Raw genomic sequence first — 72,089 nt, forward strand, 5'->3', positions numbered from 1 at the left:
GTAAATCTCTTCCCCACCCAGCAAAGATTGATGGAATTCCGGCACATCTATCATTTTTATCCTCTCCCAAAGACAGAACTCCTGTGCTTGGATATTAATGCCACATCCTGTAGTAGGATAAACAGGCCATTAGCATAAAACATACATACCTCTTTTTATTGAAAAACCCATTTTATGACAGAAGGAAGCTAACATTTGCATTTAAATAGAGACTATTCCACTAAGATACTACTAGATTTTTAAAGTATATGATTTTGATAAGGTTGATAAATACTGCCACTACCACAGATTTTTGGGGAAATAATTCAAGGAGTGAAAAACTGTTTTTCCATGCTAATAAACTTAAGCATGTATAATCTCTTTGTTCAGGACTTTTTATCTCTTATATTCTCCACCAATAACAGTGACTTTTCAATGTTGAAAATGTTTGAAAGTTTAAAGCATTGGATGGTATGGTTAGATTCTTATTTATGTAAAAATCAGTTATACTCTAGAAGTGACTGCCCTGTACTAAAATCACTTACTGTCAGTTACCTCTTGGGTATACAAAAATGTGAATATCTCTCTTAGTGGGCTCTTGTGACTCTGCAGTATCTGAGCTTTTCAGATACACACTCGGTCTTGGGAAAGAAACCATAGAATAATTATTATCTAATTATTTTTAGTCAATAAAAAATGCAGCCCATGTCAACGATGCTAAAATTTCATGAAGCTTAAAACTACATGTGAGCTTACAAAAAATATATATATTCAAAGGTTCTGATTTGAGTCGAACATTGACAAAGCACCCCAGAAACTATGATGAATGTTGTCCACAGAAACACAGATAGTGGGTGGTAATGGATGATGTAAAATAACAAAGATGTATTTGTCTTGTGTTGACACAGACAGTTAAATTGTTGAAACAGAATCATGTAATGATAATTCTTACCTACCACCATGTTTAATGATTTAAAGAAGTTAAACAAAAAACAAACAATAATGTAGGATTTTCTTTTGAAGGAGCTGTCCACAATCAACCAGGGTTCCCAATAAATTTATTTCTTTTATATTAGGACCTTGTGTGGTATTGGATTAGCAGATGCATTCTGAATGATGTATGCAAAAAAATATATAACTCACAAAAGAAGCCTTTTGAATTTGAGGGCTTCCCAGTTTTATACTCTGTTAGATGCTCGAATGTAAAAATGTTTATTTGATTATCACCCCATCTCTAGGCACACATGAAATCTATAATTCTAGGATGATTCATAAGGAATCTATAGAAACTAACTATATTTTGCTCAAATTATTTACTTTTTAAAAAAATAGAAACTCTGTTCTTTACCATTAGCACATTGACAAGACACCTGGTTCACATCGTAAGCATGCTTATCAGAAACTCTACTGGAGACCAGTCATTCTGACTCCATCTTCTCAAAGATTTTCATCTCCAAGAAGAGAATCATGGACTTATGGTTAAATCTTCTCCTCACACTTCCGTTCTTAAACTGATCATACCCACCCACCCCCCATTGTATTAAAACAAAAAAACAAAAAACCTTTCTGCTATACTATCTCTGCAAATATTCATACTAAATTTATACTTATTCAAGTCTTGAAAGAATAATCCAAGACTATTTTTCTGATTATACATATCTCCTTTTTTTTTAAAGTAACTACAATTCCTAGCTAGAAACTTACATGAATATGAATTTGCACCCCTTTCAGTATACCTGAACACACTTTCTTGCATGTTTTGACAAAATGTATTCAATGTATGGTAAAAATTAGTGGTTTATTTACATTATCAGCATTAATACATTTGTCAAGTCAAAGTATCTTTACATAAGATAGAATATGACATTAATTGACCTTGTACACTATTTTCTGTACAATCTTCTAATAAGCTCTGCCTGAATAAATCCAAGGAACTCATCCCTCCTATACCCCTATCACCTTCTGCAGAGTAAGTGATGTCCAAAACAATTCATAGGATGACAGAAGGAGGAAAAAGTGCCTGAAAAACTCACAGGTTCATGACAAATTTGTGGATAAGTATGAGAGAAAGACATTAAAACAAACTTTTCATTTTCACTTTAAAGCTTACCATATTGCTGAACATATATATTTATTTAATCATTAAAATAAGCTTGTACTAAATTATCAACATTATTTTAGACGTGAGAAACTGAATCTTCAGACATGTAATTCATTTATCTAAGCTCATACATCAAATAATGAAGCAGGATTGAGTTGGGGTGTCTTAATGCCTAAATTAACTTTCTTTTTATTAACAGCATTTTCCAACGGGTACTCTGCGGAACAGTATTATGGTTAGAAGGGAGATACCCATGTTGTTTAAAAAGTGTTGAAAAAAACAAATATCCCTATATTTCTTAAACATAAGACTTCTCATATTTTATAAAATGTATTATCATGTAAGTTTAATCTTGCAAAGGGAGATATATATTCTAATATTTATCAACTTAATTTAACTTTGGGTATACTCTATATCACATTAAACCCTGAAACCAGGATTTTCTAAAATTCTCTCTGAGAAATGTTGGCTTGTGTTTCTGTATGCTAAGATTCTAAGTATCTAAGTATCAGAGAAGAAACAATATCACCGTATCTTTAACTGAGCAGAAAATTCATCTCCTTAATCTGACCTTTTCTCCCTCTTTCCTTTTGACAAACTGGCCTCATCTAGCACACTCAACTCTCACCCAGCTCTCTATTTCACATCCACTCCCTTAGTCAGTAAGTCCTCAGGACAATGAGGTTTTGGTCAACTACAAATAATCTGTCTTAGCAAAGCTTTGGTTTTATTGATCACAGGGATAGTTTCAGTCAAACTGGAGATAACATCCAAGCTTTAGTGTGTTTCAGCTTCAAACCCAGAAAATCAGCAGGACCCATCAACCACACCTTTGAGAAAACTAGACAGAGTGATGTTATGGCTGATATCAGGATCAGATTCAATTGTCAGTTATCCCCTACTATAGAGCCTACTAAGCAATAAAGACCAGGACCTTAACTCCCTTAGTCTTCTATATAATCCATCCCTGGAGCCATTTCTGGAGCCAGTACTTCCAGCCTGACCTTACCTGTGACCCTGGGCATTGCTCCATTTCCTTAATTAACCAACTTGTACTTTTCTGATTGCAAATTCCTGTTGAAGTTGATTGGGCTTTGATGCAAGGTGGAAAATAAATTCCTTTAGTTCAGTAACAAATCTGCATTGAAATGCTGACTAAGGGGGGGTTGGGGGGGAGGGAGAGGAGATTTCTACTTAGTAAAATCATCTGGAACCCATGATGAATAAATAAATGCAGGTGGTGTTTTAATTAATATTAGCTCTAAGAGAAAACTGGAAATCAATAGGTTAATGATGCATCTTCACTTCTGCCTTTTGCTGATGCAACTGAAAATGTAAAATATGTTAAAATAGTACAAGTGACACTAAAATAACCTGAAACTTCAGCCTCAATATTGAGAACCCAAAATACCATAGTGATTTAGGGTGAGTATAGATAGATTTCCAACACTGAGCAAGGAGATTGTCTTCTCCAAGTTTTACTATACCACTTATATGATTTTTTAAATTAAATTGTTCTCTTATCTCAAACTGAGTTCATTTTCTTGAGCTTCCAAAAGTCCTCATTTTTATTTAAGAAGAAAACAATCACTGCTGTGTATTGCGCTGAATTACATCTAAAAATCCAAATCATTTCTGCAGCAAATTTTATTTAGCTGTCTTAATATCCTGTTTTAATAAGGACTTCACTATTGAGATAAAAATTAAATGTTTGCCAGAGTGATGCCTTAATAACTCAAAACCTTTAATTACACCAGTGCCCAACTTAATTAAACTCTACACTACAAACAGTCGGCCTCATATCATGGACCCTTATGTTGATTGGATTATAGCTGAACTATTAAAAATTTATCCCATGTTTCAGGAATATGATACACGTTCTCCACTTATGAGCAAATGGTCTTTGTTTTCAATTGGGAGAACAAAAACACTCAATGAAAACCCAACATTAACAATGAAGGCCCAATTATTATTTTATTAATTTTATTTCTGAACAGTTCATGGATGCTTACCACTAATATAAGTTTTAAGTAATTGCTTTTAAAATGAAGCAAGTCAAAAACAAAAACAAAAATGGAAGATAAGTGAGGTGTGTCTGTTCAAGTACTGCTGAGTTTCTCAGTGATATTACTCCTCAGTGAAGGTTTCTAGATGCTCCTCCTTTTTCTTCCTTATTCCATGGCTACTAAGGGCTTGGGGATTAGAATAGCGGATTGCAAATTTGAGCATTAATGAGAATTGCCTGAATGGCTTGTTACAAACAGACTGTTGGCCCTCTCTCTGAGTTTCTGAGTCAGTAGACCTGAGTGAGGCTCAAGGCTGCATTTCTAAAAAGTCTTCATGTGTCACTACTGCTCCTGCATCAGGGACCACACTTTGAGAACCCTTGGTATAGAAAAAACAGAGCTCAGTGTTCCTTATGGATTTATATGGAGAAAGAGAGAAAGAGATGGAGTGATGTAAAAAGAATGTCCAAAGATAAATCTGATCTTTTCCTAAACCCCTAGGTGGTAACTTCTAAACCCTTAAAATGTTTGAGTGATCAGAATGCCTTTTTCACTCTTGGTGACCCAATATGACCTCAACTAATAGTTCACACTACTGAGAAGACTCAGAGATTGAGCTGCCACACCTGATAGTCTTAAGGTTCAGGCTAGTCATGGCAGAAAGACTAAGGTGACTGAGGGTAGAGCTTTTGTCAGAATTTTCAATTGACATAGAGTCTGAGTTCAACCATGTGGCCAATAAATTAGTCATGGCTTCATAATGATTTTCCATAAATCTCTAGACCCTGAAGCTAGGGTGAAATGCCTGTGTAGGCAATATCTCATGTATATTGTTATATGAATGCTTGGAGGATAACACATCCTAAGAACAATGGAGACTCATTATGGAACTCTCAGGCACTCTGGGTCTCTTCCTTTGGCTGGTTCTAATTATTATATTTTCCCTCTATTGAGCATTTTGCATGAATAGAGCAGGTTTTTGTATATCCTATGAGTCTTTTTGGAACATTATCAAATCTGAGGTTGGTTTGGGAAAAGCATTAATCTTGCAGTTGGTGTCAGAAATATGTGTCATCTTGTGGGGACTTTTCCTTCTAACTTTATAGTCTGATCCTAATTCCTTGCAATTGGGGGCCAAAGTCCTGGACAGACCTGATATTCTGAAGGACTGTGCCTTAATCCTCAAAGTTCAGCTAGTGCTGGGGGTGAGGGTGAGGGCATGAGGGAGAGAGACTGAGAAGTGACTGTAGGATGTCAAGTGAAACCATGAACAACCCAATTTTACATAAATCTCAAATAAGAACACTGTCACCAAAATAGTCACTTTTCTCCACATACTATTATCTCTCTATCCACAAAAATACACCCACCTAAGGGACAAAAGAAAGCATCCATGTAGACTTTAGCTATTGCTATTTTTAATATGTTAAATTAATCTCTTTCCTAGTTTTCTACACATCTCAAAAGCTACCACTCTATACCTTGTAAATATGTAAATTCAGATATCTATGCTTTCAACTTCCTATGGTTTGAGGAATGTTTAAGGTTCCATAGGACCCAAGAATACTCTGTCAAAAATCTGAGAGCATCCATTCCACATATTAAAAGGGAAAGAGAGCATTCTGCTCTTCTCATGTATTTTAATCCTAAGAACCTTTACCAGCTGCAAACAAAGTATGAGAATTCCTGTAAAATGTTTCTCCTTTGAGATCAGACAGACCTTTTTATAAATAAAAAAGGCTATTGAATTCTCTTCAGTTCTTTACAGGCTGTGGTGGGGGCAGGCAAGGATGGGAAAAGGCTCTCTCTCTCTCTCTCTCTCTCTCTCTCTCATAGAGAGAGAGAGAGAGAGAGAGAGAGAGAGAGAGAGAGAGAGAGAAAATTAATGTTAATTTAAATATATTCTTTCCCCTCGGTAGTATTTATCCTAATATTGCTTAATTGTTAAGTACCTGCAGAGCAATACTGTGTCTCAAAATAAAAAATCTGAAGTCCAACAAATAATTGTCATTGATGGCAATTATTTAGCAATTTAAAGTATAATGACTTGTAACATGTTCTTTTCCCCCCTGAATACTTTACATACCCATCGTTTACTTACTTTGAATTGTATTTTTTCTCAACAACAGTTTTGCAACTGGATTAGGATTTCTATATATAAATTCAACAAAGAATTGAGCACTCTACATGCAGGGCTCCATGCCAGGCTTCGGAGATAAAAATATGAAGAACAAAAGGCAAAAGATTTCTGCACTGGGAAAAGCAAAACTGTGGCTGCAGCATTTTCCATTCAGCTTTGTAACAACATATTTAATTAAAATCCCTCCGTATGCTTGGCACTCAAAGATACTAATGGACTGTTTGAACTTTTTATAGTTTAAAGCTTGTAAAAATATGAATATATTTGTGAGCATCCCATTCAGGTAGACTATTTCCAATGGGAACAAAGAAGACAGAGCTATACAATTTAAAATTAAGTCTTGTAAGGCAGTTCCTCTTCAATTTAAATATATAGTACTATTTAATTTCATGAAATGTAAAAAAAACACACACACACACACACAAAAATAGATGCACTCTTTTTCTAAGGGTAAAATGGATATTAGTAGACAATTCATACTCATAAGTTAATATCTTTTATTTCCTTACATATTCTGAAACTTCATTTGCTATGAATACTCTTACTACTTTCTCCTACATCATTCATTCTACTATTTTTGTATTTTATAGACAGTGGGGAGCAAAAGTAAGTATTTAGTTGTGAGTAGGTGTAATATAGTTTATTCTTGTATTATTTATTTGTATTACAACTATAAACTTATTTATGCCAACCTCTGTATTACATTATCTGAAATGCTTGTTGCTTTAGAAAACATTTCCCTGCAAAAATTTCTATACGAAAGTGAATTTCCCCCAGTTAGGTTATATTTCACAAGGATTAAGAGCAGTAGGTGTCTTTCTTTTGATATCTGCTATGAAAGCACTTGCTTGAATAATGACTCAAACTGGCCAATCTTCTACAGCTATCTCTGATAGTCACTAAGCATGAGAATGATAAGTGAGAGATGCAACCCAAGTATTCCCAATGGGAAAAGACTCCATCATCATCTGTCTAATGGTGATGTAGCTCCTTAAAGAAAGGATTCAATACTGAGCTCATTTTGAAAATATGCCAATGTCATCTTTGCTCACTAAACCCTGCTGGCAGTTGAAATGCTTTAGTAGAAATATTGCAAAAGTGACTCTAACTAGAGAAATTCATATATTTCCCCTGAAGTTTAGGATGGTTCATTTTCAACACCTTTTTCTTATCACATTTCTTCTCAGAAGAATAATGGTTGGTTCTCATAGGTATATATTTAATAATTCTATGTATGAGCCAATTCATGATCAACTATTGTTTACCTTTTACTTTATTAGGGTATAGATTTGAACTAATAAGACATGCATCACACATCATATGTGGTGATGTAGCACACTAAAATATGATTACATTAGACAAACTTTCAGATTAGCATATGCTAAAACAAACTAAAAATATAATCAGTAACAACAATAAAATTTCAAAGAGTGAATATGGAAAAAACACTAGCTGATGCTAACTTCATTAAGAGTAATTTGACCATATATATTAAGGTCTAAATTCAATAATTTTCTATTCCTGTATTGACCAATACTGGGCCATTTGCTTGTCTTAATCTTAAAATGCTACCAACAAGCTTCTAGAGGATGTGACAGTAAGCCAATTAAAATCGCTTCCTTATCTAGACTAATAATAGCTAGCTTGAGAATGACTTCAAGAACCTTACCTCACTCTGTACATCAATCCAAACCCAGATTATCATAATCCCTGTCTAATCTCAACCAATTCCACACATTGCAAATCTCATCTTAATATCATACAACTCTCTCATCTTAATATTATACAACTCAGGTATTCCAACTCTATAAATATACTCTCTCCACGTTCCCCTCCTGACACACTGCTGACATTATGTCCAGTTGGCGGTCACTCTTTTTGTAGCAATCTAACAAACTTAGCTTTGTTTAATCAACCTCTTTTACTATTACTGTTCGGAAGGGCAACAGTCAATAGTATCAAAGCAATTGAAACATTACATGGAAATGAAGGTTTTATTTGCACAAATTTACCCTTAGAAAAGAATCCAAATTCAACTCATATACATACTTATTATAAAAAAGTATTTCACAATACAAGATGTCCAAATGAATTAGCATATTCATAGGGTAGAATAGCATAATGTCATGAAAAATAAAGTCTTAAAAATAAGATATTGGAATAAAATAGAGAGAGAATCCAAGATGGCTGCTCGGGTAGACACCTAGCCGCAGCCGCACGCAACAATTTCAATAAAATACAACTAAAATATAAAATGGACATTACCCAGAACTACAGGAAAGTCAACTGACTGGAAATTCTACAACGAGAAGCAAGGAGAAAACCAGAAGGAAGCGCGGAGGAGCTGTAAAAGCCCAAGGTACGGAGACACGCGGCGCGCGCGGAGAGTACGGAGCCGGAGAGGAGGGAGGCCGAGTGCCTGGCTGGCGTTCCCTAACGGGAAGGAGATAAACACTCGGACTGTGCTGGGCCCCCAACTGCTCTGAACCCCCGTTCTAGGCCAGACCCCGGGGACCCAGGCTCATCCAGAGGGAGCTGGGCTGTAAGGCGGCGAAAGGAGGTCCCAGAGGCGCACACACAGCGCGCAGAGAAGGGCCGGCCGGCTGTGCCGTAGGGCTGCCCTGGCGGGAAGGAGACAGGCTCCAGACTGCTCTGAACGCCACCTCCAACTCCACTTCCAACTGAACTGAACCCCAGTTTCGGACCCATTGCGGGAGAGCTTACACTGTTTGGTAGCAGGCGAAAATCGAGGGCACCTTTCTCTCAGAGGCGCTTGCAACAAGTACTGAAGGACCCTGAGTCTCAGGAGTCGCATAGGGCGGGGCTGACGGAAGCCAAGGCTGTAGGCTCCACCCTGAAACTCCGCCCCAACAGAAAAGCTGCCTGCGAAAATGCCTAAACCAAATAGATCACAAACGAAAGAAATGGAGGACAAAAAGCGACTGGATATAGAGTTCAAAACCACACTTATAGGGTTTTTCAAGAGACTCCTAGAAAAGGCCGATAAAATAAATGAGACCTATGAGGATATGAAAAGGGATCAACAAGAAATGCTAAGGGATCAACAAGAAATAAAGAATACATTGTCTGAAATAAAAAATATTCTACAGAGTCCTAAAAACAGAATAGAAGATCGCAAGAATCAAGTCAAAGATTTGGAACATAAAGAGCCAGAAGACACTCCTCTGCAGAAGCTAGAAGGCAAGAGAATCCAGAAAATTGAAGATAATGTAAGAAACCTCTGGGACAACTTCAAACGATCCAACATCAGAATCATGGGGGTCCCAGAAGATGAGAGAGAGCAAGATATCGAAAACATACTGAAAGAAATAGTGACAGAAAACTTCCCCCACCTGGGGAAAGAATTGGACTTACAAGTCCAGGAAGCACACAGAACTCCAAATAAGAGGAATCCAAAGAGGACCACACCAAGACAAATCATAATTAAGATTCCAAGAGCAAAGGACAAAGAGAGAATATTAAAAGCAGCAAGAGCTAAGCAGGTGGTTACCTATAAAGGAGCACCTATACGATTGTCAGCTGATTTCTCAACAGAAACCATGCAGGCTAGACGGGAATGGCAAGAAATATTCAAGGTGATGAATAGCAAGAACCTACAGCCAAAAATACTCTACCCAGCAAAGCTATCACTCAGAATCGAAGGTCAGATAAAGAGCTTCACTAATAAAAAAAAGCTAAAGGAGTTCATCACCACCAAACCAGAATTATATGAATTGCTGAAGGGGGTTCTTTCAGAAGAGAAAGTAAATAAAGATAAAAATTATGAACAACAAATATGTAACTATCAACAAGTGAATCTAAAAACCAAGGAAATTAAAAAAAAAAATCTGATGAACAATATTAACTGTTGAATATAATAGAATCAGAGGTATGGAAGGGGAGTGAACTGATGATTCTTGGGGAAAAGGGGAGAGGGGAACGTGGGAAGAGACTGAACATAAACTGTGCACCTATGGATGAGGACAATGGGGAGTGGGGAAAGGGCAGAGGGTGGGGTGGGAAGTGGGGGGAAAGGAACACTTGTAATAATATGAACAATAAAAATTTATTTAAAAAAAAAATCAATAAAATATATTTTAAAATAAAAAAAAAATAAGATATTGTACTGTGTTCAAAGGGAATAAAAGATGATACTCAAAATGAGTATTGTCTTCTGCTCCACTAAATCTACATTTATCAAATTTTGTCTATTTCTGCAAAGCTCCTTCACATCTATTTTGTTGCTCCAGTTAAAATTTAGGGGATCATTTTGGTTCCTAATTTGTTTTTTATATCTTTTCCAAAATTATGTTCCATATTCCATGCTTTAATGACAAAATATATTTGGCCACTTTTTTTTTTTTCTACTGTATGTGTATTTTCTATTCTTGAAGCCGCTACTTCTCTTTCCAAGGATAAAGCAACACCAATTGGACTTGCATTCTTAACTTTTAAATTAATTCTCAACACAACCACTGATTTGCTCATTTGCAAATGCAAATTAGATATAGCCTGAGCCTCTTCAGCATTCACTCATTGAAACTGGAGTAAAACCTAAAGTGATTATGGGAAATATACTTACATAATATAGGTAGATATATAACTCTTTCCAACTTCATCCCTTTTTCTCTAATGCCAATCAACTTCACTAATTTTATTACAGTTGTTCAATTATATAAAGCTCTTACTTCAATTTGGGGCTTTACATGTGTGCGCAACTTAATGCAATTAATTCTCCTGTATATATATATTATATTGTTGGAGAAATACAATTTAAAAAAAACTAAAATCTAAGCTGGTAGAGAAAGAGAACATTCACTTTTAAATAAACATTAAACAAGAATGAGATATACATCACAGGCAATCTCACCAGGGGTGGGGAAACTTTTTCTGCCAAGGGCCATTTGGATATTAATAACATCATTTGTGGGCCATACAAAATTATCAACTTAAAAATTAGCCCACTGTATTTGGTTAAACGTTTAATTAAGTTACCTCTAATGCCTTGACAGGGTCAAACCAAATGATTTTGTGGTCTGAATCCTTGGGCTAGATATTCCCCACCCCTGCTCTAAGAGATTGCAAAGACAGAAAGTAATCTCACCCTTTTATACAGACAAATAGATACAACCAATTACAGACATGTTCTGGAGGTAAATAATAACTAGTCCTCAAGTAAGAGGGGATGACAGCATCTTTGGTCACATGTGCTGCATCCTAACTTATCTGATAATTGAGATGATGATCTATGTTAATTAACCCAATTTCCAAAGAAAGAAAGCAAACATACAAAAAACTCATATTTTTATGACTGGAGGTACTTTTACAACTTAACACATTGCGGACCAGTAGTTTTATTGCTAGCTTTACCCAGTGGCTAGATAAATTTCTATTGAAGGAAGACAAAAAATGCTTTATATAAGTGTTAAAGGCGCGACTCTAAATTAAACACCCATAGCATTTTGAAGTTTTTTATTACAGATACTTACAAGATAATATCTTTTTAAAATATATTTTGTAAAACACTGTGTAATCTGAAACACAAGAATTCTCGTGATCCATCCACAATGTTTAAGATATCCACAAAAATATTATAATCCCACAGGAATTTGGAAATAGGAAAGTGTTTGCATTTTTTTAAGAGCTGGGTTTCAGTTCTTGAGGAAGCTATTCTAAGGACCCAAAGGTTTTTTTGTTGTTGTTGTTGTGTGTGTGTGTATGTTTTTTTTTAAAGGCTTATTTATTTTCTGAAAGATAAATTTCAAAGAGACAGAGAATGAACTTGCTATGAAAAATAATACAAATGAAGCCACTCCAAAATGGAGTCAGAGTTGCTATCCCCAAGGAACTGCCTGAAATGTCTTACTTCTCAAACAGCTGGAATGCTTAAATTGGGCAAAATAACCTTTGGACTGGGCCAAACCAACATAGAATTTACAAAAATTGTTTGCAAAACTAACAGAAAAGCAAACATTCTGACTACCGGACTAAAAATTAAAGACATTTTTAAGAATTGGTACCACCGTTTATAGTTCAGGAATAACTTGTTTGCACAACTACAGAAATTTCATCCTTGACGTATTAACATCAATACAGATTCCTTTTTAGTACTTCTGGAATTATTTCCCTTCCAATTTTCATCAAAATCCCTGGCCTTCACCCCTAATTAGAACACTATATTTGGGTTTCTGACTGAATCAGTGTTTCCCAAATAGCTATTATTTTGGTCCTCAAATGAATGCTTTTTGCCTCTCACTTTGGCCTTTTATTTTTAGGTTAACATTATATATTTTCTAAAGTAAATGTTCTGACAAAAGGAGAAGGAACTTCTTCCCTTATTTTCAAAAGGAGAAATTATGTCTGTATTGTTTTTATTTGTTTTTGTTTGTTTGTTTGTTTGTTTTGTTTTTTAATTTGTATTTGTCCTTATAATATTTTCTTGGACTGTTATTTATAAGTACAGATACTGTCCCAAATTGCCTTATTTTCTCTCTACCTATTTTTTCATTGCCATTTCAAAATTTCTAAGTATCTTTCTTCCTTTATTGTTTACTACTTATATTCCCAAAGGAGCATAGATTCCATTGCCAGTCTATCTTGATTAGTTCATAAAAGTTAAATTGCCTTTACATCAGAAATAGAGCATAAGGGTAAATTAGAGAAATAGTGCAAAAGATCTGAACACTAGAAAACTATGCTAAGAACAATTGAAGAAGTTCTAAATCAGTATATAAATGTGACTTTTTCATGTGTGAAACACTCAGTATTGTTAAGATAGTAATTCTTCCCAAATTGATCTGCAAATTCAAAGAAATTCCAGTGAAATCCCAGCTTATTAGTAGTAATTGATAAGCTTATTCTAAAATTCATACAGATATTCAATGGAATTAAGAATACTCTCAACAACTATCAAAAATAACACTCTTGAATAGCTAACCTTGCAGAGTACCTGTATACCATTCTAAAAGATAGTCTAAATTGCTATTTCTGAATTTAAAATACCAGCCTTACCTCTAAAGATGCATTTTTAACTTTGTGGCTCTAGAAGAATGTTTGCTTGCCTTTCTTTTTACCTATCTAGGCTTCATTTTGATTTATATTTTGAAAAATCAGTATTCTATTTCCTAATTTCTGATAATGTCTTCCAAGTGTTATTTCTGCATAGGCCACTTAAAAAGGGGGAAAGTTTACTTTTGTTGAAGGACTTGATCCAATCTCCATATAGGAGACATTTTTTAGTCTTTATTGCATGTAGATAAGTAATAATATGTAGATAATCTTTTCTCTTTCTTATTGATTTTGCCTATGAATCTCCAAGCAACTGTGTCAAAATGGTCTGCATTTAATATTAGGTAATTTTGTCTTTCATGATGGATTCATTAGAAAATCTTTACAATTTATATATTTAAAAAATATAATAGCACTCATCTAATTTAAATATCGTACTTAAAAGTCAATCATGACACTGAAATACTCAGTAGGTGTTGGTTTGCATGTATAAGTAACAAGATAATTTATCCAACATCCAACTAGAAAATCAATCTCAAATACACACATGCATGCGTGCACACGTACACACACACATACACATACACAGTCACACACTCACAATTCCTGCCAAAGGTCTACAGAGGAATCCTCCACAAATTGTTCAGGTTAGAAAAGGGGAGACAATATCACTTTCACTGAGCATGACTGATGCTGGGCAGCTATTCAAGACAGAAATGGTCTTTTTAAATATAGACTCCTATGAGTTTGATATCTTTCTTTTCAAGTTCTTGAGGGTATTACTCTTCTCTCACAAAGAAAGGCCAACCTTTTGTGATGCTCTGAAAAGGAAGAGAGTATTTAAAGCCTAGAAGGTACAATGCCTGAGAAACTCCATTCACAGCACAATTAAGCTGCAGGCCATGTCTTCTAACACTGTACAGCCAAAGTTACTGCGAAGCTTGCTAGCCCAGAGATCAGGACAGAGCACGCCTTGAAAACTGACCCTTATTCTGCATGGTTACTTTTAAGTTGTACTTCCCCTAGGAAAACTTCCCTACTGCTTTCCTACTTCACCTCATCTGTATTCCGATACCTCTTTTTTGAACAACATAATATACCATTTATTATGTGGTCTCTTTTTATACTTCGCATAGACTATGTAGGTATTATTAGGAGGTTGATGGTGCATATAGAAAATAATACCTTAAATTCTTGAAGTGCTAGGTATTAATTCTGCTTTATATCTCAACATGCTTACCTGTTAGCTGAGAATACCTGAAATATTAAATTGATGCTTTTAAATTAGATAATCTAAAAACTTCTATTTTCCCATGAAGTTTTTTTTTTTTTTTTACAGAGGAAGTAAGGCCCTGTGTTATGTTGACTATTAGGGTTTGCTTGAGTTGGTACTATTCACATATTATTTAGTAGGGATCAGTCCAATTATGTTTTGCTTTTTTTCTTAGACCCTCCTATGCCAGAGTAAGTAGATTCCACAATGGGGAAAAAATTTAGTCCTAAATATTTTATGTGTTTTTTGTTACTGGGTATATATTTAAGTATTTACTCAAAATTAAATGTGTCAAATGGAGGAAATAATTGCCTCTTAATGTTGGAAAACAAGAGTTATATATTAAAATATTTTAACAAGTTGATATTTCAAGAGAATGCACATTTCTGTTTGCATGACCTAGTCAAGTAGTGTCAATGAACTACTAAAGGTTCAGAGAATAAGACTTCAAAAATGTAACACCCTACGTGTGAGCAGAATGTCTAAGGAGCAGCTCTGCCTTCATTTTTCACATTGGAGTTTAGTGCAGTGGGTGAGTGAAAACACTGGGGTCCTATTAATCAGATAGCCAATAAGGTAAATCTTTGATTCCCAATTATGATCCCTGTAACATGTGCTTTCCAAGTTAGATTTTCAGTTTTATGACTATATCTGAATTAAGATGACTGCTAATTGACTATTCTCACCTTTGGTCATATTTACTGTAACTATGTTTGCTTTTCCCAAAAAATACTCACAAATGGGATAGCATTACCAATGAGAAATGGTGTGTGTGTGTGTGTGTGTGTGTGTGTTTAATTTCTTATAGGGAGTCTCTTTTATATTTCAGGTATTTCAGGTGGAACAGGACCCATGAAATGTCTCCAGTAAGTTGTTCCCTGAGGAAACTTCCATAACCAGGCTTCATTTTCAAAGTGTTTTCTCATTGGTTACCATGTAGAACAGCTGTGCCACTGTCCTATGACATGGAGTTCTATTCAGAATATAGATATAATTATTATAGGAATGTAAACTTAATTGGCTTCACATGTGTGACTTCGTTCTATTTATTTTTCGTATATATAACTAGAGGCCTGGTGCACGAGATCTGTACACTCAGGTGTGTGCTTGGAGGGTGGTGGGGGTGGCCTGCACACTCTTGCATTCTTGGACCCCTCGCTCCTTACTGCCCATCTGCATCGGAGGTGGGAGAGGCTCCAGCCACTGTTGTTGTGCTCGTCAGCTGTGAGCCCAGCTTCTGGCTGAGCAGCACTCCCCCTGTGGGAATGCACGGACCACCAGGGGGCAGCTCCTGCATTGAGTGCCTGCCCCCTGGTGATCAGTGCATGTCATAGCGACCAGTTGTTCCACAGTTAGGTCAATTTGCATATTAGAGTTTTATTATATATGATAACTTCCAGCAAAACTTTAATCCTCAGACTTTGGAAGTCAACAGAGTATTAACTTTAAAAATGTGGACGATATGCACACATTATGTGAAAATAAGACATTGGTATCTAATATGTTAAACTAAACAAATGAAGTAACTTCAGAGCAAAGGGTTATCCTTTAAATGTAATTAGTTTACCTTTATTAACATTTTATCACATTGTTCTTATTTATTTCACTGCATACCATTATGAATTTTATCATGAACAGAGCATCTATTTCTGAGACAGGATGTTAAGGATCACTGATCTAGAGTAATGGTCTCTGAAGTCTCATGTAAGCTAACCACATGGTGTGCAAGAACATGCATCACTGTGCTAGGAAAAATGTTAGTGAGCTTGAGTTTATATTTAGTTTTTTAATGTAAAACTTGAATGTTTTTATTCAAATATTTGTATATTATGTACAATATACACTATGCAAATATAGTGGTACATGAGTATAATTTATCAGTGAATAGAACTATAATGGGAGTTAAGACTTGTTTTTTAAACTGATAGGATATACAATCAAGTAATTATGGAATATTAATATAGCTTATTGGTGTGCATGATTCTTATGTTCTAGTCTAGTGCTTTTTATACTGTTAGGAAATCCAAGGGCATTAGATATCTCCTTGAAAAGAAACACAAAGAAAAGGGAATGAAACTCTTTCAGGTCTTCTTCAATTGTACTTAGTTTTATACCAGGATATCTTTAACTATGTTTTATAGAATGTGATTTAGTATTATACTTTATTTGTTGGAAAAATCCACTAATAATTTTTAAATAGTCATTATAAATCACTACAATGGGGTAACCTTACATTGTTGTTTTAAAACAATAAATTTTGTTAATCCTCACATAAGGATACGTTTTCCATTGATTTTTAGAAAGAGTGGAAGGGTGGGAAAGAGGTGGGATGGGAGAGAAGAGAGAGAGAAACATGGGAGACATTGATTAATTGATTCCCATATGTGCCCTGACAGGGCCAGGGATCCAACCTGCAACCAAGGTACTTGCCTTAACCAGGACAAACCTGTGACACTTCGGTATGCGGCTGATGCTCTAAACACTGACCAGGGCTGAGTTGTCATTTTGAACCAATAGAAACAATGTTAGCTACAGTAATAGGGGGAAAAGAAGATGGAACTGCAAATGGTGTTTTACTCCTGGTTTCCATGTGTGTCAGTTGTGTCTCTAGTAGCAAACAGAAATTAACAATCTAGTGGGGAAAATATATCCTATAGGTCACAAGGGTCTTCAAACTACGGCCCGCGGGCCACATGCGGCCCACAGAGGAGTCTGATCCGGCCCGCCAGGTTTTTTGGGCAGTGAGCGCAGCCGAGGTGTTACGATAGGAATTAGTAGTTCATATAGTCCAGCCCTCCAGCTCTCTGAGGGACCGTGATCTGGCCCCCACTTTAAAAAGTTTGAGGACCCCTGCATAGGATGTCAGGTGGTACTGTGAAATTGAGTAGTTAACAAAACTATCTGAAATGTTTGGACATGTGGACCTTAAAGAGTGTATAACATTAGGGCAAGTGGAATATAAATAGGATGGAACAACCAGTCTTATTGTCAGGATAAAAGTGAGTCCTACTTAACAAATGGTGTCTAACCCTTTCTGTACAGAATGTTTCCCATTAGGTTTCCTGGAAAATAACATTAGGAGAAGAAGGGAGAGGGAGAGGGAGAGGGAGAGGGAGAGGGAGAGGGAGAGGGAGAGGGAGAGAGAAACATCAATGATGAGAGATTATTTGTTGGCTGCCTATTGCATACCCCCTACTGTGGATCAAGCCTGCAACCCTGACTGGAATCAAAGCAGTTATCTATTGCCTGGCTGGCATGGCTCAGTAGTTGAGTATTGACCTATGAACCAGGAGGTCACAGTTTGATTTCCAATCTTGGGCACATGCTGTTCGTTCTCTCTCTCTCTCTCTCTCTCTCCCCCTCTCTCCCTTCCTCCCTCCCCCTCCCTCCCTCCCCATCTTCACCTTTGAAATCAATAAATATATATTTTAAAAAAACAATTATCTCTTGGTCCCTGGGTAGATGGCTCATTTGATGAACCATAATGGTTGGGCTGGAATTTCTTACATTGACCATGCTGTCGTCTGTAGTTGTCTATAATTTTATATTTTTATTTCCATTATTATGTATTGTTTTGTCATACTGTACTTGCTAGAACTTCCAATATAATGTTAAATAAGAGTGGTGAAGAGAACATTCTGGCCTTCTTCCAAATGTTAGGGAGAAAGTATGCAGGTTTTCAACATTAAGTAAGATATGGGTATTTGTAGATTTTTATATCAAATCATGATGGTTATCTTCTATTGATAGTTTCCCGAGTTTTTAAAAATATCATGAATGGTTGCTGGGTTTTGTGTAATGTCTGTTCATCAAATGATATATGATTTTTTTAATATGTTGATGTGGTGGTTTACAGCAATTGATTTACTATCTTACGCACTGAAAATTGCTGGAAAGTACTGTCCCAGGTGCTAATTTTTATCTCACAGAAGTCAATTGTATTAATTTTCAAAGGAAGATTTAAGAGAAGTTGACTCACCTCAAAGGTCAAGTTCCATTTGTTGAAGAGAAATAGCAAAAATTTAACAGAATGTATTAATGACAGTGATGACCTATTAAGATTTCTACATGATGTCATACATCCTGTTTTCAGAAATAAGATAAACTTGGAGGAATTTGAGTGTTAACTAGAGGAAACAAAATTCTAGAATTTGATGCAAAGAATTTTTTATTTAGCAATGTTTTTCCTTCCAAAGTATTTCAAGAGAATGAGCGATCCACTGTCAGAAGAGTTTGGAGGCAGACATATCCAATCTCACTAGACCAAACACATGAGAACCATCAAGAATGTGGTTAGCAGTCAAAGTCTAACTTAATCTATAAGCACTAATTTTAGGTGAAGTTTTTTGGCATTAGCATTCTAGTCTCAAAAAAAGTGCTTATTGGGCATTATTTTCTTTCCACTTTGCTCCAGTATAAACCTCCTAGCTGTAAGGTACCTGAGCACTATCCTAGTTTTATTTTCTGACTGTTACTATGAGTCTTGCATCTTATCTAATACACTGTTATGAGTATACAAGTATAATAATCATCTTCCTTTTTTATTCACTTTCAGATGGCTTCCAGGTTATTGCGTAATTCTTTTGTTCTCTTAATTTACTAATCAGATATTTGTTGATTCTTTTTTTCTGTTACCAGTCTTTTAATACTGTGTATGTTAGAGGTCAGTTCTTGTCCCCCTCTTTTATATCCACATGCTGTGGATTGCCATTGTATTTAATTGGATGGCTTTATAGTCAAATATTTGCCAAGAATTACAATGGTATCTATAGATCAACTCTCTCTCCATAAATTTAGATGCTTATGTCCAAATGCCTACTTAACATCTCCACTAAGATATCTAATACCAACACAAAGAAAGCATAGAATACAATCTTCTTCACTCCAACTGATGGCAACTCCTCCTTTTTTAATGACTCAGGACAAAATGTTTGAGTCATCTTTGACCCTCCTATTTCTCTTCAACTATAGCTAATCTCTCAAGAACTCCTGTTGGATTTACTTTTAAAAATACATTATGATACAACCATTTTCTATATCACTACAACTCTGATCAAAGACATGCTTATCTTTAATATAAATTTATACCAGGTCTGGCAAGATTAGGTGTGCAGTTGATCATATGAAAAATTATGATATAATTAATAAATACTAAGACAGAATAAACCTTTCTGAAGACTCACAACTGTAAGCCTACTTTCACCAACCCTGTACAATAGCCATCTGTACAATTAATCTCTGCTTTTCTCCTTGCCCAACATATTTATTATCAGAAGTCAGAGTGATCCATTTCAACATATGTCAGATTATGTTGCTTTGCTATTAAAATCATTCAATACTCACGTTTTATTCAGAATACAAATGAAAAGCCTTAAAACGGCCCAGAAGGCCCTAAATTATTTCATCCCTATTGCCCCTGTGATCTAATTTCCTCCTAATCTTGTTGCTGCAGCTTCTGCCACAAGGAACCTGCTGTTCCTCAAACACACAAGTCGTACCCTATTTCAGGCATTTAGCAGTGATGTTCCATTTGTCTAATTTGCTCTTCCCCCCAGTATTTGCACGTTTACCACATGATTTGCGAAACTTGCCCCAAAAGCTATATATAAAATTACAATCCATTGTTTACTCTCACAGACCTGGTTTCCTTCAGCCTACTTTATTTTTGTAACATTTATAACATGCTAACACACCATTACATTAAATACTTTTGTGATTATTTTGTTATTTTATATTCTTCCCCCATTCCACTTTGCCTTACCCATTTCATTATAAGGCATATAGTTAGGGAGAATTATAATTTGTTTTATTTACTGCCACATTCCAGAGATGAAAAACTCTGCCCAGCATATAGTATAAACACTAAGCATAAATAATTTTTATATTAGTTTAAATAATAGTTTATATTAGTTTAAAGAATAGAGTCAAGCTAATGCTTCCCAATTTGAATGAAGTATAAGGAAAATACTAATGCTATAAAGGAGGAAAAAATCCTGAAAATTTTAAAAAATCAAAGAAAACCCAAGTGCTACAAATGATTTGTGAATGTACCCAATATTTCATAAAACCACACAATAAAATAATAGTCCAATGAAGCCATACTCAGAGCAAGTTCACTAAGACAAGAAAGCAATAGATTCAGGCACATCAATGGAGAACAAAAAAAGGGATAGCAAATCATCCCTGAATACACAGAAGTAATTTTAATAGGAAATATCTTATAAAGGCAGGGTTTTAAAGGAGTGCAAAAATGAATGATTTCTCTGAGATTTTAATTTTACATATTCATGAGGTATAGGGCCTAGGGACTATTCAAACTCAGCAATTGCAATTGAACTCTTGCTATTGATATGCTTGATAAAATTAAAAGAAGATAAATAATATCTGAATAAAAGGCAAAGAATAAATTGAGAAATTTCTGGGGGGAAAATACAGAGGCTTTCAATATACCGTATTTTCCGGCATATAAGACGAACCCCCACTTCCGAGGCAACACCAGTTCTTTTAATAGACTCTGGCCAATCTGAGCAGGCTTTTTCCTAGAACACAGTGTTCATGTTCTGTACCCGAAGCTACACTGTGTTGTAGTAAAAAGCCTGCTCAGAACTGGTGTTGCCTCGGGAGTGGGGGGTAGTCTTATACAGCGAATATAGGCCTACACCTATGTTTTAACTGTAAAAATTAGGGTGTCGTCTTATACGCCAGAAAATACGGTATTACTTTGACAATTTAACAAAGTTACAGAGAGAGTGTAACTCACATATGAACAGATATGCACACATACAGGCACAACTTAATTACAATAAAGAGTGTTATGTGTGATCAATGTTACACCTAGCTTCTCCAGAATTTCACAAGCAATCAAGATAGTGCACAGACATCTAGAATAAGATCTCTTCTTCTGCAACAGGGAGACAGAGTGATTTGGCACATAGAATCTAAGATCATTTTTGCTGGTTATTTACACCATCTTTGACATAAAGAGAGAAAGCTCTAGAGACATCTTCCCCTCCCCAAATCTTGACCCAAAAACTACAATTTGGCTCAAACATATCATAATTAATCTTTGAATATATGTTATCCTACTGTTTTAGTCTCAATAATGCTCTCTTATTCTCAGGTAACATATCTCAAGAATTCACACTAATCTTCACATGCCTTTGTACCTCTAGTATTGTCTCATTTTCCATCCTTGCTCAAATTCTGAAAACATTCCCATATGTCCTCTGAAATTAGTAGTCCATTATCACCTCACACCTTCATCACACTCTAAATATTTCCTTCAAATTTTGTTCAAATGTAAATTTAAACTTCTCCCTGAGGATCTTGGTTAATTCTACTTACCGTAGATCTCTTTATTCTAAACTTGTGTGCTCCTTGTTTGACATTGCTATGTTCAACTGTTAATCCATCCTTCATCAGGAAGGAGGAGGAGGAAGAAGAGAAGGAGGAGGAAAAAAGGAGAAGGAGGAGGAGAAGGGAAGGGGAAGAGTAAAAGAGAAGAAGCAGAATTGCATCTAATTTCATTGGATTATATCATATTGTATTCTTCATTGTACTGTTCTCAAATTAAAACTTGAGTTATTGTGATTAAATGTTATCTATTCTTTGAGAAATTATGGGGGAAAATTGAGGTGTATTTATTAACACACTTTGTATACTCTTACAATCTGTTTTCATCACATAATGTTCTTACACCATTAATTTTAATAGTTGCATATTATTCTATTACACATAAATTACATTTATCAATTTAACTTTTCTGTTATTTGTTTATATCATTACTATTTTTAAAATGATGCTGTTATTTTTTAAAAAACATGAAAATATTATATTTTCTGATTTCAGAGAACTTGATAAGTTTTTATTAAATGTTTCTCTAAAACTTGCCCTTTTAGTTCCGAGCCTATTTATTAAGAAAAATAATTATACCTTAGACCACAAAGTAAACCTCAATGAATTTTTTGAAAGGAGATGATTCGCATGCTACAATCCATATTTACAGTAAATCCAACCTAAAATGTGATTTCAAAAAGAATGTAAAGGAGAAAAATAGCCACATCAACGTTTTAAAATATTTTAATTAAATACTCTTGAACCTAAATGTTAAAAGCCATGATTATAGAAGACTTAGAAAACAATAAACAAAAGAATGCTGTATATTAACACCTATAACATGGAACAAGAGTCAAGGAAGAAAGAAAGAAAATTATAAATTAGACATTTTTTGTTCAAGGAGTTACAAAGAAAAGCATAAAATAAACTAATGGAAAGCAGAAATGCCTCAAGAGTAGGAAAATATAGACTTCAGACCTGCCTGAGCTCTGCAGTTTATAATTTATTATGCTCAGTTAATATTTGACAAATGAGGCAAACAAAGTCACCAGTCATCTGAGAGATTCAATTCAAAATGACAATGAGGTACCATCTTACCTGACAGAATGGCTATCATCAACAAATCAACAAAGGATGTGGAGAATGTGGAGAAAAGGGAACCCTTGTATACTGTTGGTAGGGATGCAATCTAGTGTAGTCTCTGGAAAATAGTTTGGAATTTCCTCAAAAAATTAAAAATGGAACTACCATTTGATCTAGTAATCTCACTTCTAGAAATATATCCCAATAATTCAGAAAAACTCATTAGAAATAATATATTCACCCCTACATAGCCTCACAACCTAAGTGTCCATCAGCAGATGAATGGATTAAAAAGCTGTGGTATATCTATAAATGGAACACTATGCTGCTGTAAAAAAAGAAAGAACTGTTATCATTTGTAAACAGCATGGATGGACCTAGAGAGCATCATGCTAAGCGAAATAACCCAGTCAGGGATAAATATCACATGATCTTAATCACATGTGGAAACTAATGAACAACACAAAGTGATGAACAAAGAGAGACCCAGAAACATAAAAACATGGAACAGACTGTCAAATCTCAGAGGGAATGCAGGGGAGGCTGGAGGGGGGTGGAGAGATCAACCAGTGAACTCATATGTGTATATGCATAACTCATAGTCCCAGACAATAGGGTGGTGAAGGCTTGGGGAGGAAGGAAGTGAGAAAGGGCAATGAGGAGAAAAAGGAGATATGTGTGTGTAAAGATGTGTTTTAAAATATAGAATTGTTTCATTGAAACTCATTTGGCCTATGTCAGAGGCCTTAATAAATACTATGTTTCTCATAGCATCTGCCAAATGGCCCGCATAGACTATCACAATTTTGAACTGCAAAACACTAAACGTTTCAAGACACATGTTGCAGAAGTTCATTATGTCAAATTTCATTATTTATACACAGCAAGTCTTTAGAGTAACTTGTGAATGAATGAACAAGCTTCATATGAAAGGCAAACTGAGTATCCACCAAACATTTTGTAGCACCTTGTTAATGCTAATCATCCAACTCCTCTTGAGCTCCTGCTTCTGTTTTGGTGATTTTGAAGCAAGATGAAAGTAGATAAAGCGCTTACTACAAGAGTGGGTGCCTCTGTGACATACAAAGGGATTTGTAAACTCAGCCCCATGCTCCCTCCATTACTCCTGTTAATGATCCTGAGCCACAACCTCTCTGAGATAACATCTTTTTTCTCTCTGTCCTTGAGCTTTGAGAAGCCTATTGCAATCTTGATATATATTTTTTTTAGCCTTTCATTAAACTTAAGCCTAGAATTAAGGGAAGGCTCAAGAAAAAGGATTAGAGAGGTTTACTCAACACTGTCAGAGAAAGAAAATCCCTGCCTTACTGCCAAATATATTAAACTCCCAATCTTGAAATTGCATACAATTATCACTGGCATTAGATTTATGTCAATTAAATCTAGTGTTGGAGAAAATTATTTAAGAACTCTAATTGGTTTGAAAAGTGTGTTTCTTTCTTAAGTAGTGCTGTGGTAATCTAGGTATTATTAAAGTACATCATTAAAGTTCATTAATAAGAGAGTATTTCAGAGAATTTATGGGCTTTGGGAAGGATACTTCTAAGACTTGTGTTCATGGAAAGTATTTCGAATTAAAAGTGTTAGAGTACAGTGCTTCCTACCATCAAACATATTTTATGTGTTATAAGCAGATTCATAACAATTTTGCTTATATTTCAAAGGTCCAAATTTTTATAACATTAACTAATTTATATTTATTAATAAATTTATAAATGCAATTTTATTCAATAATCCTTTTATTTTTATTTTTTGTAAGGAAGAAAATAAGGCACAAACTTGTATGGTACACTTTTTCTGCTGCTTCTCTCTGATACTTTGATGTTGGCCCTAACTGCAAATTAACTATTACAAAAATAATAGATTTGTAAACTTAGTAAGAAATTGCCTATTGTTTTTGAAAGCATAGCATAGAGACATTCTTTTTCACCCTTTCCTTTAGAATTAGTGCAAAAGCTCATAGACTGACCTATGCATTGAGCCCCAGAGGGTTTTTGGACAGTCAATGCTCTTTTGTAAAGCCTGCCTCATTAAACAAATCACTCTCAAAATCAGGGCAGAAAGCTGATCTAAGTATTAAAGCTCTTCCTATTTCCATAGTGCACAAAGAGGTAATTTGCTACTTTTTATCAACTACTTTATTCTCTAAATAGGGCAGCTAAGATCTACAATAATCCTATATAATAAAGAGGTAATATGCAAATCGAACGTCACTCCAACACCCGATGGTTGCCCCCATGTGGTCAAAAATGGCTATCCCCATGTGGGAAAAAGATGGCTGCCACAAGATGGCCAACAGGGGAGGGCAGTTCGGATCGGCCAGACCTGCAGGGGAGGACAGATGGGGGCAACCAGGCCTGTGAGGGAGGACAGTTGGTAGGGGACCAGGTCAGCAGAGGAGGGCAGTTAGAGGCGGCCAGGCTGGAAAGGGAGGGCAGTAAGGTGTGACTGGGTCAGCAGGGGAGAGCAATTGGGGGAAACCAGGCCTATAAGGGAGGATAGTTTGGGGGAACCGGGATGGCAGGGAGTGCAATTAGCAGTGACCAGGCCGGCAGGAGAGGCCAGTTAGGGGCAATCAGGCTGGCAGGGGAGCAGTTAGGCATTGACCAGGTTGGCAGGGGAGTGGTTAGGGGGTGATCAGGCTGGCAGGCGGAAGCAATTAGGGGCAATCAGGCAGGCAGGCAGGTGAGTGATTGGGATCCAGCAGTCCTGGATTTGAGAGGGAAGTTGGACAGTCCTCAAGGGGTCCCAAATTTGGAGAGGGTGCAGGCTGGGTTGAGGGACACCCCCTCCCCATGCACGAATTTCCTGCACTGGGCCTCTAGTAAAAGCACAATATGCTAATTAGATAGACATCCTTTTTTGGACATCCTTCCAGACAACCTTCTGGATGAAGCTGGGGCTACAGCCTTAAAATCGAGGAATACCACCGAGACTGCGAGGGAGCGATTCAGGCAGCTGCCATGGCTGTGAAGGCCTACTCTTGCATAAATTTCACGCATCAGGCCTCTAGTTTAATAAAAAATAAATAAATAAATGAATAAATAAATAAATAAATAAATCTTTGTTTAAATGTTTTTGCTAATTAGAAATATATGTCAGGTATTTTAATGTGTTTATATAACCAGACCTTAACAAATAAGTTATATATGTCAGGCACAGTGTAAAGTGACAGATGCAGAGATAATTAGGATGAAAACAAAGACTTCAAAGGGCCCAGTATCCAGTGGGGGAGAGGAATAAGTAAAATAGTAATTATAAAACTTCCTACATGCCCAAACTGCAGAAAACACAGAATAAGATGAACATTTAGGTGAGTGATTCTTAACCAAGGATAGGCAAACTCGAGGACATGGTCCTAGTGTTAGGGAGAATGGGCCAGGTTTCCCATAAAAGAAGATACAAAGCTAAATTTTGAAGAAAGCGAGAATGATGTATTATATAATTGTACACCTGAAATCTACATAATTTTATTAACCAATGTCACCCTCATGAATTTGATTAAAATAAATGAATTTGTAAATTAAAAAAGAACAAAAAATTAAATTAAAATAAATGTTTAAAATATGCCCACGAGGAAAATTTACTGAAGAATATTTTAGGCAAAGAAAATAAGTTTTGCTAAATCTGATAAAAACCATGGGACAGACAAGGAGCTGAATATTTATCTGTATATTTTATTGTATGCTCCCAACACCAAGTCAAGTTTCCTTTCAGCACCTTATATTTCACCTATGCCCTCTTCTGCCTCTCCCCAACCCCTTTCAATCTGGTAATCACTGTACTGTTTTCTGTGTACTTTTTTATTTTCTTAATATTTTCACATTGTTAACTCAGTCCTCTAAATCCCTTCTGCTCTGACTGCTGTCAAGTCCATTCTCTATTAGTCTGTTACTATTATATTTTGTTTGCTGATTTATTTATGTATGTATTTGTTTCATTTCATTTTACTTTTTTTCAACCACCATTTATCCCCCCATGCCTTCTTCTGCCTCCTCCCAACCACCTCCACCCCTGCAATCATCATACTGTTGTCCATGTCCGTGAGTTTTTTCTTTTTTGCTCAATTCTTCCATCCACCAAGGCCCCTCCCCACTGAGCTAGCTGCCCTGTGTGTTAGTTTATTTTGTTCACTAGATTTCACATCTGAGTGAAATCATATGGTACTTACCTTTCTCTGACTTGCTGATTTCATTTAGCATAATACCCTCTAGGTATTTTGCATGGCAAAATTATGGACAACTAGGTATTTTGCATGGCAACAATTATGGACAATTATGCTGATTTCATTTAGCATAATACCCTTTGCTATTTTGCATGGCAAAATTATGGACAACTAGGCCTCAAGGTGGAAGCATAAATCATATTACAAAATATGAGTTTATTAATTTGGTCTTACACAAATATAGTTTTTACATTTTTCCCCTCTTTGTTTTCTTTGTGTATTTAGTCTTACTTCCTTTGCCGGAAATGTCTGCTAATTAATATTAGCCTACTGGATAGTCCTGAATATGTTTGTGATTTCTGATTAGCATCATTATAGACATTGATTAAAATTATCTCAGGAGCAAACTATTGAAGAGATTATCAAAGAGAATACATCCTTTCTAATTGTGCAACCAGATAAATAGGATTAGACAAGGCAAATAGTAATTACAATACCTATCTATCTCTGTTAATTCAATCATTCAGGAACCATCAATTGACTGTCTATTCTGTGTCAGCCACTGTGCTAAGAACCAGAAATAAAGCAGTTAATATGAATACTTTTATCCCTACTCAGCTTAAAGTACATCTTCTATAATAAAATTTTTATATAATGATTATCAGTAGCAATATATTAATATTTACTCACTTTTGAGTGTGATCATACTATATGACATATCCTAGTTGTTCTGGGTGCTAACTGCTGAATTTGCAATAAATTAAGTTTAACAGCCCTGCTTTTTATTTTATTAGAATATTAAAAGTCTTAAATTAAAAAAAACCCTAATTAACATGCATATAAAAGAAGCAATTTAAAAGGGTAACTTATGAACAATTTTAGTTTACTTTAATAAAAAGCCGTATTAAAATAGGAAATTATTTCTTCTCTTCCCTTAAAGCCCAATTATATAAAATCTCTCCTGTTTACAACAGATTGGCTTGAGGCATCTGTCTAAATAATTTCATGTTCTTTTACAAATATAAGAGTGGCATGTACCTATTTGTGTACCTTTTTTACTATGCCTTGCAAATGAAATGTGCATGACACAATTCCAATAAGAATGAATTTCAAAGCCAAAAGAGGGAGAGCCATAGGAGAAAAGTCACTTAAAATAACTCTATGAGGTACAGTTAAGTATTAAGAAAGAAAAGATAAAATGGAAAGAGAAGAATGAGTTCTAATAACTGGTAGTCGATGATAGTTGGTTAGGTCAAAAGGCAGGTTTTGAGGATGAAAAACATAAAAAGAACTTCTCATTAACCTACCTTCAAATTCTAAAATCATTTTCATAAAAATATGTACAAAAAATAAAAATGAAACAGAAAGCTGATCCCAGTTTTAATTGAGGAAAACTTGTATTAAATATGAGTCATTTATAGCTTCATTTGGACAAACTACCTGCATATTGGTTTTTTTGAGTTTTAACTTATTGAAACTTAAATTATTTAATAAATAAGAGGACTTCACTCTTCTAATCTCTTGCTTGTGTCCAAAGTGTAAGGCTGTCATCCATGAACCTAATTGCTTCTGTTCCTGTGATCAGTTCACTGAAGTATTTGGCTCACCTTTCTATAATCCCTGAAAGTCAGCAACTCACAGGAGTCATCCTAGATTAACTCATGCTGAGCTCATGTTATATGTAAGGTAATATATGTAAGCAGCTTTGCATAGTTTATTTGCTCTAAAACAATAAGGAAGTAGTATTAAAATACTAATTTTTGCATGCAAGAAATGTAAGACTTGAGGAGGTGACTTGACTGATGAAATAATTTGCACAAAACACGCGGCTAGGAAGTGTCAGAGCTTAGGCACTGCTATTCCATCTCACTAAAACGACATCAGGAAATACCAATGGAAAGAGCAAAGAGGAAGACAGACCAAAATGGCCACGATACTTTTGGGAAAGTAAGTATAGTATTAAAAAAATGTGTCGATGTCAGAGATAAAGTCAATAATACGCAGAATTTTCAGAGTCCAAGGAGACAGATGAGAAGTTCAGATAAATAAAATCACCTGGACAGAGGAAAAGACTAGGTCCTTTTCAATTAAAAGTAGCTCAAGGTGATGGATCATTAAATTTACCCAGATGAAATTAATATGCAATAAAGAAAAGAAAGAAAGCCAAAAATGAACAGTCAGTCTAGAGTAGGACAATACACACTAGTAACTAGTAACTGAACAAGTACAACATCTTGGATTCTAGAAATAAGTTTAGTGCCACCGTGCAACAATCCCCAGATAAATACCTGGTCCTGCTGCCAATGAAATCTTATCTCTTTTATAGTATATAAGCAGTCAGTGGAAGAGTTCAGTAAATTTTTATTTTCAAGACAGAGAGGCATTGCATAACAATGAAATGTATGTACTGTAAATTCAGGGGTGGAAATCTTAGGGGGAAAAAAACCACACTTAATACCCTTAAAAGAATATAAAACTCCAATGAAATGGCCTTAATAAATCCAGGTGAGAAAAGCATGAGCAAGGAACAGGCTAGGTTGAGATGAACACATATTCAGGACTAAAAATCACTCAGAATGAGATAAGAAGGGAGAATCACAAGATAAGAAAGCATTTTTAAGAAAATACAACATAATAGCAAAACTATGAAGAACATTGGGGACAGTAAAGAAAATTTGCTCTCCAAAATCAAATCTAGATGTGAAGGACAAACAAGAGTCTTCACAGAATAAGGAATTATATCAATGAAAACGTTGTTTTTAAGTTATACATATGGCAATCAAGGACTCAGAACCACATTGACAGGGACAGGTGTTTCAAAAGAACAGAAGAAGAAATAGAGAGCTCTAAATCAAGAACTATGTGTGAGAAAGTATTTTCTAGGTTAAAGCTTATGTATGTACATTGCAAGTATTTCTATTTTGGCAAATTGTTTAAAAGACATTGTTCCCAAGAGACATAGTGGGGGGTGGTGGCTTGTGTGTGTTGTTGTTGTTATTGTTGGTAATGATGGCAATACCCTGTTTCCCCGAAAATAAGACAGTGTCTTATATTAATTTTTGCTCCCAAAGATGCGCTAGGTCTTATTTTCAGGGGATGTCTTATTTTTCCATGAAGAAGAATGCGGTACACATTTATTGTTAAATGAAAATAAAGGACATTTATTACCTGTATACGGTACGGTAGTACGGTAGTTGTCAACACAAACCAGACAAACTGTGAATCCTACAGTATAAAAAATTTACTCATTTATTCAATGACAATCATATCATCATCTTCTGGAACATCATCATAACAATCCAATTCCTGAATTTTCTGGTGAATTTCTTGTGACTCCTTTTCTTTCAGAATCAGTGGACCAAATCTCTCATGTTTAGCCAAGGGAGGGGGAGCTTATTTTTGGGAGGATGCCTTATATTTCACTCAGAAGGAAACCTGTAAGTAGGTCTTATTTTCGGAGGATGTCTTATTTTCGGGGAAACAGGGTAGAAGAAAAACAATTAAGATCATAAAGGCACTGAGACATTTAAAAACAATGGAATAGAATCATTGGAAGGAATATCAGAAATAGCTAAAAGATAAGTAAAACTAATTTGTTCACATTGGAAATGTCAAGCTGTAAACAAGTGTGGCAAGGGATAGTGATGAAATTAAATGGATCTAATTTACTGTAAAATTGAATATAAATCCTGCTAGGCTGAATTTTTCTGCCCCATCAAACCTCTGTATTCATATGTTGAAGCACTAACCCTGGGGTGATGGTATATGGAGACAAGGCCTTTGAGATGTAGTTAGGATTTGATGAGGCCATGAGTTGGGAGCTACATGATAGGCTTAGTGCCTTTCTAAGAAGAGATGTTAAAGAGTTCTCTCCCTGCCATATGAGCACATAAATGATGGCCCCCTACAAGACTGGAAGAGAGCTTTCATTAGGAATCAAATTGGCCAGCAACTTGATCTTGGACTTCAAGCATCCAGACTCTGAGAATATACATTTTCGCTGTTTAGTCACCTAGAACATGGCATTTTGCTATGGCAGTCCAAGGTGAATAAGACAAATATCAATGTCATTATTTATTAAAAAAAAATAATATTCTGTACATCAGTTTAATAAGAATGATTTGAAAGTAAAGATCCATATTTGATATTTGCAAACAAGTTGATGGGGAGAGAATTATTCATGAGAATGAACAGGGGAATGGAGAAGGCCTTAGTAGGCAGCATGAATATATATGTCATTAGCCTGGACAGCTGTCATTCTTCATTTTCAAAAGGAACTGATAAATGATGAGTTATGTACTCAACCTATGAGGCAATGTGAAAGCAAATCCAAATATCAAATACTTCTTAGTATTTAAATACTTGTAAAGCTTACAATGAAACAACTGGTTAACAAAATTGACTACAAATCAAAGTTACTTAAATATGCAAGAGAATTGGAAGGAAAAATATACTTTTTCAAAATGTAATATAAATGTGAGAATGGAAGCTTATTTCCTCATCAGCAGATTTAATGGCTTGTGCTAATACCAGGAATACCAGTGTTAGTTGCATTCTCACATATTGAAATCAGCCAATGCAAAAAAAAAAAAAAATGGCTTTGAAAAAATCATATTGTTTCTGGGCAATAAATGAGTATTTACCTGCCCATGGTACTACTGGCCTCAAAACTTTGCACAAGTGCTATGAAGCCTTAAACATTTGCATTGCTTCTTATTTGTTTCATTGTTTGTTCTCCCTTTATCAGAGGATTGGCTATCTCCCTATCTCAGGGGCTTCCTCTCACACTTTGCCCGTATTTGTGGAAAGTGGTAACAATATCTCCTATGACGTTAAGGGCCCACATGTAAAATATCGAAATCAATGTACCTACAAAATAGAGTTTACATCATGCAGTGTAACTTCACTTTATAGATTGTGTATCCCTGAGGGTTAAGGATGAGGTAGATATCAAGCAGGAAGGAAGTACATTAACCAAGTTCATTAATGTCCCAAAGGAGTCCTCAGTATGAAGAATGCAACAATAGCAGCAGGAGCCTAATGTTGAACTCATAGGAGGGAATGACACTGGTGCATGTGATGGTGGAGGAGGAGTGATGCCAGAGAAACTTCTAGAATGATGAGAGAGAGGAGAAGAGTAGACCTTGCAAAGGAAATAATGAGTAGGAGCATAATCAAATACATCTCTTCTAAACACTGTGTGGAAAACTATGTGTGCTTTTGAACTAAACCAGATTGATTAAATGCAACTCCAAAAGGAAACAAGGAAATAAATAATACATAGCTAAATTTAAGCTACAGGGTAATTATCGAAATGAGCTTTAGGGGCCTGAAAAGATTATTGAAATCAAGCAGCATCTGAATCAAAGTTTACACGTCAAAAAGCACTCATCAAATATTTAGAAACACAGACAACTGGGGAGTTAGGGGTTAGGGGGGATGAACATATAGAATGTAAACAAGAAGCCAGAGAGTTTGTGTCTCAGAGAAGCAAATAGTGGAAATGTCATTCTGTACTCTATCAAGGTCCCCCCCCCATTAATATATCTTGATGAAATGACATGACATGCACTTAGAAGACTCCTCCTTTGCTACTCATTTTCTCTTCAGAAACCAGGAGAGATCCAAAGCAAAGGGACAGCTGAGGGGAGAGTCAACTTTGTTAGTTTTCTCTACACACTTTATTCACATCAGTTCTGATTTGGATCTGTATTTCACCCTGAGGAACTAATGGTCAGTTTGCATTTTTTTTTACTCTCTGATAATGGCAGGCAATGACAACTCTATAATCAGCTTCTGAATAAACACTGGCCCCCAAAGAGAATAATGGTCAAGCAATTTTGCTGCTTTTCCCCTCTGACTTTTGATGGATTAGGTCTTCAGGAGATACACTTCTGGTAAACCGAATGTAGAATATTATCTACATGTTTTAACACAGAAAAAAAACAAAAAAAAACAAAACACTGTTCCATTTTATAATCTAGGAGACAAAACACTATTGATTCAAACTGATCACAAAGCCACAAATTCTCCAACATATTTAAACTGATATTCAAAAGCACACTCTATTCACAAGCCTATAAACAGGAGAAAAGACCTAGTATTTGCATCCATAATTCCTACCTAACTGATGAAAAATATTTCTACAGCTTCTCCTAGCATCTAAATGGTGATAACCTTAATTTTTCTGCCTGTCATTTATTTTTCAGAATTTCAGTTGCCACAGGCAATAATTTACACTTGTATATTTCACAGATATCTCAAACTTTTTTTTAAATCCACAAACACACAACTTAGAGCTTGTAAAATCTCCAGCCCCAACCTCTGAGTGTACTGCCTGGTACTACATATTCAGTGCTATACAACTGAGAAGAAAGCTATGAACACAAAATTATTTTTCATTTTTTTCTCTCTGACCTTCTCTACTTCATATCCATTCATGTACAAGCCTTGATTAATCATATTGCAAAAATGCCTCAAAGATCCTGGCTTTCTTCTCTAGACTCCCTTTCTGAGCATGAATGAAGTTCTTCATCAGCTTTATATCCCTGCTACCAGCTTCTTCTCCTCCTCGCCCTAAAAAATGAATTCAACTCTACCACTCTTTTGCTTAAACTCCATCATCTCTCATTGTCACAGAATATATTCAAATTCCAGAAAATCACCTACTTCAGACTCATAGGACTCATTATGTTAACTATCTGGAGTTGGGGGTGAAAGTTGTCTCTCATTCCTATCTCCATAACTGTAAATACTGCTGCCTAAACCTCCTGTACCCTGCCATCTTTGTCTGCTATCTCTAATAATCCCCTCTGTGAATATCTCTACATTAACATCTCAAAATACCACATTATATTCCAAAGAATCTGTTTCTCTGTCTCCCACAAATGTATGTAGAGCCTAAAATGATTGTTAGCACTATCCTTTTCTCTTGAAGGGCCCCTGAAAATCATAGACATTTACTACTGTTTGTAGACTTGAACTCAAAAGATTGGAACTCACAAAATTTGGTGCAAAGAAACCAAAAACAAACCAAACTCTTTGCAAAGCATTTATTTTCTCAACCACAGGTAACTTTCATCCAGATTTTGTGCTTCAGTGTAATGTTGTTTGTGTGTCTATAGCATAATTTGAGTTTTGCATTTTAATTTATATATTTATATTTATATTTATATTTATATTATTTATATTTATATTATTATTTATATTTATATTATTATTTACATTTATATTCACTTTCACAGTTAGATTGTGAACAAAGGGAAGCATTTTGTTTATATAGATTTCAATCAATTCCACATGCCAAGCAGGATTGGACACATTTTGGGGCATCACTAGAATTGTACCAGGAAGTTTGTTAATAAAGATGCTTGCTGCAAATTAAGCTCAAATATTTGAAAACTATAGACTTCACCTCTAAACCCTTTATGCTGTTCCTGCCACACTGATGTTTTTCTCCATTACTTTCTGGATGGTGTTAGCTAATCTACCTGTCTTGCATATTGTAGGTGTTGATGAAGCATATCCACTTTAATTGAACTGTTAACCCAAGGGAAAATTTCACTTACTCTCTCTTAATGGCATTTATGTTTTTAGATTATTTAGTGGCTTTGATTATTTAGAAGAACCCCTTATGGTTTATCAAGTAAAATGACATGATTAATGTTGTACATTATACTTTCTTTAATATGACTTTACAAGTAGGAAAAAAAGCATCTGGATTTAATCACAAAATTACATTGAACATCAGTGGTGCATATAAAGCAGCTCAGACTCGTCCTAAATATATCATTTCTCCAGCGATTACAGACATCTATTGGCTACTCCAGCCTTACACAGACTCCTCCTTTTAGCCAGTTTACAGAAATTAGCAGAGGGAGGGAACAAGCACAGATAAAAGTGGTTCAAGAGTTCAGGGAACCCTTGTAATTGACTGTGGTTTTATACAATGTTATTACTGTGGCCCCGTGGTCTTCAGTTTTCCTAGCAGTGAACTTCCGTGTAATTTTCTTAGAAAAGGGAAAACCATGGTGATTTGCTTATTTCACCATAATACTGGCTACTCTCTCCTCCTCCTTCTCCCATTTCCATTTTTTCCCATCATTTTCAGCTTTCTATATGTTTGCCTTGTGTCCTATTTAAAGATATATTAGTACATGAATATTGCTGGAAATGCTGGAAAAAAACATTTTTAAACCCATGGTATGTTAAAAAGCCCCAATTACAAAAAAAAATCAATTTGTTGCACAGATAAAAAGTTTTTAGAATCAGATTTACTTTTGCTCATTTCCTGTATATTAGATGTGCGATCATGCAGAGATTGCTTTAGCTGCCTTAACCTTAGTTTCTTTAGCAAAAAAAAAAAAAAAAAAAAAGCAAAAGTATATATGCCTTACATGATTGTTTTGATGATTAAATGAGATATTCTTAAATGATTTTAACATTATGCCTGGCAAACATTAAGTGCCTCAAAACTACCAGGTATTATTATAGTTAATGGGGCCACATTACTTTGTTTCTATTCTGACAATCTTTCTATCAAATAAATAAATGAAAGGCAGTGTTTTGAAGATGGTATCCACTATTCATTAACTAAATTCTAGCTCTTTATATATGCTTCAAACACTGGTTGTTATAATTTAAATTTTTAGATTTAGATGAAAAAAAATGTTACTGTTCAGGCTGGATTGATACAGAATATTTTTAGAGTTTATTAAAGGATAATAATTTAAATTAATATGATTCTTCTTACTTTTAATAAATTTATTATTTTAATTAAGGCATTCCATCAGTGTTTTTTGAAAACTCTCTAATAAGTTCAGTAAACTTATCTCCCCATGGTTTCATTGTTGAAAAGAAAGCAATTTATGAACTTCTGAAATTAGTGCCTGAAACCTAAACAGAATCCATTAAATTAGACAAAAGGCATATAAAGATTAAGAATTGAATGTATCATTAGGATGCTGGTAGCAATTAGGAACTTAAAAAAAATTACACAGAGCTACATATTCTGTTTTCTTTTTTCATTCCTTTTAATGAAAAATACTTGGGATTGCATTACCTTCATAGATTCCAATTAATCCAACACAAAAGCCTCTCCATGAATACCCATGTGAATTTTTTTCTTGTATGTTTTGTTCACTTCCACAATAACAACAACTAATTATGTGAAACTTCAAATGAATAAGGGGAGGCTATTATCTTTTAAATACCTTTTAAGTAGGCAACACTTCTGAAATTAGCTTTAAAACACTGCCAGTATTCATTCCTATTATCCCTATATGACCTTGCTTACCTAAAAATCATTTAGGTAACCTGATTTTTCTGGTTATATTTGCAAGCTATGGGGTTCTGAGATCTGGTAAAATAATCATTTGAATAAATAATTGCTTATTTAATACCTTTTACATAACACTTGCTAGGTGATATTTAAGAAAAGTCCATTTACTTTTTTACATATTTTAAAAATGAAATAGTAACATTTACTCATCTGAACTCTAGTGAGGGTGAAAGGTTTATATATATTTATTTCATATTCAGTAAAGTGGGATCACTAAAATTTTTCAAGAATGGTAGGAATTGAACTTTCTATGAATAATAAGCTGGAATATTTTCAAAACCTGGGACTATTCCCCTAATACTTACTCATAAGCTTGTTTTCATTCAAACCATTAACAACCATGTGCAAGAATATTATATTTGCTAAAGACAAAAAATAATATCATACCGTACTCCTGCTTTAGATTTAGAAATGATTTATCTTTACTTACAGATACAATTCAAATGTTTTGTTTTGTTTAGGTACTAAGTGTTCCTAAACAAAACAAAACATTATGAATTGGATTTTATCTACAATTCAGATTAATACCCTAATGTTCCAGCATAATATATCCTATTATATCTCATGTAAAATATTGATTCTGCTTTAAGTATGTTATACATTAGCCAAGTATTTCCACCCTCTGACACATAACATGCGATTCTTCATCCTAGAAATACCTTTGCCAATAACTTTGCTCATTTTTTTTAAATTTTTGTCCACCTCCTACCTTTAGTATGACATACCATTTCCTCAGAGAAACCGTCTCCCCATGAGCATTCTAAGCCAGACATTTCCTATCTCTTTGCATAGATTTCTAACATATCACATACTAAGCTTTGTGTGATACTTTTCTTTTCTGTCTATCGCTTTCAGAAGACGGTGAAGTGTTTGGTGACAGGGCCCATGTCCTTTTCATCACTGAATGCCTCACGGGCAGCACAGAGCCTCAATTATTGTAAGCACTCGAGTCTTCATTGATTGAATAAATGAATAAATATGCCTTTTGACCTGAAGTAGATCACTCTTTCTTGTGACAGGAATGCTCATATCTGCCAGACAATGAAGTATGAATAAGACCAGCCCTTATTTTGGCTGCTTTATTCAGCATTCCTAATGGCTTATCTTTCTGACACAGTAATTCAAATAATTTGCAACACAGAGGGACTTTTCTGTTCGCTTTTACTTTTTTGCAATCTTGACTTGAATGTATTGAATTCCAGAGAATCTCTTCTTTCTTATTTTAAAACGAATAAATATTTGTGGATTTTGATCAGCCTGACTCTCAGTTCAGAGGTTTTTAAATTCTGGTGGCCTTTATAGGCTAACCATACTAAGCAAATAAAAGATAGGCAAGGTTTTAAATGAAGTTTCTGAATCGAAGTCAATTCTAGCTGCACCTTTAAAGCAGTATCACAAATTCGCTCGACTACTTACACTACTTGAAATGTAGCATCTTTATATCCTGTAGCTGGATAATCACTTTCATTGTTCTCTCATACTTGTGGAGCTAGGGATTAAAATAATATTTTTTTTTTTTTAAAAAAAAGCTCGCTAACTAATGATCTCATAATATCTTTCAGTTTGCATAGTCACTTAAATTCGCAATCAATTCAGATTCCTGCTCCTTTTTTGAATAGTCTCCTTTCGATGACTCAGCCTTTTCCAGGTGAGTGCTCACATTCCCATGTGGCCTGCTCATGCCCTAGATGCCTTTTGGGGAAAAGGGCTTTGATGCCAAGTGATTTTTCTGGTCTGTGCTGCCTTATGCTGATCCGGTCAATGGATTTCTCACCTCTGATATGCAACCTATTCAATCTGGTGTTCTGGGCACTGTAACAGTACCCACTGCCATAGTTTGTTGACGGGTGAATCTGCACCAGACTAAAAGTATCCACATTCTCCACATGTCTGTTCTACCCCAGACTGTTTCCCATTGTCCACCTTCTCAGCCCTTCCATGTTCCCTCACTGTGGTTTCCTGCAATATTTGGAATGCATGAAAGCCCTGTACAGAACTCGATGAGCCAGGAATGCTCTGTAAGGCTATTGCCAGTGGCCAGCAAACTGCGGCTCACAAGCCACATGCCACTCTTTGGCCCCTTGAGTATGGTGTGGCTCTTCCACAAAATACACGGCCTGGGTGAGTCTATTTTGAAGAAGTGGCATTAGAAAAAGTTTTAAAAATTTGGCTCTCAAAGAAATTTTAGTCGTATTGTTGATATTTCGCTCTGTTAATGAGTTTGCCGACCACTGCATTAGGGAGTATCATGTATTTGTTGATACAGCCAGTGTGGAATTATAATTCAAAATATGTACAGAATCAGGGAATTAATGAGTAAAGATTTAAAACTATGCCTTACCCCTCCACACAGCATAATGGCTTTTATATCCTTGTATAAAAGGACACAGTTATGCCCTTTAAGACAAAGGTTCTCATTCTCTCCAGCTGCAAGGAATATTGCCTGTTAATGGTGCAGGACTCAGTTCCTCTGGCTCAGCTGATCTTGACTGAGGGGAGCAGTCTCACCCAAGGTTATGACCCCTCCTGAAAGGGCAACTAAAATGATTCTAATACCAACTTTTTTTTTTTAATATATTTTTATTGATTTTTTTACAGAGAGGAAGAGAGAGGATAGAGAGTTAGAAACATTGATGAGAGAAAGTCATCGATTAGCTGCCTCTTGCACACCCCCATTGGGGGTGTGCCGGCAACCAAGATACATGCCCTTGACCGGAATCGAACCTGGGACCCTCCAGTCCGCAGGCCTACGCTCTGTCCACTGAACCAAACCGGCTTCGGCTCTAATACCAACTTTCAAAGTGCAAGTTTCCCCCCACGCTATCAAGCTCTTCGCAGGCACCTGCTGAGTGTTCTACAATTCCTCTGAGTTCTGACACTAACCATGTGGAGATATGGCCAGATCCCACAGGATAAATGTTCCGTTCTCACAAAACTGCCTCCTTCCACACTTTAGATGCTAGTTGCAAGTCAAGGTTGTGTTATTAACCAGAGGTTCCAAGGACATGCTCCCTGAGTTGAATTAATTTGCTACAGGGGCCGACAGAACTCAGAGAAACATTGCACTCACTAGATCACTGGCTTATTACACAAGGATACATATAACTCACCAACGGCCTGATGGAAGAGATGCACAGGGCAGGTATAGGGACAGGATACAGAGCTTCCATGGCTTTCCCGGCGCACCAGGCCTCCAGGATCTCCACGTGTCCACCAACCTGTGAGCTCTCCGAATCCTGTTTTTGTGGGTTTTCCTGGAGGCTTCATTCCATAGGCACGATGGAGTAAATCATTAGCTGCGGACAAGTCAGCCCCAACCATTTTTTATTTCTAGAGAGGTCATGGGGTGGGGCTCAAAGTTCCTCCAATCACATAATTGGGCGCCTGGTAACCAGCCCCCATCCTCGGGTGATTCCAAAAATCACCTCATTAACATAAACTCTGGTTGATTGGCAAGCTATTGTTAGGAATACTAAGACACCTTCACCTCTCTTATCACTTAGAAACTCTGTGCGGAAAGCAGGAGCAGGAACAAAGACTATATGTTTAATCACAGTATCACATGGCTACTGTTCAATAATTGGGTGATACAGAACATAAAAACCCAGATTTTTAATTATTATTCTTATTTGTTTATTTATTTAGTTAGTTAGTTAGTTGGTTTTACCTCAGTTCAAGACAATGATGAGCTGCAGCTGCCCATAACTTACCTCAGTTCACCCTCTCCCTCTGTGGAACCCTGGTTCTCCCACTTTATGTAGGTGTTGTTACTGAGAGCTCTCTCCAATATGCTTCCTCCCGGTACATCTCCATTTCAGAGTGTTTCCCAGCTGATCTATGACAATTGGAACAGGGATTTTGAAGGCAAATTGACTCCATAATCTGTGGCAACGGAAACATAATACAATATATCTTCTAATCAATTGTGACCTCTTTATTGTCTCTTGTACGTTTTTGCCTAAAGCTCTCCCCAATCATTACCTCATGCATACAAATCTGTCTTAGAGTCCATTTTCTATGGAAATTGGAAAATCCAGATATTATCTTTGGTTCAAGGCATAATAAAAGGAACAAAATATTGTAAGATGAAAAATTGGTATTAATCCCTTAACTTTGCTAAGCAGGTTGATACTATAACTTCTGGTTTAATCTACTTGAATAAAATATTAGGGAAAAGAAAGACATTGAAGAAACAAGGAAGAAGTATATGCTAAAAGGCTGAGTTTAAAACCTGTAACATTGACTTGAATTTCTACATATTAATCTTCACTTCTTCTGTTCATCTAAGAAGTTATTTTACCTCATTAGTAAAAATTAATAATAAACAGACTGATTACAATTCTATAATTCTTGTGACTATAGAAATTATGTTTGCTGCCAAAGTAATAATGCAGTAATAATCCACAAGAACTTAAAATGTTCTGCTTACACACTATCCTGTATAAGTTACACATATCCTCTGTAACTTTCACAATGACATTAGCAAATACACATTTATATTTCTGTTTCACAAGTTAGTAGAGAATGCTGACAAAAATAAAGTTTTCTCCTAATGATGACAAATTAAAGAATAGGGAAATATGTTTTATATCATGGGTTTCCAGACAATAAATCCCCCAAATATTCTATTTTATTCATTGCTTCAGTAAAAGTACACAAACACCCCACATATATTATTACTAAAAGAAAGATATTGATCCTAAATGAAGGATTAAATATAGCTCCCTATAATTACCAGATGTAGTTTTAAGTTAGTAATTATTAATATCCACACTCTCTTATTTCCCTATCAAGCAATCTTACATCATTCTAAATGCCCCATCTTTTTATCCCTGGGTGCAATTTATCCTAATTCCTTTATTTGTAGAATTATCCATTCTCTCCCATTTTTTTTTATTTTTAAAAATATGGCCAAAGACATCCTTTTCTAAGGCCCACTGGCCTTATTCTTAGTCAATTAGAATAGATAACTTATTCTTAGTCAATTAGAATAGATAACTACTTCCCCTTGCTTATTTTGTCTCTATCTGCTTTTATGTAGCCATGAACAAATGATAGAATCCAATTTTCCTAGCGCAGTACCCATATATCACTCTGTACTATATTCCACAATCTCCCCTACTTGGCCTGCAAGGACATGATCTATTGTTCTCCCAGCCTGATGTATCAATCATACATCTTATTGGGTTCAAGCCTGAAAGTAGTGACATATAATGGGAAGTGCATGTACTTTGAAGGTGCACTGGCTGGAGTTAGAATTCAGAATTCACCATTTGCCATCTGTGTGGTTGACAAAGTTACTTTGAAATTATTTAAATTTCCCACAGAGTAATTGTATTTTTTTAAAAAATGAACATAGTAACTACACTGTAATGTTTGCAACTTTATTTTTATTGAATTTCTTGGGAAGACATTATTAAATAAAGTCATACAGGTTTCAAGTGTACACATCATTAACATCCTCATGTGCTCATTATCCAAAGTCAAGTCTCTTACTGCCACCATTTATCCCCCTTCTTTGGCCTCTTCTACCTCCCCCTCCCTCTTTTGCTCCAGCAATCACCATACCATTATTTGTGGGTTTTTTTTTTTAATCCCTTCACATTTTTCACCAAGCCCCCCAATACCTCTCCAATCTGAAAGTTGTCAGTCTGTTTTGTGTATTTATGAGTCTGTTTCTATTTTGTTAGTTTATTTTGGTCACTAGATTCCATATATGATTGAAATTATGTGATATTTGTCTTTCTCTGACTGGCTTATTTCACTAAGAATAATATTCTCCAGATGCATGAATGTTTTTGAAAAAGGTAAGAGTTCCTTATTTTAAACAGGTGAGACATATTCCATTGGGTAAATGTGTCACAGCTTTTTTTTTTTTTTTTTTTTTTATCCATTATCTACTGACGAGCACTTGGGTGGCTTCCACATTTTGGCTATTGTAAATAACACCGCTGTAAACATAGGCCGCATATATTGTTTTGAATCAGTGTTTTAGATTCTTAGGATATATTCCCAGGTGTGGAATTGCTAGGTCATAAAGCAATTCCTTTTCTTTTCTTTTTCTTTTTTTTTTTTTCTTTTACTTTTTTAGGAAGCTATATTATTTTCCATAATGGCTGCACCAATAAGCATTCCCACCAAAGGTGTACATGGGTTCCCTTTTGATTCATCCTCACCTGCACTTGTTTTTTGTTGACTTATTGCTAGGAATTTCTGTTCTGGGTTTGGGGATCCCAGTGTTATGCTGAGATCCCATGCTGCTGAAGATGGACTGTTGCAGCTAAGGTATCCCTCTGGTTTCTCAGCCATTGCAAGTGAGTGCAATGGCCGCCCTCTCCACATCTTTATACATCATCCCAATGTCTATGTGGCTTCTTCTGTAAATCCTTGGTATAGCACTCCTGATCAGCTGTACCTCATTTGGTCATTCAGGCTGATTGCTCTATAATTTAGCTGACATTCCAGTCGGGCACCAGAAAGAGGTGAGCATAGCTCCCACCTAACTGCAGCCATCTTGTCATCTCCAATATGTTTGTAATTTTATACCTTTCTGAAATTGGTTACCCTTTCATTGGGGTATAATAACCCTAACTTTCAAAAGGAATGCATCTTTCAGTTGTATTAGTAGTTGTGTGTTAATTTAATAATTGTAGAGTATTCAACATATGTATTTTTTAAAATATATTTTATTGATTTTTTACAGAGAGGAAGGGAGAGAGATAGAGAGCTAGAAATGTCAATGAGAGAGAAACATTGACCAGCTGCCTCTTGCACACCCCCTACCGGGGATGTGCCCGCAACCAACTACATGCCCTTGACCAGAATCGAACCTGGGACCTTTCAGTTCGCAGACCAATGCTCTACCACTGAGCCAAACCGGTTTTGGCAACATATGTATTTTTTATCCTGTCATTTTATCACAGCTGTGAATATACTGCTAAGTATGTAAATATTTAAATATTAAAATGGAATATTCATTCTCTGTGCTTTTATTGTTGTTATTGCTTTAGCTTTTGACTTTTTCACTCTTAGAAAGAAAAAAAAATATTTTACCACTCTTGAATAGCATATTTACAAGAATCAATAGTGAAATTTATAATAACAGATGAAATTTATATGGCAGAGCATAATTTTATTTTAAATTTGTCAACTAAAAATGCTTGAATGTACATAATAAAAGATTTGTTACATTGTCATCTACTAGTATAAATAATTCTTATTATTATTAATTACTAATATGTTGAAAGATCATACGATTTTAAAATTCTGAACTTTACATGAAAATGTGAATGTTTTCCATTGTGTGTGAGAGGCTAAATAGCAGTCTTCTCTATGAAAAGAATGGGCATTGAAACAAAACTTTTCAATAGCTTTTCTTCCCAACTCTGCTTTAAGAAATTTAGAAATACTATGAATATTTCATTATACTAATTAATAATTCAACCAGGGAAACTCCATAGGTATGTATAAATAAATCTATACATGAAAATACCCAAGTGTGTACTTACTTGCAGAGGTCCATATGGTATATAAATAGATAGATAGCTGGACAGATCAGTAGATGGAGAGATGATAGATAGTTGGGATATATTGCTAGCAATAGTATTGTTTTCTCTATTGTTTAGCATCAGGATTTTTCTTTTCACTAAGTAGAATTTCTGATTTTTATTTTGGAAAGAAAAAGTAATAGACCAAATTTTCTGAATTAATTAAGTCCCCTGACAAGATCATATTTTTGAAACCATATGAAACAGGAACCTTGTTCCACTGCTGATGGGAATGCAGACTGGTGCAGTCACTGTGGAAAACACCATAGAGTTTCCTCAAATGATTAAAAATCAAACTTCCATTCAACTCAGTAATCCCACTTCTAGAAATATATCCCAAGAAAACAGAAACACCAATCAGAAAGGATATATGCACCCCTATGCTCATAGCAGCACAATTTACCATAGCTAAGATTTGGAAATAGCCTAAGTGCCTATCAGCAGATAAGTGGATTAGAAAACTGTGGTAAAACTACACAATGGTCATAAAATAGAAGGAATTATTACTGTTTCCAACAACATGAATGGAATGGGAGAGCATTATGCTAAGGAAAATAAGCCAGTCAGAGAAAGTTATATATCACATGACCTCACTCATTCGTGGAATATAATGAACAACATAAACTGATAAACAAAAATAGAACCAGAGACATAGAAGCATTAAACAGACTATCCAATCTATGAGGGAAAGCAGGGGTTGAGGGGGTAAGAGATTAACCAAAGGACTTATATGCATGCATATGAACATAACCAATGGACACAGACAGTAAGGAGTGAGGACATGTGCTGGAGGGTGGGGGTAGCTGGAAAGAGGTCAATGGGGGGAAAAGGAGACTCATGTAATACTTTAAACAAGAAAATCATTTCATCAAAAAACAAACAACTATATGTACAATTCAATGCCTACTTTGTATTTTTTTTAATTCTCTCTACTATGTGGATTAGATTTGGAAATATGCAAAATCAAGAAAATGGAAAAGAGGCAAGAATTCACAATTTTATGGTAAAATTATTTTTAAAAGAATATGTATAATTATCTTTTGGTATAGGTTGATTACAAAACTATAAAACAATGATAAGAATGTCAACTCCTTAGGGGGAGAAAATGGATTATTTGGAGTTATTAATATAATTAAATACAAAGCTTTATCTTTTCTAATGGGTCTTTTTCTGTAATAAATAAAAAGCAGTATTTAAATTATGTTTAATTTAGCATTCCCATCAGCACAATTCATTGGGCAGTTTCCTTTTTTCAGGCATTATAGATACAGAAATGAAGGCTTATACTGTGCCCTCAAGAATCTCTCCATTTGTAAGAGATATAAACATAACAAAATATAATGTTTCAGATGTCATAAAAACTTTTAACAGTCATAATATATTGGACAATGAATCTTTAATAAATTTATAAAAATAGAAATAGTATAAGGAATTCTCTTATGGAAATCCAATAAAATTATAAATAATAAACTGTCACACAAATAAACCCTTATACCTGAAAAATGATAAACTACCTTTAAAATAATCATGGTTAGCTCTAGCCAGTTTGGCTCACTGCATAGAGCATTGGCCTGCAAACTGATGGGTCCTGGGTTTGATTCTGGTTAAGGTACATGCCCAGGTTGTGGCTCGATCCCCAGTGGGGGGCTTGCAGGGGGCAACCAATCGATGATTCTCTCTCATCATTGATGTTCCTATCTCTCTCTCCCTCTTCTCTCCTCTCTGAAATCAATAAAAATATTAAAAAATAATAATGGTTTTACTAATATTTCATAATATAGAGAGTAAAATAAATATCAGAAGTTATGATATTTGACTATACAAAAGTTGTAAGGTAAATACATGTTTTCAAATTGTTACAGTATTTATAATAAGAAAGAATTACAACTAAATAAACCAGACTTCTTCTATTGGGTCGGCAACTAAGTAATTGCGGATTTTTTAAAGAAAATCAGACAATTTTTTCATGGAACTAAATAACTTTATTCTGTAATGTATTGCCCATTTTGATCAATGACCTTTTGCCATCTTTCAGGCAGCATCATAATCCCACGTTCAAAAAACTTCTGGTTTTTATTAGCAAAAAACTGAATCAGGTACGATTTGACATCATCATCATTATTGAAATTTTTACCATTCAAGGAGTTTTGTAAAGATCGAAACAAAAAGTAATCAGATGGTGCAAGGTCAGGACTATATGGTGGATGTGGTAAAACATCCCAACCAAGCTCCATTAATTTTTGCCGAGTGACCAAAGATGTGTGTGGCCTTGCATTGTCATGATGGAATACAACACCTTTTCGATTTGTCAATTCGGACCGCTTTTCTTCAACTGTATTGTTTAATTTCATTAGTTGTTCAATGTAGACATCAGAATTGATCGTTCAGTTGGGGTGGTAAGAGTTCAAAGTAGACAATTCCTTTGTAATCCCACCAAACTGATAACAAAACCTTCTTTTGATGACTATCAGCTTTTGATGTTGTTTGAGTTGGTTCACCTGGCCTGCTCCACGATCTTTTCCGCTTGATATTGTTGTAAACAACCCATTTTTCATCGCCAGTTATCAGTCCTTTTAAAAATGGATCATTTTCATTACGTTTCTTTAGCAAATCGCAGCTGCTAATGCGTTGCGTTAACTGTGATTCTTTCAGTTCGTGAGGAACCCATGTATCGAGTTTTTGAACATAGCCAAGTTGTTTTAAGTGATTTTCAATGCATGTATGTGATACATGAAGCTTCTCTGCAATCTCACGTGTTGTACTGTGACAGTCCGAATTGATTATTGCTTTGATTAGGGCGTCATCAACTTCAACTGGACGACCAGAGCGTTTTTCATCTTTGAGTGAAAAATCACCAGAACGAAATTTGGCAAACCAATTTTGACACTGCCGTTCTTTTAAGGCTTCATCACCATAAACAGCACATAACTTTTTATGAGCTTGCGATGCGTTTTTCCCTTTGCAGAAATAAAAAGGCAAAATATGACGAAAATGTTCCTTTTGATTTTCCATTTTTCAACGAACGCCAAACGAAAACTACAAAACAGATCAAAAAACTTTTTTTACTGATTAACAGCTGAATAGCCAACTATCAAATAACAAAATGTGTTTTACATTTGTACTACGTCTGCAAACCTACAAATTCAACTGAAGCCATATGTGTGACACCCGCAATTACTTAGCTGCCGACCCAATAGTTTATATCTACTAAGGCTATTGTGGCTTCACTTGTATCAGATCAATTCTACTCCTAAAAATAACTATAAAACTAACATGAAAATAAAAATCCCAACTGTTTGAAGGTATAGGAGAGCAAGCAATAAATCCAAGACTTAAGAAGGAGAAGAAATCCTCCTTTTCTGTATCTTTTGCCCTCTCATGTTATTTTTTAAAAATTCTTGATGCCAATTTTTGCAGGCCAGCAGAAAGCAGTAATCAAAAGATTTTTCAAAGTATCAAAAGTCCAGATTTAAAAATAATAATAATAATAAAATGGAATTCAGGCACACTATAGTTGCTAAGACTTGGGTCAAAGGTCAGAGGACCAGATGATAAGACCAAAGAAAAGGAAACTGTAGACACAAGCCTGACCTTTATGTAAAGTTGGTCACAATTTATTGCAAAATTATAAGGGGACAAGAGACATAGCAACCAGCCATAAATCTGTCTCACAGCACTAAGGAACAAAAACAATGAATGCATGGACTTAGTAAGGAATTATGTACTTGGTCAACATGCTAATGTTTCCATTGAGATTCTTAATGAGTTGTTACTTAGAAGTAAGGGCAAACTAGAATTATACGTGTCTCCTCTCCCCTGCCCTCCACCTAAAAGACCCAAACCAATACAACTGCTCAGGTGATGGATTGCTCTCTCCCTCCTCTTACTCTCACTGCTATCCCTACAATCACTAACTCTTCCTAGGAGACATAGGGCATCATTCAGAAGTTAAATTCCTCAACAGGATACTTAAAGCAAATGCAAAAATGATAGGCATGTCATGGAACAATACTAATGAGCAAAAAAAAACCCCCAAAATAATGCAAAGATACTTGAAAGAGATACAGATTTTGTAATCAAACATGGACTTTCAGACAAAGGTGGTTAAATGTTTAAAAAATAGAGGAAAGATACAGAATCTCATCAGAGAATCTCAGTCTACAAAAATGAAGCAGTTTGAAGTTCTGAAATAAAAAAATAACTACTAAATTTAAAAATGGAATAGACCATATTAGAGAGCAAACAGAAAATCATCAGAATATTTCTAGATCTGTAGAAAATATTCATAATGAAGAAGAAAAGAGAAAAACAGTTGAGAAATAGAGAAAATAATATGAAGTGATTTTTAAATATTTTCAAAAATCCTAATATAAAAGTAATTGAAATCCTAAACATAGATGTGAGAAAGTGTCACAAACAATTTTGAAGATATACTAAAAGAGAATTCATTAAAATTAATGGAAAACCTCTTTAAGAGGTCATACAAACCCCAAGCACAATAAGCCACAAACACACACACACACAGGATACATTAAATAAAAGTATTGAAACTCTGGCCAGTGTCACTATATGGTTACGGAATTGGCCACACATGGAAGGGTCTTGGGTCTAATTCATTGTCAAGGGTTTCAGGTTTGATCCCAGGCCCTTGTGGGGGTGCATGTAGGAGGCCACCAATCAATGTGTCTCTCTCACAATGATATTTCTCTTTCTCTCTCTTTCTCTTTCTCCCTCCCTATTTCCACTCTCTCTAAAGAACAATGGAAAAATATCCTCACATGAGGATTAACAACAACAAAAATGTATTGAAAATATAGACAAAGAGGAAAATTTATAAACAGCCTATTTTTTAAAAAGAAATATGTATTTTTTTCAATAAATAACAGCTTATTTTACCAGAAATTCTATAAGTTAGAACATGATAGAAATAATAGAATGGCATATGCAAAGTGGTGAAGAAAACATTGTTTGTCCAGAATTTGGTGCTGTAAGAAGATCCCTCCACCTAAAGCTCTGAATCCAGTTTTTATTTATTTTTATCTTTTTGCTTAATGGACTCATATCATTAAATCCCAACTGATGTAATTTTTATATCTCTGTCAGCTAATTCACACACACACACAAATATATATATATAACTATATATATGTATATATATAAGTGTGTGTGTGTGTGTGTGTGTGTGTGTGTGTGTGTGTGTAAGAATGGATGGCTAAGCTTAGAGAAAGAATGCTATATTGAGTATTGAAAGTATTGAAAGAAAGGTAACATACCTCTTACAATGAATGTCAATGAGTTGATTTTGGATGCAGCTGAACAAATTTACAAAAGCTAAATTAGGTTTTTTTTTTTGTGTGTGTGTGTTTTTGTTTGTTTGTTTTTTGTTTTGGTTTCCCCTGGGATAATAGGGCTGCAGAGAGCATAAGACCTATGTGGAAAGCATAGCAAACACTACTTTGCCACACAGTAGGGTAGAAACAGGAGATAACAGCACAATATAGTTGAATAGCATTTTAAAAAATGTTATATGGAAAATTATGGCTTGTTGTCATGGCAGAGAGGTTATCACATGCTTTTATAACACTTTATTACATAATATGTTATGTGCCAGTTTAGTTTCAATAAATGCTTTATCCCTGCTGATAAGTTTTCTTATTTTCTACAATTACAAAAAAAATAGCAAAAAAGCAAAACACGAAATAATGCTTCTTGGGAATGCAAAGAAAGGGGCATATGTAAGGTATAATATATGGTTTCAGCTGTTCTGTTGTCAGCATAAAAAAGAAAATTCATTGCACTAGTTTCCAGTGTTTTGCAACCGCAATAACAAACACCACTGGGCACATTTCCACCTACTCAAATACTTTCTATGTATTCAATCCGACGGCTTCTTTATTCTTCGTGTCAGTGAAGCTAGGACAGGCAACAAAGGCTTGTGTCATTGGGACTGTTGTTACTGTTCATTAATAAGTGTTCGCACAGCTCTGATTCATGGAGAAAACACCTGGGCGAACCTGACTTTAGAATACTTTCCAATGTTCCAAATAAATAGTAACTTGGGACTTCTGCCTAAGGAGAAAAAACACACCTTAGGAAAGCAGATGTGCCAGAGTCTTCCACTTCACTATTGCTTTTCTTCACATCTATGAAGACATAATAAATAGTCATAATAGAAAAAGGGTAGTAAGCATAAAATAAAGTGGTCCATCAAGTACTCAAGCCAAGTTTATTACTGCAATGGACTTAGGTTATAATTACCAATGGAGGAGAGAATAAGTTATTTTTATGCAAAAAGCATATTATACTAAGCCAGCATAATAACACAGTTTTTATGAGGCACAATGATTACACTGAAGAACCACAAGTGCATTTTCCTAAAAGAAGGCAAGTGTTGATAAGCTACTATAAAATTTTACAATTGCAATGAACAAAAATAATTGTCATGGCAAAATAATAAAAGTTCATTAAGTTTTGTTGCAGTGCTTGAAACATCTTAAATAATAAAATTTAAACATACTTATTAAATAATAAAGGTTTTGCTTCATATTTAATGTCTTTCTTTTAAAATAACATTTTTCATAAAAATCCAGTGCATATACAAAGTTGTTTATTATCCCACACTAGTGTTATGTGTGAGTTCTGTTACTAAAAATGCTTTCCTGTAATACTTCAGTCTATTAACATAGGAGAAAATGGCTTTTAGGTGAATGAAAATTTAAATATTAACTTTATAAAACTCTAATTAAGATTTCAGCTCAAGCCACTGTGATTTTTATCACTGTATTGGCTTTTACATTGGGAAGCTTATACAAAAGTCAAAACTTATCACCAGTTATTTAATGTAACAAAACATATTATATTGATTCACATTTGAAGGTAAATGTCAGACTGTGGAAAAAGAATACAGGAGCAGGAGCAAGCCATAATATAGGGATAATATGTAGAGATATATAACTTTGTGCAAAGGTTATTCATACAAATTTCAGGGTATACATTGATGGGCTATATTGATCATAGAGACAATCACTGAGATTAAGCAGTTGAATATATTGAGTAATAAATAGGAAAATTTATAAATATAAGTAGAAATAAATAAGTTTTTATTTAAATTTAACAATCAGAACTTTCTTTTAAAAATTTTAAAAATATATATTTTATGAATTTCAGATGAAGAGAGAGATAGAAAAAGCAATGATGATGGAGAATCCTTGATTGGCTGCTTCCTGCACACCCCCTACTGGGGATCAAGGCTGAAATCTGAGCATGTGCCTGTTAAGATCACCAAAGACGGAATGCACAAGGCCAAAGTGGTAATGGATTATAAATTTATTAGGGCATCTGGATACCAGATGGGCCGAGTCCCAAAATGGCTCTAGCCCTCAGGGATGGAGAGTCAGAGATTTTGAAGGACTCTAGGCAGGCTTTTCTTAGGTGGAGAAATATCTGGGTGTGTCCAGAGGGGAGAGATAAGGGTCTTAGCCAGTGGCATGTGGTCTAAGGGGAAGGGAATGTCCGCTGTGAAGTGGCCTAAAGGTCAGCTCACAGGAGAAGGATATAAATTCAATTATTTGATAAAACTTAACAGTGCCCTGGTGGGGACTGGAACCATGACTTCCTGGTTTATAAGTTGATGATGCTCAACCACTGAGCCACACAATCAGACCTTTTCTAAGGCAGAGAGATCATTGAAGATCCAGACATGAATATTAGATAAGTAACTTCACTATTTAGACATTCTAGAAAGTACCAGAGGGAGGTCCTAGTATAGAAGACATATGACATCTACAATTTCACGGAAGAAGATAGAGGGGAACACATTGACTGCAGGTGCGAGCACATCTGGGTGAAGCACTTGGCTGTTTTATCACAGAGCCTCAGGGCACGTGGGACAGCTCCTTCTGGGAGAAGATCCAAGGTCTGCTGCTGATTCTCAGGGGTTGGGTTTTGCCTGAATGAATACCTGTTAGCCAACACCTATTGAAGTTGGCTACAGTGATTGTGCCTTCTGGTCCAGGCCTCTGCTGAAAATACTATTTCTGAGAAGGTGAAAGATGAAGGCAGCAGCTATAGGTGAAGTGTTCGGTCTAATAGAGCTGAAACATACCTTGACAATATTAATTTCCCATTTTTTAGGGTTCTTTGTATACTTAAAATATAATCAGTACAAGGAAATATACCATGTTATATTTGTACTGACTTGATTATTTTCAATTCTGCATACATATAGATTAACAAACTTAGTAACATTATAAAAATAGGAAAAATAGCCCTGGCTGGTTTGGCTCAGTGGATAGAGCATAAGCCCAGGAAGTGAAGGGTCCCGGGTTTGATTGTGGTCAAAGGCACCTACCTACCTTAGTTGCAGGTTTCTTCCAGGTCCGGCCCTGGTCAGAGCTCATGCAAGAGGCAACCAATCGATGTGTTTCTCTCACATTGCTGTTTCTCCCTGTCTCTCCCTCTCTCTTCCATTGTCTCTCTAAAAAAAAAAAAAAATATATATATATATATATATATATATATATATATATATATATATATATATATCTCAATGGAAAAATATCCTCAGGTGATGATTAAAAAATAAAATAGTGCAATTTGCAATTTCAGGGAAATATGTACACAATCACACTGTGTAAAGTTATGTATTCACTAATCCCAGCTGTATTCCCCCTAAAGTCTTCCAGTGTTGACAGGGCAACAATTATTTATTGAAATAGAAAAGGTGAGGAGGAAAAAATATATTTCTGAACCAGGGTATCCCACAACAAAACACCCGATGAATTAGTTGGGGGGAACACATGGAAAATACCAATGTGTATTTTATTTATATATATAGTTTCGTGCCACTCACACACTAGGGGCCAGTGCATAAATGTGTGTACCTTGAAAGGAACTGTGGGCCTCGAGGTTGTGGTGGAGGAAGGGGCAGGTCTTGGCCCTGTGCTCTGCACCCCCTGCCGGGCACTTTCTGCTGCAGCCCCCAGTCCCCTCTCTGTGGGCAGACCCGCTCTCACCATCATGGAGGAAGCTGACGTCACCTAATGGCAGCCGACCAATCACCCACAGACCCTCCCCTCAGCCAGCTGGCCCCAATGGGCCCTGACTGCTGTCCAGGCAGAGGGCCCCCATCCGTGCACGATTTGATGCTCCAAGCCTCTATTAGTAAAATAATCACCACATTTTTTCCCATATTTAAGCAAGAGAAGTTAATTAAGTCTGCATACAGTGCATCTACATTGTCATCCATAATTTATTTTTATTCTTATTGGATGTTTATTCTTCCCTGTTATACCCAGTTTCTTAGTTTAGAAAAAAACTTAAAGATTTGCATATATGGACAGACATCTATTTTTATAACTGGAATTTCTTTAAAAACATACAATATTACTTTATGTATTGCTTCACCAGTATCCTAACAAGGCAGTGGGGTGGGAAGAACAAAATTGCTCTTGAATAAAAGAAGACAAAGAAGATTTGGTCATGTGATTACTTGGGTAGAACAGAGACTATTTCCTTAACCATAGTTAGGATTATAAGTCAGTATCACCATTTGCTGCTATGATGTATTTAAGAATATTGAAATGTGTGTGTGTGTTTTTCCCCCCCTGAAACTCTTTCTTCCATGTCTTTTTTATATTACACTGATACTGATATGGCTATGAATCCAACTATTGTAGTTCCCTATTTTAAGTAAAGCACAGCATATAGTTAAAAATTGAACAAATGCATATTTAAAGCTCAGCAATTTGTTACAAATAAAGACACACTATAACCACTCCCCAGACTGAGAAATAGAAAATAACTATACTCAAGTACTTATGTCCTCTTCTAGACCTTTTCACCTCAAAATTAACTAATTCTGATTGCAACACATTAATTTTACCTGTTTTCATACATTGTATATAGGCATGCGTATGTATGTTCTCTTCTCTGTCTGTTATTTTGGTTCAGCATACATCTGTGAAATCATCCATTCTGGGGTACAACATAATGTGTATATTTTTACTAGTGAATAGTATTGTATGAATATGTACAAACCATTTGCTGCTTCTACTGTTGATATTTGTGTTGACTAGAGTGGATTATAGTCTGAAAATGGAGAATGACATGCTACGCATAAAAGTTCATTCAGTGTTATGAATGGATCATTATACTGTGTCAAATGAAAAATGTGTGCACTCAATCTCATGGTGACAATAGAGGAGAGCTCTGCCTAGCTTCCTGAAATAGTAAAATGGCTCAACAAAGAGAACACAGTGAGACCAAAATGGAGTTAGCTACTTCTTGCTGCTTCCACCAACATGCTAAGAGAGGATAAGAAACAATGTCTTCCCTTCTTAATCTGATAAAGATTCACTGACTTCTGCAGTTCCAGGAGGCACAGTACTAGCAATGGCTGATGGTGGTGTTACAGAGATCCAGAACAATCAAACAATGCAGGAGAGTTTGGAGATTCACTTTATTCACCATGGTGGGCCTAGAGAAAATGAATTCAAATTCTAAGCAAAGCTACAAGCAGAACTTCCCTTTTTATTAAGGAGCCAGCCCTCTGTGCAATTAGTGGTTATCTATCTGCTGTCTTTGAAAACAAACAGTTCTAAATTTATGGACATACCTAGTCTTGACCTGCAAGGTCAGAAAGCTAAATTTATGGGCATACCTAGGCTTGACCTGCAAGGTCAGACAGCTACATTTATGATCCTCATTATACAAGCAGGCTAGAAAGCAAACATTTTTTTAGAATAAGAGGCCATGTAAGAAAAACGGCAGAAAATTCCAAACAGCAAAATATTTTTACAAAATAGGGGTTTGCCCTCTCTGTGGGACAAGGTAGACACTCTTCTCCAACCTCCAGTCTAGTTGGGAAGCACTGCGGAGTAGGCAGCAACTTTGTCACATAGAACCTGACAGCAGTTTTGGCAACTTTCACCTCCTTCCGGGTGGTTATTTGAAGATGTGATGACTGGCTTTATGATGCCAGAGCGGAGGGGAAAAGGAGGTGGTCTTACAAGAACTGAATATTGATCTGTTCAATATATGCCTCAGCCCAATTCAATAATCAGATATTCATCTGGAAATGTATCTGATAGAGAAACATCTTGAAACACATTAATCATCCAGCAAATTAAAAGGGAAAGTTTATATTGATTGCCGATATTGAGTAGGCCCTTGGAAAAGAGTAGAAAAAGTAGATTCCTTTTTCTCTCTCTTTCTTTATAACTACATTGGTGTTATATCTCAGGTTTTGCTCGGAAACACTTTTGGTAAATAACTCAGCACTATCTGAATTCTATCCTCACTGAATTCATTAGATGAAGGATTTTATTAGGCAATGGGGAAACATGACTAGAAAGAAAATTTCTGAGGTCCTAATGTACAACATGGTAATTATAATTGATAACACTGCATAATAAATTTGAAATTTGCTAAGAGAGCAGAATTAAAATATTTTCCCCAGAAAAAGAGATAGTAAATGTGTGAGCTGATGGGGGTGATAATTAACTAGATGGTAGGAATATTTTCACAATTTATACATACAGCATATCAAATTACCATGAAGTACAGTGTAAATACCTTATTATTTTATTTGTGTATTATGCCTCCATATAAATGAAAAGAATTTCTGCGTGGGATGTGGTGGTTTTAAGAAATACTACAAAAGCCTTTAAACATTTCTGATTAGTGCTTCTTTAAAATACCAACAGAGGCAATTCTGTAGGGACAAATAAGCACATAATTATGTACTTGATGAGATGTGTCTATTAATCAATTCTGAAATGTCTTAGGGGGAAATCATCATAAAATCTGAGAAATTTTATTAGGGTACATAGTTTGCTATCTACATACAGTTAGCTAATACCAATATTGAGCGTGCGCGCGCACACACACACACACACACACACGCCCATATAAAGGGAAAAGTAAATAATACATTACGCCTGGGCTAATAACTTATTGACTGCTCAGAACCAAGGAACAGGTCGATGTAGGAAACAGAAGAGAATTCCTTTCGTTCTTCCACAAATTAATGAACCATGGTGTGAGATAAAATGCCCTGTAGAACACATATGAATAAAAATAATTATTTACCAGAATATCTGGCCATAAATCAACTTGCCCTTTGAATGGAACTAAATAGTTTACGAAGCTTGCTTCAAGAAGGTGAATGCAGTGAAAGAGAGTCTTCTCTATGGGACAAAAAGTACATAATGCATTTTTATTAACTGGGAGAATAATGTGGACGAAGAATAGCAGGATAGCACACTCTGCCTTCTAATGTTCCCAGCGCAGACAGTAATGACATATCATTCTTCCTCCAACATCATCCCCGGAATACTTCATTTTCCTGGCTGCTTTTTGCCTGGATTGATTATTTGATTTACAGGGTCCTTCCCTCAGAGGCTGCAGCACAGAATCCAAAATTGTGTTTAAATAACCTTGGCAAAAGTAATCATAAAACTAATAAATGCACCTGGACTTCAATGTTTCCTTTCATCAAGGTAGTGTACGGCTCCTCACGACTCTTGGTTGTTACAGTAACTCTGACTTCCCTTGTTTTTATCTGTATCATTAATGATTCATGGCTATTTAGTTTATTCTTTGGTGATGATCAAACAATACTTTTTTTTTTTTGCATGAATTGTCCTAGCTTTAGCTAATCACAGATCTTTCATTCAGTTGGCTCCTGTGTCTGCTTGACATACCCCCAGAACTTTGTGCATGCATGTTTATGTGTGGGGTGTGTGTGTGTGTGTGTGTGTGTGTGTGTGTGTGCATGCAGACAAAAAGGTGCTCCAGGCTTATCATATATTGTCTACCCTGGTCTTAGAATCAGACACTTTTATAAACAATCCTCATTTTATTTATCTTTTTTACAGTTAAATATGTGTGTATTTTTGGATATCACTATTAAGATGATGTTACTTAGTAAAATAGATTAAGCAGATTAAGCTTTACAGAAACACATGAATTAATATTTTGGAACCATCCTTGCTTTATAAATATATATACATCAAATTAAAGTATTTCTTTTCTTTAGACTTATTTTGGGGTATACTAAAGTAGTAATCATCCTTTCTTCACTTACAAAGATTATAGAATCATATTCTTATACACCCTAGAGTAATTGTTGTTTAAATGTTATATTTATTGGGATGCTTTATATTTTTTGGTGTGTATGCAGAGTCAACAAAAAAATCAATAATTGAAATATTTAATCACATGAATCCAATTGCCTTTCTAAATCAATTTTTATATTTAAATTTATATATTAATGTAAATTAAAGAAATTAAGGCAACAACTAGATAGTTTGTTCCATTATAATATGTAAATTTCTGAGTTGATTGGAAAAGCAGTAGAGGCAATAATCATCTTAAAAGACTGTATTCAGGATGACAAGACAGTTAAGGTTTTAGTTTTAGTTGTTTTTTTTGACATTTTTTAACATTTTTGTCTCAGAACAAAAATAACTATAACCCAGAGCCAGATATGTATTATGGCAGAAGTAAAAATTTAGGGAAATTATTTTATTTTGAGGAAGTGTTTGAGTTTAAAAATAGACAAAAATTAAAGAAACATCAGCATTGCAAAATCCCAAATCATTGTTTTATTTAATTTTAATAAAACAGGCATGTTTTTTTAACTGAGGAAGTAAGAAACCATATAACATTGTCTACATCTGCAAGACACAAATAATAGATAGCATGGATTTATAGTGTTAACTATACTTTATTTGACATAGATTAGTAGATACTATATAAAATATTATTTGTTCTTTTCAAGAATTAAGTTTTATTTATTACATTTATTAGAGTAACATTGGTTAACATGACATATAGGTTTCAGGTGTATACTTTTTTCTATGTTACAACATCTGTAAATACTTGAGTTTTAAAAATGATATTGAGAAAGCAAAACAATTTTCAGATGAAGACTTCTTTTTACTGACTTGTTGGTGTGCAGAAAATATTTTCTTATTTTACAATAATTTAAATTCTTGGTTTCTGTGGTTATTGTTTCATGTGTGTAGAGGTAAGGAAGGGATGAAGGGAGTGAGAGATGAAATTCATATATGCGTTGTATATTTGGTGCTCAGCTGGATGGGGAGTCCAGGAAGTGGGACGGTGGGGCTAGTGGATCTCCTGGGAGGGAGGTGGTGCTGGTCGGGTTTGTGGGAGGGAAAAGGGAATGACCCTTGCTCCAGAGCCACACAGTTTCTCCTGGATTCTGCCCACACTGCCGGGAGAGCTAGAGCATGGGAAGGCAGTCTGGAAAGTGGGGCCTCTGGGAGGTCCGAGGGTGCTGTGGGTGGATTTCCTGGTGAGAAGGAGGTGCTGGTCAAGGGAAGGAGGGTAATGGCACCTGCCCCATAGCCAAAACTCAGTCACTGACAACCCACAAAATCTGCCCAGACTTCCACACCCAGGGCCCAGACAGCTGACTCCCCCATAGGGTGTGAACTCTGTGGTAACTGACCACTGGGAGTCTGGAGGGTGGGGCTATTGCATTTCCCATAAAGATAGGAGTGCTCTATCCAAGAAAGATGGCATTTGTGGTGTGGGAAGCTTATTCAAATGTACTTAGAAAAAGCAATCTGTTCAGGCAGCATTCTAAACCTGAACCTTAGACAAATATTTATTTAAACTACCTGTGTTCAGTTTATTCTGAGTCAGATAACCATTTACAAATAAGCATAAATACTAAATGGTTATGAGTCAAAATTATTGAACATGAGACCCCTTGGGTTAATAAGTCCATTTAACATCTATAAAAGGAAAAGCAACTATTGTAATTGTAAAGTTTTTGAACCAGACATATCTTGCTTTTACAAATTCTCAGGCCTATAAATATTATGAAATGCCAGATGCCAGATGATTATAATATTAATTTGAATATGTACTAGAATTTATCATATATATATAATTTGAATAATGATACATTTTAAAATAGAGTGTCCTTATTTTCAGAACTCTAGCTCAGGCCAAAAGCCCAGTTTCTGCATTTAGACTATACAAAGAATTTATGGGATTAAGTCTCTGAAGATAAATTAGGCAGAAATTTCCATGCCAGCCAATAGTACCATCCTATCCCTTGAGGCCCAGATACAGTATCTATTTAGAATGAGATATTCAGATGGACAGGTGGGTGATACAGGTAAATTGCTGAGCTTCCTGCTCAAAAGATAAATTATTGTTGCCATTATTCTGGTGGGTTTTAGAGCATAGACTCTGGATCTTGATGTGCAATACCATCTAACTGTGTCTATTTCTTAGCAATAACAAACCATGAATGTTTGGGGCAACAAGTTACAGAATCTTACTCCCAGGGATATAACAAAATCAGGCCTGATTTTCTCCCATAACAGGAAGTCTGGAAAAGAGCTGTTGCTGTTGCTGGATTTGACTGCTGAGTGATGTCAGAGTGCCCAAGGACTTCCCTTGGCGACTATAGCCTGCCTGCTGTGCCTCCAGTCATCCACTGTTGAAATGAAGGAGGTTGAGGAAGTATATGACCAATTATTTGTTTCTCTTAAAAACTTTTCAGGGAAATTAAAGCTTACTCAAAACTAGCCCATTTTTAACAATAATTACATAATCTAGGGTCAATCTAATAATCACATGGAATTTATGAATTAACTCCTACTCATCCACAAAATCTAAATTTAAATTATGCAGGGAATGGATTCCTTCCCATTAAGTGTAATTCATTCTAGTAGGATAAATTATCTTAGCCAAAGATCATGGCTGTTCCTTTGTTTCTGCTCCTTCATACTAAGTTTATCGGTTTCATCAACCTCCATTGTGTTCTGTCATCACATCATCTTTTAAACACCCAGTAATTCTCTAACCTCATTCTTCAATTGCATTTAAAATAATTTGGTGGGGGAGGGCTAGAATGGGTCAATGGGGTGGGGACACAACTAACACTTTCAACAAAAAAAAGATTTTAAAAATGTAAAAATTATAACTTCCATATACTATAATCTATAGTCTTTATAATTCCATTCTGGGATCACATTTAACATTTTAAATCTGTTATAATCTACTAGAGGCCTGGTGCACAGCATTCGTGCACTGGGGAAGGGAGGAACGTCCCTCAGCCTGGCATGAGCCCTTTCAGTGTGAGAGCCCTAAAAGGGATGTCCAACCGACAGCTTAGGCCTGCTCCCTCTGGGAAGCAGGCCTAATCCGTCAGTTGGATATCCTTCATGCTGCCTGGAAGGTGGGAGAAGCTCCTGCCACTGCTGCTTCGCACACTAACCCTCAGCCTGGCTTCTGGCTGAGCGGTGCTCCCCCTGTGGGAGCTCTCTGACCACCAGGGGGCAGCTCCTGCATTGAGCACCTGCCCCCTGGTGATCACTGTGCATCATAGCGTCCAGTGCTTCAGCAGTTAGGTTGATTTCCATATTACCCTTTTAATATATAGGATTAGAAGTGTGTGTGAGGTACACACAAATGCAGGAATACATACAGGAAGCAGTTAGTTAAGACTTACAGGGGAAGCAATTGTGAAAGTTAGTATAAAACTATTTGAAAGCTACACAAGCATTGATACGGGTAATAAATACTTTGGCGTTTAATTCCAATTGTTTAGTTTTAGACACAACATAACTATTGGGTCCTCACAATAAGAGAGATTTTTCTCCTTAGGTTTTGGGTTTTGGGTGAGTTTTTATACACACACTCACACACACACACACATACACACAAGACTATAACTCAGAAAAACTGCTATTTTAATGAGCTATGTAAACCCAGCGTCCAAAAAGTTAACAGAAAGGCGGACTAAAGCCAAGAGTTATAATTAACTGCATGCTGATTTGCTAAAATAAATGTGTAATTCTCACTTCTATTCCTGAATGGAGTCACTGGGACTACTATCATTAGGCTGCCATTGCAGTCCTATCATTATGGAAATAATAAGAAACATGCTTTTGAATCTGCCTTTGTCTTCAGTTTAGGTATAATGTGGTGATAAAATTAGAAACAAGTTATTTTTAGATGCATGCCATAATTCTTATATAGTGATGCCTACTTACATTAGTAAATAAATATGATCTCTGATCATTTTGAATAGTGGCTGATAGTAAAAATAATAATGTACATGAGATTAGCATGTTACCAGAACCTATAATTTAATTTGATTGCAAATTCAATTATGCTTCAGTAGAAATGGTCCACTATTTGTTTTTATAATTTACTAATTTTTGTGTAATTGGGTGCATTGAATATTTTGAGCATTTCTTACAGCATAATATTGATTCTTCTACAGTGCACACCTTTTCATCCTGCTGGTTCTCAGGCCTCTTTTCCGTTGTTGGTGGTTTTTCATGCTTTTGATTTTATGAGGTTCTCTCTTAAGTCCCATGGAACTCCCACTAAGTGTGCAATGCTAACACCACACAACCAGACAGCTTCTCTGCTGTATGACTTCTCTTGGCTGATCCAGAGGCACCAAAAAATGTGCAGACCTTACATACTATTTATTGAGCTGACAACCTCAATCATCAAGGGTTCTCTGGAAACACGTAAAATGGGCTTTATGAGAGAGCCTATCATACACAGAGAAATACTTATACATATACATATATATATATATATATATATATATATATATATATATATATACACATATATACACTAAACTCAAAATAACCTAAAATAAACTTACCATTATTCTGGCTCACTTACTCTTCCTCTATCTCAAATTATTTCACATGATACAAAGATGAGGGAGGGGAGAGAGAGAGAGAGATTCAGAGAGGGGAGGGGGAGGAGAGAGAGAGACAGAGAGAGACAGAGACAGAGAGAGTCAGAGAGAGACAGAGAGAGATATACCATCTTTTCAAATGTTGCACGGAGACAGCTAAAATGAGAATTAAAGATTAGATTTGCAGCTGGAAATTTCTTGGTAATCTTGAAAGAAGATCCTGAAGACATACTGGAGACAAAGCCTGATGGATGCAACTTTGAAATTTTCCACTTTGAGAGAATTGGAGAAACAAAAATATTTAAATTTTAAGTAATTTTACTATGAAAGATGACATGGGAATAAGAAACCAATTAATAAGTAATCCATGTTATAAAGTTTTTCTTTGCATTAAATTTTAAATAGTATAGCTATTGATATCCTGATTGAAGTGAATAAGCAGAAAGAAAAAATAGATTGTACTGCAGAGAGATGTGCTAATTTCAGAGAAAATGCAAATTTTGTGAGTTTATGGAGAAGTTAGCCTTAGAGGGGATTCAGAAGACATTATAAGAGGAAGGAAAGCTGTGGTATGAGTTTTCAAGATTTTGTAGAGGATGACAAAGATAAGGAGGAAAGTGAGGAAATAAACAAAAGTAATGGACTTTGAGAAAATGGTAGATGGATCCATTGGAAGCTATAATGGGAATGCCATGCTCATGTAATGGAGTTACTAAGGAAGGCAGAAGGTAGTGATCAAGAAGCAAATGAGATATTAGATGTGCTCCCACAATAGAAATGCATAGGTCAAGAGGAGAGAGACAGAAGGAGGGAGAAGATGATAGAAGATGAGTAATTCAGGAAACTTAGGCATGGGACTGATTATGGACTATGCAAAAAGGATGGTAAGAGAAATAACGAAGGAAAATAATGCTCTGGTACTAATGATCATCCATGGATAAGGGAGAATGAGCTTGTTCATAATGGCTTTAAAGAGGCAGAAGGTTTTTAGGAAGAGGCAGGCAAATGCCATCTGAAACAAGAAGAGCCAAATATAGACTGTGTTATATTTGTAGTGTAGGTGAAAAAGGACTTCTTTTATTGGGAGAAAATATGGCGAAAGAAAACATTTAGAATTGGAGTAAAAGTGTTATAGATTTTATTTTATCATGAGTTAAAAATTAGAATATTTTTTTGAATCATAAGTAGTTAGAAATTGAATCAGGTGACAACTGTAAAAAGACAAGAAACATATTTAAGGTCCCTTAGCGTTCTTCAGAAAGTACCTGAAATAAAAGGAAGTTCTCATGATTGCACTGCCTTGCATCCAAGAAAATTACATAATAATGATAATAAATCACTTTAAAAATGTTTCTTCACTACTTGCAGACGCTTTACAAAAAGTATTTCTTCTCTGATGATCATTGTTGTAGAAGAAAGTCATAATTTCCATCGTCACTACAATTGAGAAGAAAGGTCAATTGATTGTTCAAAGACTGACAGTGGCATTGAAAATAACAGTAAGGGATTTTAAAACTAAATATTAATCACTGTGTTTAAAATTAAAAAAGAATAAAACTGAATAAAACAACTCTGGATTTTTGTTCTGCAGTGATTTATCAAGAAGACCAGGAGTGATTTAGTATAGCAATATTCACCCAGTGTGCCCTAAGAATTTTTAAAACGTGCAATACTTGACTATTTAGCCAGGGGCACTGACCTCTTTTCCCTTAGATTGTAAAAAAATAATTATTATTATTATAATGATAACAGCAACACAACAAGAGTTGTCCAGTGTGGATGAATCAAAATTACACTTTTTTTTTTGAGAGGACAAAAAATATATTTTTGGTGTGTCGCAGAATTTAAGTGATCAGTTTATGTGTGACATGAGTGAAAAGGTTTGAAATAGCTGATCTAGTAAATAAAGTATAACCAGAAGGGATTTTTAAAACAAATTTAACTAAAACAATAAAATACAATTTTAAGAAGTTGAGTTTTGCAAAATGAAATAGGTATGCTTTAGTCATAGTGGTAGAATCCCTAATGTTTCCAGATGAGTTGTATCATTTCCCCATTCTGGATTCAAATAAAATACCTGGCAATTCTAGTATGGACTCAGCTTAGTTTTTATTATTGTTACACCTCTCTGAGGCAATTAAAGACTTTCACAGATTTGTCATTTGACTTGCAACTACCACAAATTTAATAAAGACAATAATCTCTTTTTTACATGTTAACAGCTCCCTAAATTCAAACTCTTAAATTGCTAACATTTTCTTTTAATTGCTTGATGATGAAAATAATCAATTTAATTAAATTGATAACATTTAATTAAAAATACAATCAAGGAGTTAAACTCTGTATACTCAGATAGAGTATAAATACAAAATAAAAATATTAATCACTATTGATTTTATGTATTGATTATGACAATTGCTTAAGAGACTACCACACATATAAGCAAGCATTTAAAAAAACAAAACAAAACTAACCCTCAAAATTATTCATCTTACTTTATTCTACCGTTTTTAAGATAGCATCTAAATGTCCAATTTAAATTACATAAATAAGGAATAATTAACTCTCAAGATTAAAATAAAGTTTTTACAGTGCACTAGCTAAAGGGTGAATATAATCTGACTCTTAGCTATTGGAGAACAACCAGGAAGATATGGTTAGCTCTCAGACATCCAGATTTATTCAGGAGCAAGGAAAGTTGATTAAAAGAACACATCATGTTTAAATCCTCATTATATGTAAAATTAACATGTAACTACATATCTGTGTCTATTTCTATCTCAAAATATTAAGTTTACTAGAAGCTGATAAGCAACCTGACAAGAAGAAATATAAGTAATGCATCTATAGGCAATAAAACAAAGCATAATGTAATCTTCTTTCTTAAAAGATTGATTAGACAAAAATTATTGAGGAAATGGCTACAGTTTTGAGAGAAAAATAACATGGGGATAGAGCCCACATTCAGGGCATATTCCCTGAGCAGGAATCGAAGAGAATCAGAAAATAATCTCAAGGTTACATGGGCTAATACAAGATGTCTATTAGTTTACTCAATTGTAATATTTATTATGATTATTTATATTTCTGGTGCCAGTTGGTTTCATATACTAACATTCTTTATAAGTGCAGTTATACAGCAATAAAAAAGAGTGAAATCTTGGCATTTGCGATAACATGGATAGATCTAGGGGCTATTATACTAAGTGAAATAAATCAGGCAGAGAAAGACAAATACCATTTATACCTATATTCTTAAATAGTTTGGGGATATTTTGGGGAAACCTAATTTGAGATAACAGAGAAATAGATATAGTTAAATGCTATTAAGGAATTGTAGTTCAATTTTTTAAATTTCATCAAGACCCACAATGTATTGAAGGGTCCATGGAGATTACTCTTTATAGATCTGTTTGTGATATATAATACAGAATTAGGTAAATTCCATCATAGGATGAAAAGGTACATGAATCACTTCGATATTTCTATATGTAATCTTTTTATTATTATTAATACAAAGAAATGCAGGTTATACTGAACATTTTCATGGTTTATATCACATGTGTCAAACACAAGGCCCGCGGGCCAAATCCAGCCCGCCAGGCCTTGCAATGTGGCCCGCACCGCGCTGTCATCACTGCACTCCGCTGTCAGTTTATGACATTGTCAGTTTATGACTGTTCAGTAAACCATTCGGCCCGCGATTTAGGCTGGATTTTAGATTTTGGCCCCTTCTCTGATTGAGTTCGACACCCCTAGTTTATATAGTTGAAATATGTTTTGTTTAAATGTGCAAGCATAAAAAAATACTTCTGTGTTAATCATTACTCTCTGGACAGATAAATTTTCTTTTTAACTACTTTTGCTAAATATTATCTTTCTAAAACAATGCAATTTAACTAAAAATATATCCTCTGATTTTTTTGGCTGTAATTTTGGAATATATGAACACTAATTTCCTCTGGTCTCTGGTTGTTATCTCCAACCCTAAACATTACCATAACCCACTCACCTTCCCAAACAACACTGTATATCCCAAACTTATCAGAGCCATAGAAGAAGTACCAGGTGGGATGTTGGTGCTGCAACACAAGACTTTAATATTTAGACTATTCCTTGAGACTAAACCAGAATATTTAAAAGCAAAACAAAAAAAACCCTATCCAACCCAAGGAAAACCCAGAAGTTTTGTTTTGTTTTGTTTATTTGTTTGTTTTTAATATTGGGTTCAGGTTACCAGATTTGGAAGATTACAAATTATGTTATTACCCTTTTTTTTTTTTTTTAAGTCTTTCTGGAGGCAAAGACCAACAAGTAGTTAGCATAATAAATGTGAGAGTCCATCAGAAGGCTGATGGACCTTGGCCTTTAGCAAGGGCTAAAAGCTATGCGCCGATTATTCTGTCAAGACAATGTTGGCTCAGAGCAATATCCTAACCTGATAATATTTTACTGTTTATCAAACCTTACCTTTGATATGCATGTTTGCATTGCTAAAGGGAAGATGTATATTCCAGTAAATAAAAGGCTATGGGTCCGGTGATTCAGAGAGCCATTCCACTAGAGAAGGGCCTCCACCTGGTTCCCCCAATGCCTTCCAAATTTATATTTCTAATATAGTATATTCATTTGTGCATGGCCCCTTCTCCAGATTCTGAATTCTTGCTGCAAAAGGTTGTGGCAAGTCTATGCCACAGGTGAGCTAAAAACATTGAAATAAGAAATTTTTCCATTTTAAAAGATATACACAAATCATCCCACAAAGAGTTTTTGTCTCACTCTTATTTTACATAAGCTTCTTGCTCATCTCTAAATTAAGCAAAAGCAGTACAATATTGTACTATTGATTTTATTTACTACAAGAGGCCCGGTTCACGAAATTTGTGCACATGTAGTGTCTCTAGGCCTGGCCAGTGATCAGGGCAGATCAGGGCCTTCCAGATGCTGACTGGGGCCTCACTCCCTCAGCTGCCAGCTGCCAGCCAGGGCCTTCCTTCATTCTGTGCCTCCCCCTGGTGGTCAGTGCACATCATAGCAAGTGATCAAACTTCCTTTCTTCAAATCAAACTCCTGCAGGGACAATTTGCATATTAGCTATATATATATATATATATATATATATATATATATATATATATATATATATATATATATATATATATATATACATATATATATATATATTTGGTCTTTATATCATATTATAAAAAGACTATATAAAATATAGGTTCCAAGAAAAAGTCAATCATTTATATGTAGGGCCTATTAACCAAATTATAACAGCAACATTGAACAATGGGCAGAAATAGATAATATTAAAAAGTTGTATCCAATTAATTATAATCATAAAGCATAACTTTTAATATAATGTTCTCATTAGTAATGATAACATAATTGATGTAGATCAGACTTGGTGAGGGAATGTATTTATCAAATACTTTGTAACAAGATAAGATTGTTAAATATAATGAAATATAATTACCTCAAAGTAGAGAGGCCAGATTAAGAACAAAAGTGAGGCCATGAATAATTTATCAGCAAAATTATTGTAATTAGAGTGGACAGAATAAATTATGTTAACTTCTTGGAACAAAATAATAATAATCCAAATAATACAGAGATTGTATAAAAGTTTTAAAATAAAATAACTAAACATTAATTTAGTAATTTTGCTTTAAAGTCCTACCTTATTTATTATTTTCCTCTTCAGAATGGCTAAATCATGCAAATTAAAGTTAATAACATAAGCAAATTTAGTTTTGTGATTGTTATCAAGTAATCTAAGCTCTTTGAGTGTAGTTTATTTATCCATAGGTATGTATAATTAATTCTGAATATATTAAATTCTTAATTTCTATATAGCATGTATGGAAGTTCAGTTAATAAGATGTTATAGTTATTGTGATTGTTAATATGGTTATAATTGAAAAACACCAAGAAAAGGTCATGAAAACATGACAAAAGCTAACATGTGGCATTTATTATATCATTCCCCGTTACCTCTAAGATAGGTACTACTGAGACACAAAAATTGAACTGGAGCTCATGGTGTTCCTCTGGGCAGGATGCAAAGGTGGCTTCCTGGTTTCTTGGTTTCTTGTCCAGATGGATTCGTAGAGTGAAGCCACGGACAAATGATAGAAATTTATTGGGAAACAAGCACAGGCTCCCACATGGGAGGGAGAAAGAGAACCACCAAGTCCCTCTTTCTTAGTTTTATAAAGGCTGCAGTTTTCTGTGTCCTGTTATCACCTCTGATGGGTCATATGGTGGCTTCAGAGCTCAAACCCCACTTGAGGTTCCCCTCTTCTTCTCCTTTTGTTTTTCTGTTCCCTTTGGCCTTCCGTGTCCCTCTCTGAATGAGTTGGTTCATTTCTTTTATTCTGTAAATGTATGCCTTCTGGCAGTTCTCTTATCCTGTCACTGTACTAGTATTCCTTTCAAAGCTCCCAGCTTTGTAGCCCTGTGTTTCTTCCCTATGGGCCCACTACTTTCTAAGACTTCCTAAACCTGCCTATTTTACCTCTAAAAATTCCTTTCACTATGTCTAATAGAGGCACACATAGGCATACATCTGGTAGGATGTGGGAAATGAGTTCTATTCCACACAGGTGAACTTGAGAATACTAGTTTCCTCCCTAATTTTTAAAAATCCTATCTAATAAAGAAGGAATATGCTAATTGACCCTCACACCATCACAAAGATGGTGGCACCCACAGCCAATAAGAAGGGAATATGCTAATGACTGTGATGCCCTCAAAGATGGCAGTACCCACAGCCTCAGGTGGCAGCGCCCAGTCCTCTCAGACCCCCAGCTGCTCAGGGCCAGCCCCAGGTGCAGGCAAGCTTCAGATGGCAGCTGCCCAGCCACCCAGGGCCACCCGAGGCTCAGATAACCAGGGCAGCCATTTGTGTTGCTGGCAGTGGCAGCAGCAGAGGTCTAATGGGGCGTCACCTTCCCCTGATCACCAGGTTGCCTCCTGCCCCCTAGGGCTCCCGGGCTGTGAGAGGGGGCAGGCTGGGCTGAGGGACCCCCTTCCAGTGCATGAATTTTCAGGCACCGGGCCTCAAGTAGGTATAGAATTTACATACTTTAAAATGCACAGATTGCCGAAACCGTTTTGTCTCAGAAGTAGAGTGTCGGTCTGTAGACTGAAAGGTCACAGGTTCAATTCCGGTCAAGGGCATTTACATTGGTTGCGAGCACACCCCGGTGGGGGATGTGCAGGAGACAGCTGGTCAATGTTTCTCTCTCATCAATGTTTCTAGCTCTCTATTTCTCTCCCTTTCTCTCTGTAAAAAATCAATAAAATAAATATTTTTTATAATGCACAGATATTTAGTGTCCAATAAGCTTTGACATCTGTATGCACCAATGTAATCACCATATTACAGAACATCTCCAACATCTTAGAGGCTCCCTTCTGCCTTTTTCTATAGTAAACCACAATTTTTAACAAAGGAACTGCTGTTTTTATTTAACTTTTCCTGTTCGTGTTCTTTATATTAATGGAAATATAGTATTTTTTTTTAATCTTGAAGTCTTTCACTTAACTAAAATATTTAAGTTTCATTTATATTTTTGCCTATCCAATTATCCATTTTTTAAAAAAAGTTTCTAACAAGTATCCCAATGTATAATATACTGCAGATTCTTTATTCATGAGTGCATTGATGGACTTGTAGGTGATTTTCAAGGTTTTTTAGTGGTGGTGGGGAGGGGGGCAACAGGAAGAGAGTACAGAAAGTGCCCTAGTTCCTCTGGACATTCTTATACAGAAATTTTTTAAGACTTGTTTTTTTCTTTCTCTCAGATAAATAACTGGAACAGAATGGTTGAATTAGAAGGTAAATGATGGCTTTCAAGTTCTGCCAAACAGTCTTACTAAGTACTTCTCACATTAACATTTCCATCAGCAATCAATATAAGTTTTGATTGCTTCATATCCACTCGGCTATTGGTGTTTTGTGTTCTTAATTGTAGTCATTCTTAGTGGTGTGAAGGAGTAAGCTCATTTTCAGGCATATAGTTCTTAACTACAGGGTTCTATATCCTTATATATAAACCTCAGAGGCTTTCTGATTCTGTGAACATATTTTAAACCACAACAAATTCATGAATATGGCTTTTAGGTTATAAGACAGGGTAAAATTTCAGCAGACTACTGAGAGAAAGTACAAAAATATTCTCTGGAGAGAAACAACAGCAAAACGATAGAAAAGATGAGTAACTTTATTTATTTATTTATTTTTAATCAATCTTTATTGTTCATATTATTACAAAGGTTCCTCATAGGATGAGTAACTTTAGTTCATTTAAAATTCCTTCAAACCAAAATGAAAATTTCTTTCATATTATAATTCAATTCCCTATAAGATAGCTTAACTCAATAAAGCCCAGATCATTTAAATCTGACTCCAAAAGCTAGCTTTATTTTCTTTTTCTAGGTGTTTGTCCTCAGGGCTCCTGTCAAAAATCCTTACTGTGAAGCTAAGAGAAAAAGATATAAGAGATAGATACCACAGGTAAAGATAATAACTCTTTGAGATAAACCCTCCAGGGCCCCATTACCAAGTGAAAAATTGAAGAAGTCAGATTCATTTCTGACTTCAGACATTCTATTATCAATTTATTTTGCTGTCATATCACAAATATTAGGTAAACAAATGCTTTATGTATAAGTTGAGTTAAATATTTTGCTGAAGTTGGTACATTAAATTATAAATCCCTCTTAATAACTACAGATGATTAGAATTGTAATTCATTGTGTTCCTTACCTTTTATTATGAAGACTCAGAATCCAACAATGCAAATCTTATGCTTTTAAAAATAGTGTAAGTATATTTGAGCTATTGCTGGCTAACCAGTACCAGAATGTTACCAGCAATTGGACTCAGTTCAGCAACCTGGGTACTTGAGTTCTGGCTAAGAAAGAATTCAGATTCAAGGCTCACACTATATGAGAGTTTATTTATTGTAGAAAGCCACAGAGGTAGAAGAAGCAAGTCGTAGAAGAAATGGGCTCAGGAAACAGTTACAAAGCAAAATAAGAGGCCCTTGGAGCTTAGAAGGGAGAAAGGCACAGGTAAAAGGACTGGGGGGAAAAACTGGGGGTGGGGGGAGGATTGGAAAGGTTAAATAATACTCCTGAGAGAGAACAAAATGCTGAGTTCTCAGTCCGAAGGACTTTTAAGGGTGGAGGTGTCAAGGGAGGTCCCAGGGGAGGTTCTCAATAGAATATTCATTAGCTTCCTGGGTATATCCTTTCATGGTTCTGGTCTCCTTTGATTATCAGCACCCAGGCAGGGAGTCATTAATCATTGAAGCTGGTCCTGGCTCCACCAGGCTGTTTTTGGCTGTTTTTCTGTGCCTGGAGTCGAAACACAATTGAGGCCTATATATAATCCCTGGGAATAATGCTTAAGGAAGTTGTTGGGCAAGGGTTCCCATGGGAGCCCCATAAGGCCACTCTTCTGCCTCTTGTTCCTTCTTTAAGGGATTCTACCTCATGATTGCTGGGTCAAGGGAAAGTCCAAATTACATGACTAGAGGTATGAAAGGTCATGGGATCTAAAGCACATGACCAGTGATAAGCCAGGAGAGAAAGATTACCCCAGAGGTGAGGTCCGGTTTTTTCAATTTTGCTCCATAGCTAGGCACCCAGGGCTTTGTGCCCTGGTGACCTTATGAAGGAGGCTCATTGTTCAGGGTCTACTTGTATCTGTCTAGCTGCCTGCCACAGAACCAGCAGTTACTTTTGAAGAGAAAAACTTACACATTCGTTTTAATTTTTTAAAGTGGTTTTCATCACAATTTGGTAAGAAAAACTAATGTAAGATTTTCCCAGAGAACAATCTCTTGAAAACTTTTTCTGGGAGTTCATAAAAGGACAACTTTATCACTGTTTGAAGAGATGAAAATAGGCTGCTGATCTATTTATCTTCTAGACCAAGACATTGTTGACTTTGTTCCTATAAAACATATAAAAAGATGAAAAATTCTTGGTTGAGGCATTCTTTTTCAAATGGGAATACTGGAGAATATTAAGGAAACAGATTCATTCTTTGACTTCTGCGGACAAAGAATAGGAATTTCAGTCCAAAAATTCCGTTTCAAAATCAAAGAATATTATGAAATAAGGAAATCAATACATGGAAAACAATATGAAAGGAGAATAGAAAATATAGAATATGAGAGCTTCAAGATATGTATAATTGATATATTGGTGAATTAATAACTATAAATAGAAATAATAATGAGAAATGTGAACTAGCAGTAGGACATCCTTAGAGGGGTCCCAGATTGGAGAGGGTACAGGCCAAATTGAGGAACACCTCCCCCCTTGCACGAATTTCATGCACCGGGCCACTAGTAATCAA

Source organism: Pipistrellus hanaki (assembly GCF_964339955.1).
Source record: "Pipistrellus hanaki genome assembly, chromosome: 12".
Lineage (NCBI taxonomy): Eukaryota > Metazoa > Chordata > Mammalia > Chiroptera > Vespertilionidae > Pipistrellus > Pipistrellus hanaki.